The sequence below is a fragment of the Dermacentor albipictus genome, chromosome 5 (genome assembly GCF_038994185.2).
Source record: "Dermacentor albipictus isolate Rhodes 1998 colony chromosome 5, USDA_Dalb.pri_finalv2, whole genome shotgun sequence".
NCBI lineage: Eukaryota > Metazoa > Arthropoda > Arachnida > Ixodida > Ixodidae > Dermacentor > Dermacentor albipictus.
This window is the reverse complement of record NC_091825.1, coordinates 155,116,731-155,188,819: the sequence shown is the minus strand read 5'-3', so window position 1 is coordinate 155,188,819 and position 72,089 is coordinate 155,116,731. Positions and strand designations below refer to the sequence as shown.

Below are 72,089 nucleotides of genomic sequence, written 5' to 3'. Positions count from 1 at the left end.
TATTCGTCGTCCAGCTGTCCTGTTCTGGAGAAACCCACATGATGCCTCTCTGGGCCTCCGCACAGCAGCGCGTATCGCGCGCAACGATGTGCGCTCTCTGCTATTAGAACTGTGCAGCGTTATAGGAGCTGGAGTGCGTGGCAAATTGTGTATAAATTTGTAGACGGTATACAGGGTTTGTCTTTGTTTTATATTTCTTTAGCTTCCTCTGACCAGATCGTATTTACGGCGCTTGTATTTTATCACCACGCTTGTCATAAAAGAACTCTACTATAGGTCGATTTCTCCTTAATATGGCTGTTCTTGCTAGCGATGGTGATGAAGCTGCTTCCTTCCGGTCGGTGCCAGTGGCAGCCTCGCGTAAGTACCACTCATAGGTCCTCGTATGAGACAGTGGGGCATGAATACGTGCGCCAGAGCTGTTTACTCAAACCACGAGCGAACCTGAGCCTCGACTATTGGCCATAGTTATAGCAGAAGATATCAGATATACGTACAATGAAACAGTGTAAAAAACAATCATCTGAAAAGACGCACACTTCTTAAAGCGCTACTTGTTGAATGGCGTGCTGGTTGAGTAGTATCCATATTCGTATCTACGTATCCATATTCTGAACTAAATCAACGCATCAGTATTATGCACGTACGATGAATGGACAGCATTATATGCTTACGTATGTGCCTACATATAAAGCTGTCTGGTAGACGAGGCGCCGCAAGAGTGGATGTAAGCTGTACCCCTCCCGTAGGCTCGAAAGCTGAGCTAGCTGTAATAGCTCAGGTGGTAAGACGAAAAGGGCACTTCATACGTATTTTTCGTGTTTCCGTCGTTTTCCACACCGATTTCAAATAAAAATTAAATTATGGGGTTTTACGTGCCAAACCACTTTCTGATTATGAGGCACGCCGTAGTGGAGAAATTTCGACCACCTGAGGTTCTTTAACGTGCACCTAAATCTAAGTACACAAGTGTTTTCGCATTTCGCCCCCATCGAAATGTGGCCGCCGTGGACGGGTGATTTCAAATACAAACTCTGGTAAGTTCCCCTAATTATATCCATAAGATTCAGTGTTAGAGATCAGGCTACTTGTTAGTTCCATAGGTAACTTCCTAGCGCCGAAACAAAGGAAGAGAAAGAAGGGAAATGGCATACACAAGCGCCAAGTTCCAAATAAAGGTTTATTTCTGATACAATATTTTTTCACGAAGAACAAGGCGCATGAGCCATATTACAATTGCATAAAGGATGAACGAAAACGAACAATAACGAAACCAAGAAGGGCAACCGCACTTTATGATCAAGGGAAAAGAGAACCTAGAGCAAGTAACCTGCCAGAATCTGTCAGCCGTCACCTGCGCATGTGACTCCTGGAGGTAGCACCATTCCTTGTTTTACTCTATTAGATTACACGAGAAGCATTGCACTCGCTCGCTGCTTCCATACCCTCTTAGCAGCTGCACAGTTTTATAGGGGCCGAATACAAGTTCGGGGAGGGCCCGCGGTGGCTTCGAACGGGCTGGCGCGATATATACATAGCAGCCGACAAATAAACCGCTGGTAAGCTTCCCCCACCGCCACCTCGCGTTCGCCGCGGGGCGCGCGCAGGCCGGCGGCACCGATCGACACGTTGGCCTCATTTTTGACAGCTACGCGCGCAGAAAACCGATCCCCGTTGACCGCCTATGACGTTTTCTTATTTCGAGCCCTGCCCCGTGTGCGGTCGGCGCACCTTCCTCCGCGTGCTCCGTGCCGACGTCAGCCTCGCGCTTGCGGGCCGCTCGTTGCGTTGCGGCTGTATACGAGGTGGCACCGCGGCGATCCGCCGCCTGCGCCTTCCGCAGTTCGCAAGAGCTGCGGCAAGAGGATTTGTATTGGCGAAAGCGTGTCTTCGCCAGTTCCTTTGTAGAAATCTTGGCTCCAGAGACATCTCTTGTTCGACCATCGTTGATACGATCACCCGTTATTTGACAAACAGCGGCTCGGGGGCTACGAGATGGTGAGCGAGGGAAAGCCGGGCTGAGTAAACAGGAAGAAAGCTTCGTCGGTTGTCGCTCCCGGCGTCAACTGTAGCCCGTACCACGAGCATCACGCCGAGTAGCCGCCAGGAGTGGCGTAACGTGGTTGTTTTAGTCGGTGACAAGCGCGGCGCCCGCACGTATGAGCGAAGGACCTTAGATCAAGCGCTGCTTAGCAAGACGTATTTGATCCCGGCCGTGGCAGCCACATTCCGATGGGGGGCGCTCGTGTAAGAAACGCTCGTGTAGCGCACATCGGGTGTACCTCGAAGAACTTCGGGTGGTCAAAATTATTTCGCTCATTTTTTTTTCTCCTCGTGAGCAATGTCTCCTTTTTTATATTTGAGCAGGTTACCATGCGGTCTATGGTGACAACTGAATGAAAGGGCACACACACGCCCTTATCCATTAATAGTTGTAGCAATGGGTTACGGCTGATGAGGGGAATAAGCACTACAAAAATTACGCTTAAAACGGGGACGGAGATTCCCCTGCTGTTGCGCGATTTTTAATGCGTTAGCATTAGGAGCTTCAAAGTGAAAAAAAAGTGTATGCGTATGTGAAGTGTGGGAAGCCGGTCACGTGGTAGAGGTAAAGGGGGGGATGGGAAAGCTCAGGAGCGCGTATGCATATATAGTGCTACTGGTGGCTGTCAGCCCCGGACCCCCGTCAGCTGCACTTCGCACCTCGAAGAGGCAGGACGTATATGCCAAGCGAGCTCATGAACAACAATTTGCAATTTGGTGAAAGCGGTTAAATCATGGATAATGATCTCAAAGTGGTGCGACATAATGCTAACGCAATTCTCGCTCATTAGCCGCTAAATCTCCACTCAGTTTCTTTAATACCTCGTAAGCTATGCAAAACCAACTAGCCCACCCGTTAATCCTTAATAGCTTATTAAGACTAATTCATTATAGAATGCGTATAACTCAGTTTCCGTGAAAGTATAACCAAAGTAAACGTATACGTAGTAGCGAAGCTTTCATAGATGCCCATGCATTCAGATAATAGTGCTTTGCAGTTTATGGGGATTTGCCCCATTTATGTGAGGAGGGGACACCTCCGGAAGAAAAAATGAAGCGGAAGTGACGCCATGTTCGGTAAGACAGACAGCGACGCCCTTTTTGTTATTGTTTCATTTTATCTTTTCATTATTATTATTTTATTTTATTTCATTTTCGCAGTTATGATGAGGTCAATATTTTTCAACATCCTACAACCCGGACAAGAGTCCGCTGGGGGCTAGGCACTGTAGACTGCAACTGGAACGGGCGCTCTAGGTCGATGGCGGCTTTTTAACTCAATCTAATTTAGGCATATATACTGCCGTTCCGCATTGGTTTCGCTGTGAGAATTAGTATTCGGCGTGTTCGTGACCGTGACATTACCTTGGCACTCAAATTATTTTGATTTCGCAGCCGGCTAAGTAGACGCGGCCATCTATCATATGTTTTTTGCATTACTTCCCCGTTTGTCAGGTATGCAGGGGATTCTATAGGCTTCTTCTACATTGCTAGTGAGTTCGCGCTGAAACAAAAGTATTCCTATTTATGCCCAAATTTCATACAATAATTCACTTTTATTCGCTCAAACCATAAAACAAGAACTTTGCAGTGGGGCATTTCGGCCACGCACGAACTGTGGCAACGAAAAAAAAATCGTCCTTCAAAACTATGAATTTCCAAAAAGCTTTCGCATAACAATCACAATGCACGATAAACATTGATGCATAACTGCTTCAATACTAGAGTGACTAGAGAACACCCTTAATGACATCACGCGAGCGTAGACCACAGGGCGTGTCAGGTGTCTTGTAGCAGTGACGGGTGGTGGAATCGGCCACATTGCGCACGGCCGCGGAAGACGACTGCAGGTTCGGACGTATTCTGCTGCGCTGTTCTCATTACGAGTGCCCCTCGCCGCTATATACGAGGCCGCTGACACGTCGTGCGGTCAACGCTCGCGCGATATTATTAAAACATTGCAAGGGTGCACGTATCGTATCTTCCTGTATCAATCGCTATATAAGTATAGCTCTTGCTCAAACTTGAAAAGTTGATTCTTGTCTCGCATATCTGTCACAATTATATACCCTTCTATAAATTTTCATCGGCAGGCAGGCGGGAAATATTTAGATGTATGTTTAGGGCCAATGCATATTACCGTTGGCATAGCTAGTCTAACAAATTTTCAAGCCGAAACGACATGTGTTGTGTTCCGAACTTAGAAGAATCCATATTCCACCTATTTTCGCAGGAAAGGTGTGCGCGCGCGAACCTCGGCATCTGTATAACTTCTTACCTGCATACCGTGCTACCCACTCTGCGTACGAAAACGTTGTAGTGTAAAGTGACAAGGTGGCCTAGACGTACCTCTGGCGTGGTCTGAGTAACCTCAGGTGCTCCTCAGGTTGGTCACAGTAGTCGCACGATGACCGCGCTGAAGCGGAAAACACTCGTTCGGCATTCCTTATTCGGCCGTTCAGGTGAAAACTTCTCACTACACACCTTGACTCACGATGTAACACCATCTCAGAAACAACGCGTCAAGCTGCTACGTAGAATTAGCACCACCGGAATTCATAAATCAGATGGAATAGAAAGGCACCAAAACATTTAAAGGGGGGGGGGGGGGGGGGGGGGTAGGGGTCGTATCGTAGCCGGCGAACACTACGAGCGCGTTTTCCCACAACGGCGGGAACACCCCCTTTTTCTTCCAGGGGCGCTAGTAAGAGTATATTTTATGAATAACAAAATAAAAGGGCTGATCGCCTTTTCTATGCGCATCACATTTATTTAAAACTAATTACGAATCACACTTTGTTTGAATAAAATAATGTCTGTCATGTTTTATTTCACCGCTGCACTTTAAGGCTCTTCTGTTTTGGACATTCCGCCATTTTCTTCGAGGCTTGACGTAGGCGCGACGCTTACAAAATGGGGCTAATGGTCCCGATTAGCTTTCGTAACGCGACCAAAATTGACGTTTCGCCTAAGACACTGTATAGTGCGAACCGTCCAGCACCACCATCGGCAGGCGCGCTCATCCGGTTTGAACGCACTTCGCAATCATGCTCCACCTTTTCGTTTCTGTTCTGGCTCTCTTTCGTTTGAAAGCGATAAAAGAACTATCGAAGCAAACAAGCTAAAAATATAACAGTGTAGTGTGAGCAGTATCGTCCAGTGCGGCTAAACCGTATGTGCTGTATATCGGCATCAAATGAGACGCGAACAGACGTGCGCGTATTACAGTTTGCGCGGTCATGATTACTGCGTCGCCATGTTTTCTCGCTTTTCAATGAAAGAGAACCAGAACAGAAAAGAAAATACCGCGAAACACTATGACGCAGGGCAGTCAAACCGGAAATGTGCGCCTGCCAACGGTGACGACTGGATGGCGCGCACTTTACCTTCAGTTAGGCAATCCACTGTTCCCGTTTCATTTGACGCCGATAGTACGTTCTAGGCCGCGTTATCGCTATCTCGAGAAAGCCAAGTGACTAAGCCCGAGTGGTCTGGCTGAGAAGTAAACGCCGGCGCTGATATCTCTTTCTCTTGTTCACTTCACTACTTACTCGCACCGCGTGAGAAACCTTCAACGCGCCACCTCGCGTACATCTGTTTCTATAAATTATAAAATTCACGCAGAAACTCCTCTGGTAGTTGTCTAAGTATGCGTAAGCTTTGTGCCACTTCCTCATCTCCACGCAGCCCGGTGTCATTATCAATGCTATGGAACTTGACTCGACCAGTATAAACCCTTATCAACCCTTATCGGTCGTTCGCTTGTAATGTTCGGTGGCGAACATGGCAAGGCAAGTTTAATTAAGATAGAGTTCGTTACGGCACTCGAACCCACGACCATTGGGGCTAAATAAGGGGAAGGTAACTAGCCACACCCGCTTGAGACGTAGTTAATTAAGGCACTCGAACCCTCGACCTTTCCTGGCAGTCTAACCTTCGATCTTTGGTGTTAATTAAGGTGAATGACGGTTAATTTAGCAAAGCTGTTGCAAAACCACCACTACATTTGCGGAGAGGGCTGTGCAATGCTCTATTGATGGTTCGGATGCTTGTTCTGATCTTGTTCTTTGTTTAAATGCATGCTGTTATGTCTGTTGTATGGGTGATTTCAATGAATGTATGCATTCTCCTGTTCCCTTTGCTGAGCGCTTGTAGCGTCTGCCTTACATGAGCATCAGCCATCGCATTTTTCGACCTCAAGAGCAACGGCCTCGATGGTCCAAATAAATGTTTTCTTTCTTTCTTTCTTTCTTTCTTTCTTTCTTTCTTTCTTTCTTTCTTTCTTTCTTTCTTTCTTTCTTCCTTTCTTTCTTTCTTTCTGTCTTTCTTTCTTTCTCTCTCTCTCTCTCTCTGTCACTTGCTTGCGAGGACATAAGCGATTGCTTAAGGGGGTATGAGCCATTCATTGTCTAACGTGATGGACAAATTTCTCGTTGGGTAGGCATAAAAATGCTTACACATTTAAAAGCCGCCGTTGCCATAACTTCTGGTGATTCCAAAAGTCATTAAGCTTGATTAAAATGCAAACGCAGCAGGGAAAAGGGTAAAAAGTTGCAGAAGGTTTGTAATGTTCAGCCAATATTATTTCAAATAGGGCCGAGGAAATTACTTGTGCTTAATAAATGAAATAAAGAAACGATTAGTTAATGGAAGTGAAAGTGGATGAAAAAACAACTTGCCGCAGGTGGGGAACGATCCCACAAGCTTCGCATTTTGCGTGCGATGCTCTGCCAATTGAGTTACCGCGGCGCCGTTTCTCCGTCCATTTTCTTGGGTATTTATGTTTCCTAGTAGAACCCTGGAAGGGTTGGCCAGCCCTACTACTCGCAGACCTTGGCAGCGGTGAGTGGTGGCGCTGGCCAACCCTTCCAGGGTTCTACTAGGAAACATAAATACCCAAGAAAATGGACGGAGAAACGGCGCCGCGGTAACCCAATTGACAGAGCATCGCACGCAAAATGCGAAGCTTGTGGGATCGTTCCCCACCTGCGGCAAGTTGTTTTTTCATCCACTTTCACTTCCATTAACTTATCGTTTCTTTATTTCATTTATTAGGCACAAGTAATTTCCTCTACGTAGTCCTTGGTGTCAGTGTTTGTTGGCTTCTGATGAAATGACTAATAAACATCGGGCCCCTTGGTTAACCCCCTTTCTTCTTCTTCATGTTTAGCAGCCACATGTGCGACATTTGGTATGCACCAATTCCATCTACCTGCTTAATTACTCCAGCATCATTCAAGGACTTCCTGAAGTCGTCGATTCTATACGGGCGTCCAGTGACGTCGCAGTACAGTATAACTGCGCGCCTTGGTCCTTCACCTGTTGGTAACGGAGGGAAGATGACACAGTAATCCTTGGGCAGCGCATAGCACGCGGCACCACGGCCAACATCGGCCGCTTTCACAGCTGTCGAGGAGCTGTCCGTTCTACGTCCGTGCCACACGGTATCTAGAAGCCGAATCATTACGCCACCGACGCATGTGCAGGCAAGTGACATCAAGTGCTTTGAGAAGCTTTACGCGTTTCGATTTGGCCAGCTCGACAAGCTGAACCGTTGTAATTAGTAGGGCTATTTTTTTTACGTACACTTCGTGCAGGCTCGTATAGATGAGCGTAATGCCAGGCAAAGGCTATGACGTCGTGTGCTGCACTTGGCTCTCTGGGTTGTAGCCAATCGGAGCAGACAGCGCGTCGTCTTGTGCATCAGCAGACGAAAGGTGTCTGACTCCGCACTTAGCCTGACTTCACACTTAGTGGTTGTGTATACCCGTCTCGCCAATGTACTAGTTTCCTTTCATAAACAAATCTAAACAAACTGCAGCGAAGTACATAGCGAATGCGCTGTGCATGAAGACAACTTCTCAAGGCGTATATACAGCGCGGAATCTGAAACAGCCCCCATCATCTGTGAGTAAGATAATTTTATGTTCGTGGAAAATTAGCTCACCTTTGTGACACAAGGTCACGCGAGCGCCTCGCTACTGTTTTTGCAGCGAATATACACTATCGTTCCTCTATCACCACCGACACACATAGACGAAATGGCGCCCCCCATTTCCAACGCCAGCCTGCTTGTTTGTCGTCTGCTGCCTACACTCATTGAAACCACAGTGTAGATGTAGTTTTCATGCTGCACTACAGCTGGTAAAGATGTCTTCGTGTAGGTGTGCGGCGAGACACTTTTCTACACCAACTAAAAAAATATGGCGACTTCCCACAGTAGCTACACTCGTGTAGCCTGTCTAGGTAAAAACAAGCCCTATTAGTGATCGTGCGGGTTGGCAGCATCTTCTTCACTTAGAAAAAGTAGAGATTTCTCTGAAATTTGCGACAATCAAGAAATACAAAGTGTTACAAACGAATCCACAAGAACATCTGAATCCACAAGCACGACGATCAGACAAATCCACGTACTTCCCATCGTTCCCATGGTGGCCCAACGATTGCAGCACCCGAGTTCCCTCTAATATATTGTAGGAAACACTATGGAGAAAAGAATCCCCTAGTTGCACTATAATCCCAACTCCTATAACCAATACAGTTCCATACAATAATTACTACACTTTCATACATGTAGCTTTTTATAAATGTAGTACATGGATTTATCTTATCTTCGTGCTTGTAGATTCAGACGCCCTTGTGACTTTGTTTATCATACGCTTGATCTGTCTTCATTGTAGTATAACTTTCAGAGCAATCTTACTTTTCTAAGCGCAGAAGACTCTGTGAACCCGCAGAATTGCTATTAATTGAAACAGTTCAGCTTCTCGAGGTAGACAAATCAAAACACGCCACGCGTCTCAAGGCACTCGCTTGCCCGCGAGAAATTCATAAGAAAGTTCTATGCCACTTGTCGATGCCTATGCAGCAAGTGACTTCTTTTGAACGTGTAATGAAAGTAATCAAGAAAAAATAATATCCGTGGCGTAATGATTTCAATGGCGGGCTGCTGTACTAGAAGTCTTGTGCTCGAATGCTGCCGTCGGACAGTCTTAATAATGTTTGCTTAATTATTTATTATGCAGTACATTGTTGAAAATGAGAAGTTTACAAAGCCACGAAGCCACGAAATTTAGGCAAATCCATGCATTTCCCCCTTCGTACTCCTTTCTTTTTGCTAATTCCCTGTATCCTCCCCTCACGCAATACTCCTTCGGGAGCCTGTGAGGTAACTGAATAAAAATTCCCATGCTGGGTCAACCGCTCCCACTGCGGCTCCCATACACACTAGCGCCAGAGTTAACTGTAGTAATTATTGTATGAAACTTCATGCCATAACCGCTCTTCTTGATGTCGTTCACAATTGGCTCTGGGCCCCTTATCATTCATAGCTTCGCAACTATGTGAATTGACATTTGCACAACTCTCGGTACGTAGCTCCCGTTTCAGCTATAATGAGATGCTGAAAGCATTATCGCATTTTATTGCGCTATACTCGCGAGCAACTTTCTGTGGCTATGAAACGAAAGCTACGGAGGCAAAGCGCGCGCAAATGAGAGCGCTTTTGAAGAGAGGCCCGCGCCTTAATCCACGTTAGTTTAGGCTGGGGAAGCGAAAACACAGGCACCTTATTAGCAACAGTTAAATAAGACAACACACACCACTGAGTGTCTGGGCAAACGCGAAACCGTCGCACGCGGAAGCGGCGTCGATTGAGCCTCTGTTCCGAGCAACGAAAAGCACTGTCAATCGCTGGCGCACTACTTGGCGCGTTAACACATCTGCAGCAGCCACGCGCCCGTAGCTTGCCCTTCATAGCCACGGGAAGTTGTCCCCGCGTATAGACAGAAATCTCGTTGCGTTTGTCTATGGCAGAATCGTGGGATAATCGAAGGCGATAACAGTTGCTATAAAACTGGTTTAATGGTGCGATAGGCTCGACGTGCGTATTCATATACTGTCTGCACTTCACCTACACATCCTTATCTCGTGGCAGCGTGTTTATGCATGGCCACCAGCGGCCACAAGTCCCAAAGGTGGCAGCACGAACTACGTTATTACAATCTAGGACGTTTTCAAACAAACAAAATTGTGTAGTTCTATAATGGAGAGCGCGCACACAATAGAGGAAAGCTACAACACGAGCGAAACATTATCGTGACTTTCTCTCCTATCTTTCCTCCTAGACGATGCAGCCAGACGAGCAGATAAATGCGCCGTGATGGCGTTGACCTCGTGGAAGCACCGCGAACTTTGCCATCGAAGCCACTCTAAGGTCGGAAACTTTTACGAGCTTTAAGGCACCGCTAGACCAAATATATATGTGCGTACTTGTTACGCGACAATCAGCAAGACCAAGTAATTGAATATAATCCAATTTAAACGATACGTTGCCGAATGCGCTTGCATAACCACTGCTTGTTTTTCCTGATGGCTTGATAAGGGTGTGTTTAATAGGAAGCAGCCTATCACGCAGCACCACGGATAATTTCGATGCATACAATGCCATTTGCATACAAGAAAGAAAGCAAAAGTAGAGAAGGCAGGAAGGTTAACCGGAAGTACATCAGTATCTTGTTCACGCCACAACTGCACTCGAGGGATATGGGTCACAAGGAAATTTTCAGTGATGAAAAACGAGATCGCCGATTGGTGAGCTCATGCGCACTAAAGGAACCGTGCCTCCATCCTAAGTCGCTGTTACAGGCTCGTCACCTTAGCGAAGCATACGAAAATGCTGTGTGCCATGCAAGTCTATAAGCAGCGAGGCCAGTGTACCGCGCAGTGAGGGTTCCACATAGCCCGTAAATGATTTTTTTAACCACCTTAAGGGAATTGCTGTGGCTTTACGTGCCATAACCACGATATTGTAACGAACAGTTCAAGGGGTTAAGACACAGCTAATTATTGTGGGCTAAATTGTGCCCGGGGAGTAAATAAAAAGACGACTGCCGTGTTCCGAACAGGAGATGGGAATGCCTTCTTCTCTTTCTTTCTCGAGCGTAGCTTCACCTCTTCTTCTTTTTCTTCTTGCACTCTCCGACAATGGTCACCTACGATGCGAGTGTGTGCGGGAATGCATGTGCCATTATGTCTTCGTCTTTTTCACCAATACGCCGTTGTCCTCTCGGAGTGCGCACGAACCTGCGCGCGTTGTTTAAAGATGGTTTCTGCCTTGTATCAATATGATTATATGACACGCCGTAGTAGGGGGCTCTAGAATAACTTTGGCCACCTGGGCTTCTTTAACGGGCACCCAAATCACGGTAAACGGACGTTTTTGCATTTCGCCTCCATCTGAACACGGGCGCTGGGGATTTGACCCCGTGCCCTCAGGCTTAGCAGCGCATAGTCCAAGGCACTACGCCACCATGGACGGCGGTTAATGAGACACCTTTAACGTGTCGGAGTTTGCTGCGTCATGGTGAGGCACCCTTCTTTGTTTCTGTAAACAGAGCGTGTATGTGTGGCGTTCCATGCGTGCGACGACGCTTGCAGCTCTCCTGAAACGCTGCTCAGTGGTAAATGTATTAAACCAATACGGACGGTTGGGCCCACTTATGAAAAAAGTGAGGTGCCAGCTCTGCTCGTGTGAGGGGCACACGGGCTCTGCATTTTTTCGAATTCGTCGCTTTCTTTCGTATGAGATCTTCCGTATAATAGTTGTTTCAAAGTCTAGAAGACAAGTCTTCTATCACAAGATTTCCCTATATCCATATGTCACTATTTGCGCAGAGCGCCAAAATGCCGTTATGCGCGGAGACAGACTAATCGCACGACAAATGCCTACAGTGACTAATGGTCTCTTCTGAACAGCTTACGTCACAGAGAACACTCTGTTATCCCGATTAGGTATCCCGATACGAAGTGACGAGGAGTTCATAAAAGCTATATTCCTGAGCTTACTTTACCAGGCTAGCCATTAAAGACGTCTAAGCAGCACTGAAATGATTTGAAATCGCAGCTGTGTGTGCAGAGAATACGGCTTACTCCTCTGAGCTGGTGATATACTGTGCGCAGAAGTACAAAGGTAAATCGCAATTGCCATTTCTTGAAAGTGGAGTAAACTCTAGCACGACGCGTTCTCTCCCAGTTATGATTCAGCTGCTTCTTCCGCGCCACGAGCCCCATTTGTGTTAATGCCGCAAGGGCCAAGTAATCAGTGCGCGAGAACATTGGAAACGGCAATGCCGGCATCGAAGTATGATGACACGCAGGGTTGTGAATGTTTTACTGAAAGCGAATAACTGTCCTGTTTGAACTTAAGTTGCTCTTAAATGATACGAGCTTTGCAAAATAGGCTACCTATATATAGCTTCTGAACTCTACAAAGGGGCCTTTATTGATGCGCTTACCATCAACAAGCCTTGTTTTTTCGTGCCACAGGCTAGTCAGCAAATGGCCTCATACCAGTGCAATATACGAATGCTGGAGATGGCATTTCGGCATCTAGCAGAACATTTTGACTGTCTAATCTGCTCCACGTGCGGATGTTTGACAGGCAGAAGAATTCTTTTGTTTGTTGCAAATATTATGTTGGGAGCACTTTTAACCACTTAAGGAAATTTTAGTATGAAGTTTGAAGGCTCAGTGGTGACCTCTTATAATAGCGAAATAGTCTAATAACATTAAGGGAAGTATTTGCCATACACGGACTTCCTATACCCATTCAATTGACAAGTATTTTTGGCGTCTCTGAACAGCATAGTGTAAATACAAAGGGATAATATTGATTGATTGATTGATTGATTGATTGATTGATTGATTGATTGATTGATTGATTGATTGATTGATTTTAAGGTCCCAGGACAACTCTCGGGATATGAGAGACGCCGTATATAGTGGTGGTCACCGGAAGTTGGACCCCCGAGATTCTTTCAGCTCAAATGCAGGCACTCCTGGCAGCCGCGGAATACCAGCTCTTCTTTTAAGCAGGCACCCTCTGAAATTGCCTAGTAACGTAATACGTTCGGTCATGATGATGTACTTGAAGAAATTCAGTGTCAACGTTTAAAAATGAATGATGCAAGAGAATTCGATTTGAACACTAACGCATTCAGGGTAGACATCTGGCGTAGCTGGATGTATTAAATTATATAATGAATCACCACGGTGACTCAGTGGCTATAACGTAGCGCTATATATAACGAGCACGAAATCGAGGGTTCAATTTCGTGTTATGGGCGCACTTTAAAGAACCTCGGGTGGTCAACATAATCCCTAGCCATCCACTACAATGTCTCTCACAACCCACTGTTCATTTTCGGCAAGTTAAATCCCACAATTATCAAAACGAGAGCTTTCTTTGGCTATTCCCACAAATTTGTGGGTTGTACGTTTCTGACCATTTATGGCCAACGTTGAAAACTAGGTGTCATTAAGTATGTGTCCGAAATACAGATATGTATATATATACATATAAATGCTACTGCGCAACAACTGGTGCAACAGCAGCTCTAATGAAGGAGTGATGCAAACTGCGCGTAAGAGATGTTCTGGAGTGTTAGATGCCAGAATTTTTCGATAGCTGTGAGCCCTCGTGGCATAGAGGAGCTCATCAGGAAGTAAAGCATGACGCTGATCTAGAGTAATGTACATAAATAATATTTATTGCACAAGATTCTAGGCACATCTGAGAACTCAGATACATGACCCAACCACTCAGCGCAGTAAGAAACAGTCACAAATCTCATTTGCAGAACATTCACTCATGTACAGAAGAGGAAATACAATGCGCTGTCACAGAACACAGTTTGGCATTTCCCCTGTCCACAGTGGGCCTCCCCGTCTTGTATACGAACATTGAGTATTGAACTGATAACAGATGCCACACCCTTGCCCATTGACGCAAGCGCCTAAAACTACGGGCAATATCATCAAAACGAACAAACAACGCAAAACATGTACATTTTCCCTAACGGTACAGCACAGAAGGATAGGCAAACGCTAAGAACAGCACTCATGTTTATAGGCAGTAACCGCACCACAGTAATGCACAATGAAAAACACAGTGATGGGTCAACAGGAAAAACAAAGCTTACTTCCCGAAAACTACCAAACACACAAGAGAAAAGAATCGCCCAACACACACCCACAAACAAACAACGATGAAGGCAGTGTAATGCCTCGCTGTCGTTACCCGGAAGAGACAAACAACAGTGCAGGCTGATTCCCATTGCACGCCCAGAACTGACCCGATGGAAACTCTAATTTCCTTCTCGGGAGCCAGCTCGACCGAGCGACGGGCATGCTTGCGGAAGCTCCTGTTAAGACTTAGACGTGTAGAAAGCATCATCCTATGCGTCACTGTTCGTTATATGAAAAATCACAGTACAACAAAGCGGTAGCTCACCCCTCCACATGCACCTAACACGACACACAATACATACATATGTATACAAGTGCGAAGCCCTCGAGAATCGGTGAAGGCCTGAAGCGAAAGCCCCTCAGCTCGTTGTTATCTACGGCGCGCCAACACGGTAAACTTTTTCTGTTCCCAAAAGTATGCGTTAGCACCCTACGACTGTTGTTCTCTAGGAAACCACTACGCACTCAGAAGACATCAACCATACCCATGTATGTCAGTCATCGTCTTGTTCGCCATAACATATCGAGTAATTGTGCGTTTCTACAATGACTTTCGAAAACATAAGAGTATAACTCATTTTCTCCTTCAGATTCAACAAGAGACAATGGCGTTAGTGGCATCGGAGTAGAATGTCCTCCCTACCTCTCTTTTGTTATTAAATACGTCACAAAACATAGTGTCAGAGGTGCTCTAGTTCCGGTTGAGGGTCACAGGTCGCACCCTTTAGGGTGTCAAAAAGCTCCTTGTGTGGCGTGGTAGGAATGTACGAAGATCCACTAGTACTTCCAGGGGCCGCTGCCGCCTCCGGCGCCACCTGCTCCACCGCCGTATCCACCAGTGCTGCCACCGTATTTACCAGCCCCGCCTCCTCCGTATCCACCAGTACCGCCACCGTAGCCTCCGGCGCCACCGCCGTATTTACCGGCACCGCCTCCGAACCCGCCAGCGCCTCCACCAGTTCCTCCGTGGTGGCCTCCAGCGCCGCCAGCGGCACCCCCGTGGTGGCCTCCTCCGAATCCGCCGGCGCCACCGTGGTGTCCTCCTCCGTAGCCGCCTGCTCCGCCTGCTCCACCGGTGCCACCGAATCCGCCTGCTCCGCCTGCACCGCCGTATCCGCCTGCTCCGCCTGCACCGCCGTATCCGCCTGCTCCGCTTGCACCGCCGTATCCTCCGCCGCCGCGGGCTCCGGCGTACTGGCTGACGACGCCGGCGGGTGGTGCCTCGACGATGAACTCGGCATCGGCAGGACTGGCTGGTCCCACTCCCGGCTCGTTAGTCTTGACGACGGCGCGGAATCCGTTCTGGTCGGCGACGTAACTAACTTGGCGGTAGATGCCGTTGGTGTCGGTGTAGCCGTAGCTACCCTTGACGGTGCCGCTGCCGTCTCCACTCTCCTGGCGGTTCTGGCTGTTGCCGTACTCGTCCTTGACGTCGTAGCCGAAGTTGTATGGAGTTGGCTGTCCCTGCACGCAAACAAACAGCTCTGTCAATGCGTACTTGGATATTTACGGTTCAAAAGCGAGAATTTAGTTATAGTTCTTACAGAAGTCGCTATAGAAAGTATGTTGTTTTATTGTTCAATTTTGTTGCATTCAATGAAACACAACAGAATATCATGCATGATTTTTACAAAGGTAATTGCCCTTAGGAAGGCAAGTAACATGTAGGGAAAAACAATGTAGCGTAAGTGAGGCGTCATGCAGTGTCATTGGTAAGCTAACACCGATCTTTATAGATGTGGGAACCTCAAAAAGAAAGCAGCCTATGTGTGTTAACAGGCATGCTCCATTACCCACCTTCCGAAGCGACATGACGCTGTTCCACCTTCTGCTTTTCCAGATAAAACCAAAAGCCTGTTGAGCAGCACTTAACAACTGCAAGTATTTAATGCAAGTATTTAACTGCAAGTATTTAATGGTATCTTCATAATTATTGAAACTGTATTTATTCAAATATTTGCTGAGGTATAATGATTATGTTCAAGAAGCACTGTCGGTGCAACATAGGGTTGGCCTGGTATAAGAGCGTGGGGGCCTAAGTCGTACATCGGTTCATTTGAATGCTTTTGAGTGCTATTCGCTTCCACCTGCTTTCTCCTCTGGCACTCCTGTACTTATTTACAAGCGGAAATAAACTTACGTAGTCACCACCACCTCCGTAGCCGCCAGATCCACCTCCGTAACCTCCACCGGCTCCTCCACCATATCCACCGCCGCCGCCGCCGCCGCGGGAACCACCGTAGCCACCTGCGCCTCCGGCACCTCCTGCACCACCATATTGTCCACCAAATCCGCCACCACCGAGACCACCGCCGAGACCACCGCCAAGACCTCCGCCTCCTGCGCCACCACCATGGTGGCCTCCGAAACCGCCTGCTCCGCCTGCTCCGCCACCACCATGGTGACCTCCGAAGCCACCGGCCCCGCCGGCTCCACCGGCTCCACCGGCTCCGCCACTACCACCATGATGCCCACCGAATCCTCCAGCGCCACCACCACCATGGTGACCACCAGCGCCTCCACCGCCACCATGGTGACCACCAGCGCCTCCACCATAGCCTCCTCCACGGCCATAAGCGCCCGCGCCCAGGGCCGCGGCGACCATGAGGCTTAGGCACAGCCCCTGGGTGTAATTTTAACAAATTAATAGGACGTCTCGGCACGGGATGAAGCACTTCTCACTTAGCAATATGGATAGCACCACATAAACACTCTTGGTCGAAGGCAAATGATGCAAAGTGTGTCAATTATTTTAGCTCCCGAAATGAAATGGGAGCGAGAGAGCTGATGTTTCCGCTCACGATTATTGACTGTGGCATTTGTAGCTACAGTCAGGTTCTGCCTGGCGATCGTCCATTGCTTCACCTGCACGATGCCTCTTGCAATGTCATCAGGCACGGCATCAGGCGTCCAGCATACCAACATCACATAAGAATGTCAGCAGGAGACATGAAACTCTCAGGCGAACTAGGGTGAACTCTTCAGGAAACACCAGACCTCGTAAGCATGAATGCGTAATTTTTCGGATTTTCACCCTATTTTGGAATTGAATGATTTAGATATATACCGTTTTGTTCCCGAGAATTCTAGAGGTGTAAAAGGTGAAAACGAGAAGAAAGAAAGAAAGAAAGAAAGAAAGAAAGAAAGAAAGAAAGAAAGAAAGAAAGAAAGAAAGAAAGAAAGAAAGAAAGAAAGAAAGAAAGAAAGAAAGAAAGAAAGAAAGAAAGAAAGAGGAAACCGTCCTTTTAATCAGAAAAGCGTCTTGTTCGAGTGGAACAGGGTAATAGAAAACTCTGCTCTAGAATGGTAAAAATATATATAAACTGACATATTACTATATAGAGGAAAAGGTAGACAAAATGAGAAACGAAGATATGAAAATAATTTGTCGGTACGACTTCGTGGAAGGTAACGAACAACGGCAACTCCGGGTGGGAATTGAGTGGTGGGAATCGAGTGATGCATAGCGTTCTTCTGCGCTCGCTGTGATATTCCCACTCGCAAATTCAGAAAAGATAACGAGAAGCCTCGTCTCGAACGTAAACATCGATAGCGATCATGATCACGGGCAGTGTTGTCGTTGCCAATCGGAAGTACTGCACAGCGACGCGTGCAGTCTTAGCTGCAGGATCGTGAAAGTGACGTCTGCGTCTGTTTGAGTTCACCACTGTACCCCTTCCCCCTTTTCTTTTTTTTTTTTTTTTTGCGCAGCACTCATACAACCGAGGTCCTACTTAAGCGAGGCCGTGCTGACCCAGAGGAAGTTGGGCAAAGAGTGAGGGAGTGCGCTCAAATGGTCTGGATATTTGTCGAGCGCCGCTTTTAAGCACGTTAAGTGGACTCATCTTGTAACGCTCACAAAACTGGCACGGGGAGCCATTACGGCCACTCGCTGGGGGGATGTCGTCCAGTATAACGAAAACGGAGCGGGGGCTCAGGAGGGAAGTCGGGTTGAGGCCGCTGAGACGCGAAGAGTCATTTTCGCGCTCAACGTACGGAACGGTAGACGCCGCGACGAAATAAGGAGAGGCGGCTTCATTTGGCCCCACCGCAGTTCCCAGGTTCCACTTTGCCGTTCTGCCTGTCTCATAGTCATTTTTCTTTTTCTTTGTTCCCGCCACATCCTTTCCGTCCGGCACGAGGAGCAAAGGGCGCCACGGGGCCGTATAAATAGAAAGGCGAACGCGGGCAGCGCCGCTCTCATTCCGATAGCCACGTCCGGACCGGACAAGGAGGCTTCCCCGCGCGCGACCGAGGCTTGGTCACGAAAGCCCGTGCGACTCGTGATCCGGGAAAGATGCGCGCACGGCACCGGCAGCATCCGATCTCCTTCCTCCGCATTTCTTGTTGCTTTTGTTGCTCCTGATTGGTGCCGGAAATAGGGGTGAGCAAGCTAGGACGAAGCGGGCTGAATAAATGAAAGCAGCTCTTGATTACCCGTGGCCTACCATCCACAGACATTTAGCGACTAGGGTTTGCAGAATCATCTGCCTCTTTTGAAAGTTCTTTCGCTAAGGTTCACGATCGCTGGCATGCGAAATTACGAAAGAACATCATCCATGCTCATTGGCCACGAACCTGTATTTGCAGGCCTCGTAGGTAGTAACACGCAAGCCCTCTGCACCATGTTTTCTTTGGTGGTTGAGAAACTAAAACCCGTGACTGTCAGTGAATATTCCTCCGGGAGTGGGTTCAGGCTGGCTGCCCCTTTTTATTTTATTTCTTTCTTATCTTTCTTTTTGTTATCCATCATTCCCCTTCCGCAAGTGCATGGTAGCCAACCAAGCACGGACTTGGTAATGCCCCTGCCCTTTTCCTGCTTCTTCGTTCACTCTCTCTCTCCCTCTCAAAACGCTGAAAGTATTTCTCCGGAGTAATTTGAGCGTATGACATCATGTATCCTCAGTCTCGCTAACTACATCCGCTAAGCCTATGCTTTGTTATGCTACGTTATGCTACGTCTGCTAAGGCTACGCTAAGCCTACGCTTCGTTATATTTTCTTTTTCAGTTAACTTTTGATCATATTTAACTGCCGCCAATAAATACTATGCTCTAGCTTAGAAAGTGCAATAAACGTCGAACTAAATTTTCACTTGCACCTGTTCATTAAACTGGTTCCCTTGGCGTTACACATTTCTTATTCTTCCTTGAACAAACTATTTAACCTCCCCAACTCGTTGTCTCTTGAACTAAATTCTCTTTCCGTTCTTTTTTTTTTTCCCGAAATCAAAGCGCTTGCCCAAGGAATGAACAGTCATCTCAGCGGAAAATCACGCCATCACTTTTATGGAACATAATGGATGACTTCGTCTGAGGCGTCTTGCTCCGTTTATACGCACAAGGTTACTTGAAAAACAGGAAGAGTAAGGTCGCCGTCTCTTCTTTTTCTAGTTCGCTGTCGATCAGGTTCCGCTATATATAGTCGTCAGAACGCGCTGACAATCGCTGCGAGGGTGCTAGAGGCGTAGCTAAAATTATCGACCGTCGTAGGCACTGCCCAAGGCAACACCAGTCAATCTTCCACCCTTCTGAGCTTCTTTCTTTGTCAGGAAAGAATCATCGGCAGCCAAAATAATGAGCAAAAAGTTGAAGAGCTTCTCCGAAATTCATTCTCACAAAAATTCGTTCTGAGTATTATTTTTTTTGCATTTGTTACAGTAAACACAAAATGAAAGGTAGCATACATTTCAAAGTTTAGAGAGTAAGCACTAATACATAGATACCAATACACATTGTTCCGTAATAAGGCTGTTGTTGTTATCAACAGTCTGTTGCCTCCATTCACAACGCTATACAAAGGTCAAAACTTTTCTCAAAGTGCAGGATCACTCAAGAAAGATGCCTATATGGTAAATATTTAAACATCTGGACATCCTCAGAGTAACATAAACAAAGCTTGTTGGCGAGAACGTATATCTGCAGCCACTCTGTCATTTTAAAAACGTAACGCTGTGCAATACTGACTCGTTGTTCTTTCATGCAACGTAATTTTTCATCTTATTAAAGAGTACCCGCTTAGCTTCTTGTAGCGAAGTGGAAAATTGTCATTCCCCCGACTGCAGCACAAAGCTACAAAGGAAACTGACAGCGTGTTTCTCATAAAGAAAGTTTCGCAATTGAAGAAAAATTCTTCTCGGTCGGGGGATTGAATCCGGGAGGGCCGCCCCGGAAAGGCGTTGCTCCCGGGCTCGATCCCCTGACCAGGATAATTCTCTTTTTTTTTTTGCAACTGTGAAACTTCCTTTATGAGAGACTCGTATTGAATTTAATTTGTAGTTTCGATCTACAGTCGGCTGCATTACAGTTATTTCTCCCTTTCATGGCCCGACCTCTTTATTTTATTATATGGTATTTAGGAGACGATGTCGCCTTTAATTGGCGCTAGCTACCCCTTTTCACATAGGGATTTAAAGAAAAGAATAAGTCATAACAAAAATATTGAAATCATAAGAACACGAATTTCGGTAACGTAAATATACTAATGCCACACTCTGTCTAGCGGGTGTCCGCAGAACTAATTTTCCATTTTTCCGGCTTCTTGTAGCGCATGAGAATGATCAATAAACTGGCTACGCAGCCCTCGTTTCTCAGGTCTTCAGTCCTTTTCTCAGATTTTTTGATATTCAGTCGCACATTACCATTAAATTTTATATAGCGCTCAAAAACGATTGCTTTGTTTGCCATAATAACATCTTTTCCTAACACACACACGCACCTTCTAGATAGCTGACGCTCGTATAATTGCACGGCGCCACGAAGAAGTGACTACGCTCGCGCCAGACGTCTAAGATCTAATCCTAAATATTCTTACTCTTGAATGAGGCGAGAAAGACAAGATAAAAACTCGCTTTTTGTGCTTGCTACCTTTCGGACCCTAGTGGCAGGCGTTCGAATGTCTGAACATTCTAGGGGAAACGTCGTAAGTAGTTACAGCGGATGAGGACTGCCTTGCCAACTACCGATAAAATATCAGGCAAGGAATTGATATTTCGAATATGAGAACGTTAGATGGCGGAAGAACTGCTTTAATTATGATAATTAAGACATCGAAATGATATGCGGAAATTAAGGCTAAGGATTATTGAGTCGAATCGGAGAAGCAGATAAAATTTGCCACGAGGAAGAAACTCTGGGCAAGGGTTCTAACCTTACGCTGGCGATTGAAACCTCAAACCATAACACGGGAAGAACGCCGTCTAGCGGCGACGGATTAAAGCTGTTATAACTGTCTCTGATGAAAGCTGTGTTTCCGAGGGTCGAAGCTCTCAGTCCTTAGTGGGTTGGTTGAACGGAACAGCGCTGACTTGGCTTCTCACCTTAAAGAAGATCATGGCTCCCGGTCCAAGTCCCAAGTGGGCGCAAACTCCAAGCGCGGTGGGTGCGGGGGAACGTGTGATCACGAAGGAGATTCCCTAACGCAGCGAAGCCAACTTCACCGGTGTGGTCGTGGTAAAGCAACTAAGAAGAACACGGTTTGTTTCGCGAGAGGAGATTGGAAGACGCGTGCGATGGGAATGATGCTCTCTGTCCGGAGCCCAAGAGCTTATATACCCACGCGCAGTGACTCGGCCCAGACCTCGTGAATCCTCGCACGAGGACCGTTACACTTTCTCCCTCTTCTCTGCACACCCTCGACCGCGGTATCCATCGGCCCGTCGACCACGAGCGGGCGAGGACCCCTCGGTGAGACGCGCGCTCACCTCTCGCGAGGGGAGTTTTCAAAAACGAAAACAAAAGAACGCCTGGTGTAATGAAAAGAGAAAGCACGAGCCAAAGATGGACAAAGGTTGGAAAGGCGGTGAGGAAGGCAGACAGTCAGACAAAGCACAAACCCACAAAGAAACAAGTTTCCGAGATGGGCGAGCGGCTACGGCGGCTGAATAATATCGAAATTCAGGACAGGCCCTGGACGAAAGTGAAAATAATGGGCCACGAATGAGAAGGTGGACGGGCCTTCCGAAGGGAAGGGGAAGTGGTGGGAGGAAAGTGGGGGAGGCCTTCTCCGAGATGCCACCGCGGCGGACGGGCGATGGACACCGCCTCTCTGCCGTGCTCTCGCTCAGCCCCTGTCACCCCCGTTCAGCCTCACCCTCTGGCACAGCGGGATGTAACGGCACTCCTCCTCACGGTGCCTTCTCAGCCGTAGCGCAGGCCCCTTTCTCTCCGGAAGGTCCTTTCGCTCTCGACACCACCGCCGCCGCCGCAGGACGCGGAGGTCGGAAAGGAGGAACGTGACGCTGGCGGTAGCGCTCTAATGCGGGGGGCCCACGGCGAAGCCAGCAGGGAAGCGGGAGGGGGATGTCAATAAAGCCGGCGCGTGCGAGAGTTTATTTCATGCGTGTTTATTTATCGCTGACGTAGTAGCACGGGGGAATCCTCCAGAGAGACGCGGCTGTACGTCTGCTTCTTTTGCTTGTTTCTCCACTGCATCGCTGGCGTGACACTGGAGAAGCAAGGGTTGTGGGAAGGGGCGGGGGGGGGGGGGAGGTTAAGGGGCTTTACCGGCAAGTTCCATTGAGGACTCCTCTCGCGGGCGGTGAGCGCTGTTCCTGGGTTTGACGCAAGGCGCCCGTCAAGCCGCTGGCCCCCTGACTATGCTTGCAGGGATTAGGCGAGGGCTGCAATAAGCCATATTACCGTTATTGTTTTGACAGGCGCCTTTTTCCTGTGCTTTTAATATCGTTTCTATCTGAGGTAAACGGGGGATCTAACTGGCACCATATCAATTACGGAGTAAGACATACCGTCGAGAAAACCAAGACAAAATCTAAGGATTAGGAAAAGTTATGGGTACTTGACATTACTTTCTTTTTCTGTAATTGTACATTTCGGTTTTCGTTTTTACTAACCTCACGCAGAGGGGAAGTGGGCTACATAAAAGCCGGTTATGAGAATACACACTTGAGAAATACTCACACACATGTATCGAGCACGCAAGCATGCAAAGTCTACAAGAAATAATTGTGAACCAAAAGGAAACCTAGAAGCTAAGCTTCTGACGCTCCTGTACACGAGTCGATTGCAAGATGCAGTGTGTTCGTATTTACTGATCAATTCACAACAGATAATAGCTCCGCTTCTACCTTTTACGACGCAACGCGCAATGAAAGTAGAAATTACCGTTCGACGAACAAGGCGTAATCTACGTCGGCAGAACTATTTCGGATTCTCCCGACAACAAAATACGATGCTGCTAACAAAGTAAATAATAATTGGATCATATACTCTGACTCAAAAGCAGAACCGGGTATTAGGCTCAATATTGTTTTTATGCCGATTCTTGCTCGCTAGCTTATGCGGTCGCAAGGACACTGGTCATCGCTTCACATTCAGGCCAGAGAATTCACTTTAAGTGGATTCCCAGTCATATTGGTGTAACGGGAAATGAAGTAACCAACCGGCTGGTGGCTGATGCTGACTCACTGAATGCAATGACTCCCTTGGAATTCATTCAATTTGACACCACAAGCACTCTACGCAAGCTGCTGTATGAAGGTAACGGTTTAACAAGCAAACATAGACGACATTGCTGTATCTAGCCGACCCTGATCTGCGGTTTTATGTCACCATAAAAATTGACCCTAAGTGACATGTCCTTCTGCACTGTTTACGACTGGATGTTGCCTGCACAATTCAGTTTTTGCGCCGAATAAATGGGAAGACAACCTCCAACGGGACATACTGTGACGCCCCAGATGCCTCTGTGGAACGCTTGCTCATAGATTGCCCGCAGTATGAACAACCATTTCTAAGATAAGTTAATTGTGAGTTACTTTATTTATCACAATTTGTTAAGCCTGCAAGTTTCGTGCCTGTTGAGTGCAAACGTAAAAAATGCGACTGCTTTGTTGTGATAATGAACGAATGAGCGAATTAGATTTACGGTCATTCTGGGCTCGTTACAGATGTAAAATACGTAATTCGTCATGCCCTTCGGCATTAGTGCTCGTTAACAGACATCAAGCATCTTTTACACACGTAGAACGTTCACGTATAAAAGGAAGGATTGCATAACATACACAATCTTATGCGATTCTTGTGATTGCTTGCGTTCACTCAAGATTGAGATTTGTCGTCGAGTCCCTCACGTTCATACTTCTATTACAATCGGTGCATTCGAGAAATCGCAAGACATTTCTAGCACATGCGATTCTCGAAGCCGGCCATTGTTGCGACTAGTGCGCGCATGTTTAATAGTGCAGCCTTTAGCATACAAACTTTCATCGTTGTATTTCCGTTTCAAATTAACTACATTTAAATCACATAAAAACCACGTTAATCTGCAAGGCAAGATTTTCTTGTGGATCACGATGCTTTCTGTTATCATGAGCAATACCTCATACAAGCGACTGTAGTGCAATAACATCACCAATAGATGCCAGAATACAGCATGGTACATATTGCAATCGAGTAGTAAAGTCTGCGTACATTCGCTCTTTTCTTCTTCCTTAGTCCGCGCTAGACTCGCCATGGTGTACTTTTATTTTAACTATTCAGCGCATGTGGATTGAATGAATGGAACAAATACTGGTCATGAATTTATTACTGCTGAGTGCCTCAGAATCCTTATGTAACAAAGAATATGCCGCTTGACACGCGTTAAGTTGTGCTAGAAGTTTAAGCTCTCCCTTTAAATGTTTCTACAAAAGCAAAACACGGGACAACTATACTGCATATTCCTATATGTGTGCTACTTTTGCTTCTTCACCATTTTTATTGGCCAACAATTATCTATTTCATCGATAAACACGGCTTATCTACTCTTGCCATTGGACAACATGCATTTTCTGCTTACGCGCGTTCTTCGACGATGAACAGATTGACAAATTCCTCTTCATGACGTCAACCGAAACGACTCATTCTCACATTGTGACTTTATAATTTGGAAAACACTAACAAACGTGCAGCATCTGTTGGTCAGCTGTGACGGATGTATCTTAACGCGTAGCTTTCGCTGCCTATACTTCCCTCGGGTATGGCGTGACTGACTGGATCTCTCAGCGGAGAAAGAAGCTGTGACATTTTGTGCATTGCCACACCGGGTATATGCATCACGAATATGTCAAAACGCTTTTATTATAAGCTGTCATTAGTAAAGAAATTCGCAACCGATGGTGGGACTTAAACGGGAGGGACCCAGCTCAGCAGACCGTTGCTCTACCGCTTAGGGCCCAGACGCTTCGCTTTCTTTTTACATGATATGTTTATTGAAAATTAAAAAAAAATATTGTGACATTATAGTGGCTGTGAAGAAAACAGTAGGAAAAATCAACGCCCCTTCCAGTCCGTAAAAATCGTCGAACAGCGAAGCTGTGTGAGCTACACCGAGTTGATGATTATACTGCGCTTTGTGTTACACAGACGAAGTGTGTAACAGTAAACGCAATATAATCATGAAGGTCCACCAACTAGCACCGTTGATTGCTTTACTAAATGTTACATCGAGTGTTACACCATGCAAGTCAAACTTTGCAAGCAATATATACATATATTGTATTTTGTTTCATCATTCTTTCACCTCATTTTCGCTTTCGCGTGCTTCGCGTGGTGAATATGCTTTAGGAGTGCCTTTTTTTTGCGTTTCTCCCAGCGTTTCCTTTTCTTTCACCTTTCTACTCTCTTTCTCTTTATTTCTCTCTTTTCTTTTTTTGTTTGTTTGAGCCAACTCTGGCTGACTGCTCGCGGTAGGCAGCTACTTCCTCAGGAGTATGCACTTCTCGTGGTCTTCCCATAGTTTTGTAGTTGGGATCGAACGTGCGGAACCACTAATCCAAAGCTCCGTATATTGGGCGCAAGGGCTACCGTTGGAAATGCAAGCGCTGAAATCGTTTTGACGATTGGTTCGATTGGTTTGACGATTGACGTGGCTGCCGGCATTTCTTGCTAGCGCATGAAGTGTCGGCAGGCACGCGCTCCTAGCTTACAGAAAGAGATTCAACGAGTGCGGACACTCCCATAGAGCCATGAGGCCGAATTGACTGTAGCGCACCAAGCGGATGGTAATAACACCTTCCGGTTTCGGTTGTGGGCGCGCGCGTGTTGAACGCCAGCTGGCATCACACTACGCCGGCTCCGCTGATCGGCGCGGCATTTATTTTTTCGCTTCTACTGCTGAACCACGCGCGACCTTGGCGCAGTACCATTTTATTATTTAGTAAAAATGATTGCGAACGATGTTTACAAACCTTCACCGAATCTGTGCCACGTGCAATTTTATAAAGTAAACAGAAGACGTCTTCTGAAATGATGAAATGTTGATTTTGCTCTATATAAATGCTCGTTCCGGGCTTCTTGTGTATTCATCTAAAGTTGTGGCACCAGGTATAAGCAGCAGTCATTGCCGCACGAATCTCCACGGGACCCCATTAGCTGGAAAAAAGATAATTACAAGCATGCATCATTTTGGTATATTGACCTAACAGGAATATTGCGTGTAGAGACGAAGAGAGAGAGAAAATAATGTAGAAACGTGCGTAAGTGGTGAATAGGCGGCTTTACAGATAAAATCACTTTTACATTCATTTCTTAGCAAACAGGCTCCTCCCAAATAATGCCATAAAATAAGAAAACATCCGATTTTCAAGCATCCCTCCCTTCCCGGGCATTATTTCCTGCACTTTAAGAGCACTAATACACGGGTGACTGCGCGTTTCCAAAAATGACTTGGCCTCAGTCGACGTGATGGTACGCCACGTACGTACAGAGAGGTGACCACAACACAAGCTCTCAGCCAGACCATCTTACACGCTCGCAGAATGCCTTCTAGGTGCATTCAAGACAAATTCGTGGGTGCAAAGCCTCTTTTCAGTCGCTCAGGAGACAGAATTGTCAAGTTCTTGGTTTTTGAGCTCCTCTGCGTTATCTTTTACGCGTCCTGCGGGCGCAAGCAACACACCCCCGTATGATCACTCTTGGCAATCGCTCGTCGCGTTTTCGACTAGCGTGAGCACCGAAAGAAGGTATGTGTTGTTGCAGGGCCATAAAAAGCGTCACAAACTTGCCCAACTAAAATTCGGTACACGTCAAACTGTCACCACGGCCGGCTTGCTTTTTTGCTAACTGCTTCACAAACCCAGGCGCGGCGAGCATGCCTAAAAAAATATCCCAAAATGTTACGAAATTAAATACAATAATGTTGAGGGTCGGGAAAAGCGTCACGAAATTGGCCCAGTAAGATTCAGTACACGCGAAACCGTCACCACTGTCGAACTGCATTTCGCTAACTGCGTCACATATCCAGGTGCGGCAGGCGTGCCCAAAAACTACCGAAATAAATTACAATAATGTTGGAGCTCATGAAAAACATCGCAAACATTTCTCAGTGCGAGTTATCAACTCAAATTAACTGCGCCAGAACTGCCGAGCTGTTTTTCGCTAACTGCATCACTATAGTCTCGGTTTTTTGCCATAAGCCTAAATTTGGTTCAAATGCATCGAAGGCGGTCAAACGAAATTTCTCACCTTGCCATAGTCTAATAGTGCAGTGGTGCTGTGTCGAAATGCAGAAGGAGCGCAAGAAAACGCCGGGAGCCTAACAAACGGGTGACATCCAATAGAGACTGGTCGCCGAACAGACGAACTTCACATGCGCAGGCGGCCTTGCTCGCTTCGGTGGCACGTCTGGTGCATGATGCATCATATGGCGCGTCTGGCGTGCCGCTAGCTTGTTGCTAGGTAACGCAAGAAAAATGGGTCACGATGTATACGTTCATTTATGCGCAAAACTTTTTAGTTTTAGCGGGAAGGAATAAAAATAATAAAACGTTGTCTGTAAGTTCATTTTACATTCTTTTTTTCCAATGCTCGCGTCAACTAACAGACGGAATTAACACTAGGAGTGGCGTGATTCCTGTTGCCAGTTTTCGCGGAGTGTCCCCTCTTTTCTCCTAGTATCGCGTTTCAATCGCTGGGCACTGTTCGTTGGCCGCAAACCACCAACATAACGTTTGTTTCTTTCGCGGTAGGATGGAATGAATTGTCGAAAAATTCCATGCCGATCTGACTCAATCGCCGAAAATCCGCCGTGTGACAACCGTATGAGATAGCATTCTCAAAGGGGGAAAGGGGACACTGCAACCCCTTTCCCCTGTTGAGCTCTTTTCCTTCCCGGCTATGTCACGGGGCCCCCTTTTAGCGAGGTACGACAACGTCGCCACAGGGTCCGAATAAACAGCTTCACTGTAAAACTGTGTGTAACGAAACCAGCTCTTTATTGGGTTAACCTGTGCCCAGAAAAACAGGCTGGTATGGTAAAAAGTACGGCAGCGGCGAGCGTAGTCGGCGATCGTCGTAATAATTTCTGTCGGTCAAGCGCGTCAGCTTTTATACATGACTCGTCGAATGTTCCAGTGCAATCGCTGGTGGGCGCATGCCTTCCAGAAGGTAGTACTACACAATCTGCGTCGCGCATACGATCAGATTACACAGGGTTCAAAGACAATCGATAGAACTATCGATAACACTCGGGGAACTGCGATACATACAGGCGTGTACTACGCCGAGCGATTATATATGTTCAACATTTGTTGGCCAATGAAAAGTGGTCACAGGAGCAAGATAACTATGTATCGATTCCCCCTTGTAAACAGCATTGTCCCGATGCTGCAAACAAAGCCAGGACCAAAAAATAAGTACCGTAATAACGAAAAGCAACAACAAAGAAACAAAGTCCTGAAGTTCGTCAGCAGGTGATCAACGGATTAAGATGCGTGACGTGGATGACTTCATGTCGCGTGCCACCGCTGTGAGTGCGAAATGCCGTCTGGCGCAACCAATATGTCGGATAATCTTGTAGGGTCTGAAATAGCGTCGCAAAAGCTACTCCCTATGTCCCGTTGGCGTATCGGAGTCCAAACCCAAACACGGTCTCCAGGCTTGTACTCCTCGTAGCGTCATCGAAAATTGTAGTGCCGACTGTCCGTTCCTTGGTGGCTCTTGACGCGCAGGCGGGGAAGTTGTTGTGCTCCTTCGGCGCATTGCAGATAGGCGGCAACGTCGACATTCTCTTTCGCGGTAACATATGGCAGCATGGCGTCGAAAGCCGTCGTCGGGTTCCTTCCGTAAACCACCTTGAACGGCGTGACATGGGTTGTTTCTTACACCATCATGATGTAAGCAAAGGTTACATAGAGAAGGACGCGTTACCCGGTTGCAGAAGCTGGCGGTGGGATTTCGGCGTGACAGGGCCCTGGCGTGGTCATGGACCCGGATCCAGGCAGCGAGCAATGGTGGTGAATGTCATCGATTCAGCATGGGCCATGGTGATTATGGTGATTATGGTGGCACTTCGGGAACTCCAAATGAGCGCTCGATTTCTTCTCGCACGACATCAGCGATGGAGGCCACCTGAGGCTGTGACCTTGGGAACATCCTCTGTAGCTCTTCGCGTACAATTTCTCGGATTGTCTCACGTAAGTCGTCGGTGCCAAGTGCTTGGACCTCGTACTTCGGCGTAAGCAATTGGTGGTGTAGGTGGTATTGCCTACTGCGCATATCTAACGTTTTCTCGATGGCCGTGGCTTCTCTTGAGAGGTGCGTAACTGTATTGGGCGTATTGCGCATTAATCCGGTGATGAGTTCTTGCTTGACTCCTCGCACGAGGAAATGCACTTGCTTCTCCTCAGACATATTCGGGTCACCATGGCGGAGCAGCACATCATCTTTTCCGTGTAAATGGCAAGATTCTCGTTCGAGACCTGCACTCAGGCTTATAGCAGAGCTTCTGCCCTTTCCTTGTGTACGACGCTCGTGAAAGGCTGCAGGAAGCCGTTGTGAAGCAGGTCCTCTGTCGTCAGGGTCGTCTCCCGGTTCTCAATTCAGGTCCTCGAGGTCCACAAGGAGCAGTACACATGGCGCAGCTTGATCTCAGAGTTCCAGATGTTGTGAGTCGCGACCCTTTCGTATGTCTCCATCCAGCTTTTTGGGTCTTCAGCCGGTGATCCGCTATTGGTCGGTGGCGCGCTGGGCCGTTGTAGCACGACGAGAGACGCTGGGGCAGCCATTGTGGTTGTTAATTTGGCTACAATGTTCCTGGTCGTCTCACCCAGAAGCTTTCTTTTAACGCGAGAGCCTTAAGTGCCCCGTGTCGCAGAAAATCCGGGGTCCGAGTCCGACGTCCCACGCCAGGCATCCAGCGCCTCGGCAAAAATAAGTTCCAACCAAATTTTGGAACCACGCATGTCCAACCACTCTTCTAACACCAAAGTTGCTCATACTTTGTCTTTCATTCTTTGCAAAGTTATTCCTCGGAATTTTGAGAGCGGCAGCCCACAAACTAATGTAATGGAAAAAACACCGAAAGCATATATTTTTTATGCTGGCTCTTCTCAGACTGAAATCTTAAAAGTAATAACAAAAGCACGAGACTGACACACGCAGAGACTGAATTTCTACCAGAAAGCTTGCCTGCGTGCATAGCGTTCGCCGCCAGCGTTTCCCGGTAAACGTTATGGTTACATAAACTGCAGTTGCCGGGAAGCATGGCAAGTGGTCAGGGGTCTCTGAATGCTATCGTGTTCCACCCTTAAAGGCGAAGCTTAGGCGTCCTCCAAATTGTTTCCCCTTTTCTTTCTTTTTATTTTCTGCCTATACACTTATGTGCGTGTTTTGTATCTTCCTCAGAATTTGAAAGTTCTTTATTATCATTATTGAGATGTATAACTTCTTCAGTTACTCTTTATTTGATAACATTCACCATTGTGTATGCGTACTGTACGTCAGCATGTCGCCGATGTTGTTCAGAGCTCATATTGTACTGGGATAGGTCCTCTGTCAGGTTCAGGTGGGCGCCTTCAGACATTAGCCGTTAGTTTTGTCATTTTGCAAGGAAAAGTCGAAATATGAATAAAGTGAAAGTGGAATTATGGTATGAGGATCTAGATGCAAGTGTCTTCTTTTAAAGTATTTTGACGAATAAATATCAACCTTACCATTCCTTCCTTTGTCCAATACGAAAGGAAACACGAGATGTGTGTTCAAAGCCGGTTATTGTAATGAGGAAAATTTCCAGGAGCAGAGGATTCTTCAGCAGGAGAACAATATAACAAATAGCAGTGAGCGAGATCGTGACTTGCAACGTTGAAGGAACTGCTGTTCGAACACAGATGAGATGTTCCCTTTCATACTGGACGCGGTTGTACGCTTACACGAGTTATTCATGCAAGTCAAGAGTATTTTTTATTATGTACAAATAAATAGTTAATTAGGTTCAATTGGTTAACTTATAATTCCTCTACTTAATCGATAAGGTGTCGGAGTAATAGTTGGGCAGAATATCGAGAAGTGATTGACGACAGCGCTTGAAGCAACCTAGCTCTTGCGGAGTCTTTCTTCCACTAGGAAAAGAGAGACCGCGGAATTGAAAAAAGGATGAACGCACGTGGCAACGCGTCGTTCAGAATTCAACGCCACATATATAGGTCAGTCAGGTCACAAGTCCTAGGTCCGTTATCCTCAAGACTTACTAGGTACGCTTTTGTACCTTTATGTAAATGTCTGTACTACAATGTTTAGAGACCCTTCTAATCCACTCCTGTAAAAATCCCTGATGGGATTGAGAGTATCACGGAACAAAAAATAAATAAAAACACTGGGTCTTTCTACGTAGACTGCTAGGTAATATTTAAAAATGCCTGTTTTGAAATAAAAGGACCGTTCCCTGGTATACATGCCGTCATTGGTGGCGATTATGGGTAGACGGGTAATACGGGGCAATTAGTCGCTAATTAAAAAAAATTGGGTCAGCTTCGCGCTAGTGGCCCGAAGACTGGGAAGACAGCGAAGCTGGCGGCCCCACCTAGGTTATTCTTGGTTCGGCTAAGTTTATGCGTGGTTATGCTTTGAGACTCGGCCAAGTTTTCTGCGTGGTGTCGTCGTTAGCCCCTCAGAGAGCAATGAGCACTCGGTCATTAAAAGTATGTACACTGTGTTGTTTTATTTTGAGCACCAGTCATTTAACTCCGGATCTTCTGCAAGTTGCTGATACTTCCCCGCCGCTTCACCGGCGCGATATTCGGGATTCGACCGATGTCCTGACATCCGCTCTCGAGTATCGGCACGGCGGTTTTCTCGCCGCGCTTCCTCTTCTTCGGGAGTGACGCTCTTCTCCCGGCTGTTCTGTCGAAGCGGCGGCGGAGCGGAGCTGCTTTTATACCCCCGTGGTGACGCCACGGCTTAGATCCACACCTGCGCATATGCGGCCTCTGCCTACGTTCGGCTTACGTCACCCAGCGGCGGGCAGCCAGAACGCTGCGACAGAGAGGAGCGCGGAGATATTTATTCAGTCATGTTTTTTTACTAATTGAAACAACGTGTCATTATTTCGCATTATTGACGGCGCATCCCCGACACCAAAGCGGCAACGGGGACACCAAAGCTGGAACCCGGACTAGTCCGTGGGACTCGCAGAGGCCTGCGCGTGTCAGGGCTGTATAAGACCGGCTGTCTAGCAGACAGCCAATTTTTCATGCGAACACCCCCTGGCACGCTTCGGCCTCCGCGACCTCAACCCACGGGCCGCTCTGCTTCCAGCTTTGATCTCCTTGGTACCCCTTGGGTGTTCCGGAGATCCTGCGCCCCTGCTTTATTATAACCTCAGGTGCTCTCCTGAGGCCTCCGTTTGCTGGTTACATGTGCCCTCCTGGAGCAGTGCTTGTAAAAAGATGCAATCTATCGTCGTGACGAAAAAAGCGACCCGCGACTTATACAGCACCAGTCAGAACCTTGCCGCTTCAGACACAGCGATCACCAAATGGGGCGTCCGTGCCCACTGCCTCACCGCGCGGGCAGCCAACGGCGGAGCGTAAACAAACTCGGCCGCACTCCGCCTTGCCGGCATGTCTAGGGGACAAACGCATGCAACACGCGTTAAGAAACCTACTCCGTAGTGCCTAGGCAGAGTCACATATTCAAGGGGCAAAGCCCCCAGATTTTCTCTCTCGCACCCGCTCTTACACACGCCTGCGCAGAAACGTCGAGCGCCGCGAGAAACGCCACGCACAGCTGTAGCTACTAGCAATTGTAAAAATGCAGCCCGGAGCCGTAACGTGCTGGCTGCCCGCTGCTGATATATCTTGCACGGAGAGCTCGTATCAATTTCCTAGTCGTATATACAACGATGAGAAGCACAACTTCGCTGTTATCTTTGTTTTATTTACCCAACAGTGTCGGCTGGTGGACTAACTTTTTCAAGGGATACATTTCATTTTCGCAACAGTCTCTATATATTTCATTGGAGAACGACAAATAACCAAAAAAGAACGAAAAGACAGCAAAAAAAAAAGAGAGGGGAAATAAAAAAAGTAAGAGATCGGAGGAACACACACACACACACGCGCGCACGCAGATATATATATATATATATATATATATATATATATATATATGTATATATATATATATATATATATATATATATATATATATATATATATATATATATATATATATATATATATATATATATATATATATATATATATATGCATTATATATATAATGCATTGACTTTGTTTTCACACGTGAAGCCAGCATTACGACGCAGCGCCATTTGCGCGAGCGATGCCCTCCTATACACGTCCGGAGTTTGTGCAACTGATTTCCTCGCCTGCCAAATGAACGCAACGTTGCAATGCTATTTGGAGTATTCTTGCCATATGCTTGCTGAAGGCCTAAATAACGACGACATTTGGACGCGGCAAAGAAGCGATTCGTGCGGTTAGGCCTTCAAAGGATTCATGGGTCCTTAAACTATACACCCCGAAAATCACAACAAAATTTGCAGCCACTCCCGCAGGACCACGCACGATGCTTAACGAAGATTACACTCTTCATTGCCTGAGCGCACAGGTGCTGGGATGGCGGCAGGGCACCGCTCGTCACGACTTCGTTGTTATGTCAGCATTAAAGCGTAGCCCGGGCAGGTTCCCGCTTGAAGAAAGAAGCGCCCTGTAATAACACATGCTGAAGACAGAGCTTCGAACATAGGCCTCCAAAAATAAAGATATACAGCATGCCCTCGTGGCTTCACGGATGGGAGCGCTAAAAATTGGAATTGCAAATCGACCGCGAACGGGCGGAAAGCGTTGAAATGCGTGTCCGACAGCGTCAGAACGGACGCCTCTGCGATCGCGGAATTAAAACATCGCCCGTTACGGAAGTTTGCGGAAATATCGGTGGACTCGCTTTAACCCGTCTCCATTTTTTTTCGTCTTTTTTTTTCTTCCTTTGCATTCTTCTAAGAATTCTTCAGTCCTCTGGACCATACAGCCGTTTAGGCTACGTGCCTTTGTACTTTTTCAACTTCTATTTCCTCTTTTTTCTCAAGTATTCGTCTCCAACCGTTTTCCGGAGAAAAGGTGCGACTCCTGCTTTCTTGTTTTCTTTCCCCTCAAGCCGGAAGGAAATGGTGGCGGTCGCTCGAAGGCGTCTTATTTCTTGAACTTGGGGGTCCCGCTCATGGCATTTCGTACAGGCAGTTTGCGCCGTTGCTGTCCAGAGTCGAAGCCGGGAACGAGTTCTCTAAGCACGTCAGCTATTTAGGCCTCTGGTTGAGTCTTTTTTACCCTTTTATTTATTTTTTCCTGCCTTTATCGGGAGGATGAGCCGCATTTCCGCCCGCATCGAGCACTCGAGTATAACGTTGTGCAGCTGCACACTAATGGGGGGCAAGGAACTCACCGCGTTGTGCTCCTTGTTATTTTTTACCCTGCAGCTCAGAGTCAGTCTGTCCAAAGTGAGTCTGGCGGCAAATTTGCAATGAAGAAACAAAGCCCAAATAAAGCTTAATCTGAAGAAGGCATTTAGGTGATTAACGCAGACCGGGCGAATTCTCGCAGGTACTTTCAAGATAACATGACGAAAAGCAAGACGACCTATATAGTGTAACAAAAAGTGCAGATTGTGGCAAAGGAGCCCAATTCATCTTAATTTACCACATTAGTGTCCTCCTTCGGGAAGTTCTGCTACATAAGGGACGGTTTTATAATGAATGGGAAAGTGCTACAACTATATAGAACAAAACGTATCTGCAAGACCTAAGCTAAGTTGGGAATAATTATTTAGAAAATGATGTAAAAGAAAAGAAGGATTTCACATAAGAGTGGTCGCCGGACAGTCGATGACTTAGTGTGAGGGAAGTCGCAGTGTTCAAGAGCAGCCTAGAATGAAGCATCTTCTGAACGATTAGTATAGGATAACACGCAGTGTAAGCAGTAGCGACCTTAAACGGATCAGTTTGACAGATTGGAAGCATGAGTAAAATAGAGACGAAGAGTTGGCCAGTAAGCTCTGTACTGGTTTTGATCGTAAGCTTTTGTAAAAGGTACTGTGAAATTGTCTTTTCTTGTTTTTCTTTACGCTATGATACATGTATCACTTCGAACTAGGTAAAAGATTATTGTGTGATTGTCATTGACAACAATAAAAACATTGAGTTGTTTTGATGGCAATTCCAAAATTGGTGATCCTCAAGAAAGCTAAGATATTAGCTATCTTCTGCCACTGTTTTGTTACCGCAGAGACCGTAGTCGTAGAGCTTCTGTTTCAGGCGCCTTCTTCGGTGTCCTGTATTGTGCTTCGGTGCATCAACGATGCAAACATTGAAGAATGCTGAGCACATAATCCAGTATTTTTGGCTGGCACGAAAAGAAATATCTGCATGGTGTGTATGTTTTCTGCACTGCATTTTTTATAATAATATCAAGAAAAGAAAAATTTTACTTGAGAAGAAGAATGATAAAATAAGCAATCATGAGGACAGCAGACAAGAAGGCTGTCATCCAGCCTGAGTCATAAGGCTCGACAAGAGCAGAAAAAAAATTCCCGCAGAAACTCCTCTGGTAGTTGTCTCTGTATGCGTAAGCATTGTGCCACTTGCTCATCTCCACGCAGCCCGGTGTCATTATCATTGTTACGGAAGTTGATCCCACCATTATAAACCTTTATAAACCCTCGCTGGTCGTTATCAACCTTATCGAACATTCGGTTATCATGTTCAATAGTGAACATGATAATACAAGTTTAATTAAGATAGACTTCATTCCGGCACTTAAACCCATGACCATTGGTGTTAATAAAGAATAAAGGTGACGTTAATTATAGCGACAGTTAATTAGAATATAATTAATTATGGAACTGGAACTCTCGACCTTTGGTGGGAGTATAACCCACAACATTTGGTGTTAATAAAGGTTTAATCGAGGTTAATTAACCGAAGTGGTTGCAAAACCACCAATACATTTGCTGAGGGAGGTATGCAGTGCTTTATTGATGGTCCGGATGCTTCTTTTGAGCTTGTTCCTCACTGAAACGTGTGTTCTGTTTGTTGTATGGGTGATTTCAATGAATGTATGCATTGTTCGCTTCACTTTGCTGAGTGCCTGTAGTCGCTGCTTTACGTGGGAATGAGCCATTGCATTTTTTGCTGGCTTACTGGGGTATGATCCATTCATTGTCTTACGTGACGGACAAATTTCTTGTTGGGTAAGTATACAAATGCTTGCGCATTTAAAATCAAGGGAACCCATGACTCACAGCTTACCGTGAAATTTGATGAGCTCACGGTGGTAACTTGGGCTTCTTTCAGTGACGTAATAACCGGAAAATTGTGTCAACGGGGAACGAGGAATGTGGGAACCTATACGAGTGGTACAATACGCGAATCAGCTGAGTTTATATGGCAAGTGTAATTTAAATATATACGCTAGCGACCGTGAATTTACAAATTGCCTTACCAGTGCTATCAATGGGAAAACACAGCTACGTTCTATTTCGTTTGTACATGCAGACAAGGAGCAACTGAGAAAATGATTCAAGTAACTAAGGGCAGTGATTCAGATCGGTAAGATTATGATTGATCGTATTATGCTCTACGAGCTATAGGCATCCCAGTAGAGCCAGCTGCCTATACAGAGTCGAACAAAGCATGCGCGAACACGAGAATGGCGTATGCTCCAATGGGCAGAGAAGCTTTGGTGAGTCACAGCACCTGTCAACTTCATGGTTTTCTACAACCATTCCTTGCTGACAGTTAAGCAACTCTCCTGGAATGAACTTTTCTACAGCTGCAAGAAGCGCTTCCGCAGAATATGAGCGAAGCGGATTCATGAAAATAATATGAATAATAAATATATGTCTTACGTGGATAGCACGCTGGTATGTGTTATCATGGGAGTGCCGGAAAAAAAGTACAGAAGTTGTACTTCGTTATGTCGTGACATCACTTACGGCCACATTGGGTAGACAACAGAATAGACACATTGTCCTGTCTACTAAGCAGCCACCCACGCTCGTTGCACGACAGTAGTGAGGGTGGCTATGCGGTTATAAAATGCGCAGTTAAAGCTGTACGTCCGGAAAAAAAGAGACGCGGGCGTGGGGACGACCTCTTTTTCCAATGAAGCGCAGTGTTTCCATTTCTACTTTTTTTCGTTCTAAGTGTAAGGCACACCCGCATATTTCTCCGTAGGCGTGCTTCGTCGTATTATTAAAGAAGCAATTATCCTGTCAACAAAAAATATCTTGCAAATTTCTATTTTCCTGCGTTTTGCTTCTATTTTTTCACACACCTTGTGCCTGAGAAACAGTACTACAGAAAAAAGTCTAAACAATACTCACATGATTACATAGAGAGATCGCACTACTCGACTTCCACGGTTTTAGTTTGGTGTGTTCTTATTTCTCTGAGACTACTTAGCCAATTGCTTTTTGGGTGCTGTAAAACAAGAGATCCTCTTCTTGTTTACAATACATTTCACAATGTGGGAAGTAATAAATTACAAGTCCTCTTCGATCAGGCAATGCGCCGCGACACATTACTAACTACCGAATGCCACTTATTTACAAAAATTCAGAGATTAGCACAAAGGAGAGGACAATGGCACGAAAAAAGTTATGATCAAAGACATTTATCTTCCACAGGATACAGCGTAGAGCGCCTCAATGAAGCCTTTCTTCGTGGAGTAACAACTAAGTCGGTACCGCGACTGATAGCTCAAGAATCGCCTGTATTTGATTACCATGGGTTATGCAAAACTTCGTCCACGTCTTTTATTTAGCATTGCTCTTTCTGAATTTCGCCCATTGCAATTCTGGGGAAAATGAATGAATGAATGTGCGCTGACCGCACCACGCAGACCAAGCCACTCGCACGGTTCAGTCGTGTTCAAAATGCGGAAGAGTGGCTGCCTTCTTGGCCAATGATCGCTGGAGACAGTGCTCCAGTTCCTTGCTATCTATCTATCTATCTATCTATCTATCTATCTATCTATCTATCTATCTATCTATCTATCTATCTATCTATCTATCTATCTATCTATCTATCTATCTATCTATCTATCTATATATATATATATATATATATATATATATATATATATATATATATTCCCGTTTTCCTTTCCCCCACTGCAGGATAGCCAATCGGATGCACATTTGGTGAACGTCCCAGTCTTCTCTTATTTCTTTGTATCACCATGTTGTACTAATATAACATAATCGCCCTATATGAGGTGATTTCTGTTAAAGGGCCCCTCACTCGGTCTGACCATGTTGAGCTGACAAGCGTAGAGCATACAATGCGCGATAACGATCGTGTCTGCAAAGTATTACATCGCTACGCACCGCGGAAAGATCTGAAGTTTCAAACTGAACGCCGATTTCCCTCCTCCTCGCGGCCGCCGCACTCCAAGCTGGAGGATGACGTACACGTGCTAGTGCGCTTACGCACACGTGTTCGCACTGTGACGTTGCTCGTGGCGACACGTGATCTCGAGAATTATTCAAGCCAACATCGATTATTTGTGTAATATGTTGCTAGAATAGACGGATCAAAGCTTAGCGAAATAATAAAACACAAACCAAATGTCTGAATGCCTTTGTTTTACTTCACACCGCAGCAAGAGAGATGTACTTCCGTTTCGTCTGCTTGTTCCAACGTCGCGCAATCGCGCGAGCAGACACCGAAACTATGACATTTTCTACTGTGTTCCGCTTGTGTCTGCCTCGGTATTCGTGTAGCACAGACTTATACCTCTAGTCAGGTGTCCTCGTGCACAGCGTAAACGGCAAATGACAACGACAGATGAGAACGGCAAATAAGAACGGTTCAGGCTGCTGTGCCCATAGGGTTGCTTTCAATGATGGTCTAGCAACCTCAGTGGCTGCACTCTAACCTTTATCGACAGCGAGATGATAACTTTCCTGATGCAGCAGCTGCTTTTTGGTGCAGTGCGGTTTTAGTGCAGCGTTTGAATACCATGTCCTGCATCACCATGCAGGTGGGCTTCGAACACTCAATTAGCGCAAGAAAAAACACATACATACGCCACCAGCTTGACCATGCTTTAGACCGATTTGTTTTTTCCTCATGGGCTATTGTACCGAAGATGAAAAATATATATTTCTTTGGAAGGTACGGAACTTCCATCACTCCTCAAAGGTCGTTCACGGACTGGAATATTAACCTGAATACGAGGCAAGCAACAGAATGAGACTACAAGGGAACACAAACGTCATCTTACGAAACTGCGGCGTACTTAACGAGTCTAAACATTTCTTCAGCAGCAACGAATTCGACCGAAGCGTTTGTCAAACAGACCGGCGGGCCAGCGGGCTCTCAATCTTCTCTAAAAGAAACGCACGCCCTTCCCCCAAAGCCCAGCTCCGCAGGCACGAGCACTACTCTTGACTGCAGCCACTCGGTGGCCCCAGCGGCCGCGTCAACGGTGCGCGAAGCGCATACAGCGCTAAATTCTTCTCGGAAATAAACAATGGGTTAGACGGTCACCGTCTTCTGTTCGCGCTTGTACGGGCCAGGCGAGCAAAAGTGGACACGCCGGCCGCGCTAGCGCGCGCAGAGTTGGACTGCAGTTAACAGTCGAAGGTCCCAGCGGCGGAGCGGAGCCGTAAACGCGAACGAAGATGTTCGGCGAACGGGAATGTATCCCCTCGCAGCGCGCCTAATTGCGTAATTTCCGCGTTTCGAAGCAGCCGTTCTCTTTGCCGCGCCTGCTTTTCAAACGCGGTGGCAATTGGGCGTGCGCGCAACTTTCTCGTTCTTCTACTTCCCGCCGCCGGCGTCGCTGGGACCGCTTTGCCGGCTGCCGAAGCAGGTACGCGGAGCGAAGCAGCGTGCGACTCGTTCTCGTATGCTCTTGTTTTCTCGCACGCTGCTGCCACCAGTAGAAAGAAGCGGGGATGTCATTCCTCTTCAAAAAACAAGGCCGTGCACACACACACACACAAGCACACTCGCGAAGGATTCTCAAGGCCGGTCCGGAAGGAAGGGGGGGGGGGAGGCAGCGCTGAGTGCACTTCAGCTTTGACACACACTGGCCAACACCGCTCCTCGGCTGGCCGCGTGCGGACGGTGCACGGAACGTCCCTCGCCGGCGTGCCGGGATTTGGAGTTGGCCCTTGAATCGCGAATAGACGGGCAGTGCGCGAGCCTTTCTTGCGGCACGACTGCATGACAGCTGGTGGCGGCCGATCCCAGTCTGACACCGCTGAGCTAAGGCGCGCTACGCGTTGCTTACGCCTGCTTCTTATTTTTTTTTCTTCTGAGCTGATTCCGGTAACGATTGTTTGTACGCCATTATGACTGAGGTCGGTACTTGGTGCCTAGCGTTGCAAGTATTCAAAAAAGAAAAACAAATTATGCAGATCTAACGTACATCTTGGAATCTATGAGAAGCGAAGCATTCGTGAAGTGCTTAATCAAATGCGATAAATTTTCCCATTTCGTTGGTGCATCTTAGGCGTAAAGGAAACTGGCGCGTGTGCTGTCCAGCACTCGTGCCACGCAGTGTGGCACACGCGGAGATCCTCTCAAAGAGTTAGCTGTCGTTGGCACTGTAGAAGTGCGTATGGGGCCTAATGGTTAGGGCAGTGGGCTGCTGTTCTGGGGGGCCGAGGTTCGATTCCCACGATCGGGCACGCATTCATCCTTTTTAAGTATGAGCTATTCGGCAAGAAATCTGCAGTCACTGCCAGGCTTTTCCGAGAGGGTTCGGAAGGTTTTAGGCATCGCTTTGAGAAATAAATATCGGTCCGCAAGTGCATGACATTTCCGGCAACTTTTTCCAGAACAGTATCAAAATCGAAGAGACTTTTTAAGCAGCTCCAGTAAAACCGATCGCCGAGGCATAACCGGTGCACTTGCCCTGTCAATAAACCTTCAGGGGCAACACTCTGTAGGCAATCCTGCGAAGTCACGCTGATTTACCTGCATTATTTTCCTAATTTGACTGACTTACTTGCTAAGATGTAACTCTAGTAGATACTTGACTCGCTCCTGAATGCATACAAAGTTTTCCGAGCAGCGTTCGCGCATACTTTGGTGTAAGATTTTACGCTTATTTACAAGGCTGGAACAACTTTCAAGAGAATTCGTTCGTTGTTCTCTTAAATTTGTTCGTACATGAACTTGGAAGGGAGGAGGAGGAAATAAAGAAAGAAGGCAAGGATGTTTACCAGAAATGCGTTTCGTTGGATACCTAGCACTGCGGGACGGGAGAGAGTGAACAGAAAGATGAGATAGAGAGGGGGAGGGGGAGGAAAGCCGCGGTGAGCTCGCGTGCGAACGCGGACGGCCTGAGAAGTCAAAGGCGTTCACCTAGGCCAGTCGCCCTCAAGAAAGACAAAAGCGCCTTTACAGCTTTGAGGGCCGACGAGCGATGGGGAAGGTCTTCAAGTAGCACTTGCAGATAACGTGCTGCTATAGCTTTTGGAAACATGTCCTATAGATATGCATTCATAAAATGCCGATCAACTCCTTTAATTTTGAGACAGCGTTCTCGGCAAGAACCGAGCCTGCGTGGCCTTGACGGCTCACGAATTTTCTCAGCGGTCACAAATTACACAGGTGCTGTTACACTGGAGAAACTGCTTTCTAATTGTCCGCGACCTCTATAATTAAGGGTAAGTGAAACGGCCTTCGTATTGAAGCGGATCCTTGCTTCTGCGAGGTACTGTATGACAGGAAGTCCGAGTAGTGGTTCGGTGACATCGAACATCAATGACTTATAGGCGTTGAAATGTTTCTGTGGCGACATGCCGATAGCGAGATAAAGACATTCTACTCGCGCGGAACATCCTGCCGGCTCGTATCGGGGTTTCATGCATGAGTTTGGTTTCCAGCCACGGTGTCAGCCCTGCATTGCTTAGATTATTCTAGTGACCCACAGCGCTTACCAAGTATTAATGACGTTGTACCGCTGCGCCCGAAGTTCGGCTGCCGGTCACGGCTGCAGTCTTTAATTAAGGGTAAATTAACCATGTAGCTTGCGTGCATGTTAAGGAACCCCAGGTTGTCAAAATTAATCTGAAGTCCACAACTAGGGCGTCTCCCATAACTCAAAGTGCCGTTATGACACATTAATATCCGCAATTTAATTGCTCAACTATATATATCTTACAGCAATAATAGACGACATTTTTGCATTAAAAACGTCGTGAGTCTTCGCTGGGTGCGTACATTACGTGCATGAACAGTGTAGACTCCGAAAGCAAACGCTCTAGTACTGTCCAGAAGCCGCAGGAACCAGGGACAACACCAACAACAGCAGCAGCAGCAAAACACCACGGTTGTGGTTGATGGGTAAAGCAAGCTATATGGTATCATAAATATCTACCTCCAGCAACAAATATACCTTATGCACAAGAAAATATTTATCTCACTATGCGCAAAAGCCAAATACGGGAGCACAGGGTCATATTTGCGCTGTGGTGCATGCCTGAGAGGTATACAGTCGGCCTAACAATAGTTTGAGAAATATGCCATGATCAAGGGGCCCAGCCACTTCGCTTGAGTCAGAATTTCCGGCCTTGAGTTAACGGCATCTTGAAGACACCATCATTTGCGGGGCTTTTACCAGGGCACTGTCCTTTCACGCCTTTTCATAAGCATCGGAACATTACGGGCTTTTTACTTATGTTTCAAAGGAAAAAGAATGAAAAGAGAGACGAAGCACCGTCGACGCACGGTCATTTAATCCGTCTTTCTCAGCGGTTGCGCCGGAAACGTCATGCGCAGAGCCGTATACGCATTGCTTACACTGCTGCGCTTACCGCTACACTCGTCGTACTACACAGCGTTTCAGAATTGCGCAAATGAAATAAATTATATTAAGCTTTCATTCAGCGTGCGTTTGTCACAAGGACGTGCACAGCGTCGAGGCACCGCAGTGGAGAAACATCTTGATAGCGCCACCGAGATACTTCACGCGGCATCAGCCAAGCGACGCGTGGCAGCGCGTGCCGCACGGCAGCTGGGAAATCAGCGCAGACGCTTAGCATTCCGCTGGCGCGTACTGCTTTCTCGCTGAAAGACGTGGGAGCCATTACCGCATCTAACCATCACGAAGAGGCAGATATAGTTAATTCCACGCCTACACCGCTCGCCACTGTCGTCGACGGGCGTCGTCTCGAGCACTCGCTGGCAATGGAGCTGTGTGGCACGCACACTTCCGGTGAGCGACAGAATGCAAATCGCGACCTCCTCCCGACCCCTTCCATCTGCCGGCGAATGGGCGTCCGCTGTAACGCACACAAGATGGGCAGCCTGTCTCACGGTGGAAAGCCTCGAAGGCTCGCGTGCAGCACGGCAGCGCTCCGAACGAAGCGACAACGAACGAACGGGCACTACGGAGCTGCGGCTTGCTGCTATACAGGCAGCAGCGGCAGCCCGTCACGCCATGACGCGAGACAGGCGGCGGCGGGCGAGCGCCAAACGCACCGTGGCCGAGTAACGCACCGTCCTCCCGTCGCCACCGTCGGTGCCTCCCAAAGGTGGCCGGCGACGGTTCCGTTTAGTAAGGAATGGTTTCTTGTCAAGCTGCGAGGTGGTCGAATGCGCTACACTCTCGCGAGGGCCTCCCGAGCAATCGTGGAATGCGCGCGTAGCGCAGATCATTTTCCGTATCGTGACCCGCTCTGCGAGCGCAGCATGGATGTACGTGGATGTGGCGCGTGATGAATTGGCGGGCGTGCGTGATTGATGGCTCACCGAAAGCCACGCTCTCCTCCGCAGATGGCGCTCTTCTGCGGGCCGCACTCGCTCACTGCGACCGCCACCTAACCAACCGCTCGAGCGAGCCACTCATCGCGTGCGGCGTCTGTGGCGGCGCATCTTCCCGGGTGACATGATCGAGAGTGCCGTAACAGCGGCGCGCACGCAGCGAAGCAGCAGCTGGCACCGTTGCTAATAGGGACGACGTTGTGCTCTGGGCGCCCACTTCGCTTCCGGGACGCTCACCTGCGGTTCACCTCGGAGACTGCGCAGGCCTGCGACTGCGGGAAAACATTTATACGAAAGTGGCCCTAATGACCTGTGCCTTCGAAAGAACGCAAGCGTACAACCACTTATTTGAATAACTGGAGCGAATTTAGTGTCCTTGTTCGGGCGATTCGCGCACCACAGCCCAAAGCATCGTAGCACAATACAAGGTGCATATGATGACGGGATTTTAGGCTGATAAAAAACACTTTGATTTCTTTACATCGGCTCAGAAAATGAACTTAGACACGGCTCATCTTGTACTTTGGGGAAACTAGGCATCTGCAACATGAAAAATCGTTATTGTGGTTATGCTCTGCTCACCTATTCGTTGATTTTCCTGTCAACTGCAATTCTTGAGAAAATCTGTAATGTGACATCCTTCCTCTCCGAATAAATAACAATAGTGCATTATATACAGTGCATGAAATTTATTTCATGTGCACATTACATGGTGTCGAAGCTTCCCACTTCTTAAGATTGCGTCTATCATTCATTTAGAGCTTTATATTCAAACTTGGCTGATCTGGTAAATCCTTTTGGCTACAGATAGCGCAAGAAACCATAATACCGAAGAAGAAGCGCTTGCGAGTGCACTGGGTATATAATACGTCTTTGACAAATGCCTGAAATTTACGATCGGTTAAGGATATCACAGCCTTGCGTTATATTTTTTTTTAATTCTCTTGCATCTCCGTCTCACGACGATACATATGTTAAACATGTCTTCAGTGCGCATGTATCGACAATCTCGACGGCTCGCCAGTCCACCCACTTAACGCTCCGACACAAACGTGTTACTCGCTGATCCAGATCTCGGCCGGCCACCGCAAAACAATACCGCACTGCTTTGCCACCTGCGGCGAAGATTGGCCGGACGGAGTCAGCGGAGGTTTAGAGCGCGCGTCGCGGAACGAAGCGTCGTTCGTTTGCGTGTCGCGGGCCGACGTAACAATGGGACACGTTGTCCCCTAATCACGCGGTGTTTGGTCGGGAGGGAGCAGGGAACCGGCGTTGCGCTTCATCAATCTAAAGCGCCTCCTGCGGCACGCATTAAACATGGGCGAGCGAGTGAGAGAGTGGGAGGGGATGCGCAGGGAGCCAGTGACAATTGACCAAAGTGCTGCGTGTCGAGGAGGTCGAGGAGTCAAAGTCAAATGAGTGCGGGCCTGACAGACGCGTCGTCCATCGTCGCGTCGTGCTCTTCTCAGCGGGGCGCGTAACAAAGGAGCCGAAGCGGCTGCGGCGTGCCTCTGCAATTAGTGCCCGCAAGAGTGACGCGCGGCATATCGGGGCACTGCCGTCGTGCCATGAGAAAGTTCGCGAACGTTACGTCGGGTGGCACTCCTGTTCCCGCCGCTTACACTCCTTCGTTGACGCCAGCGCGCGCTCGGGAGTCGGACTCGTATTTACGGTCGCGTTGATTAATGGACGCCCTAATGGGTGTTATTAAAGCGGCACTTAGTCCGTCAATTCCAGGGCCACTATGCGTACAATCTATTAACCCGATACGCGCCGCTGAAAGTGCTACTCATGAAAAAATTAATGATTCAACAATTACAAGTGACCGCAAAATTAAGAAAGAGATGCTATGAAGATTGATACAGTATTATTTGCTTGTTCCTCTACGAATCCCATTAAAGTGCTGCCATATATATGTTAGATAAACCTATATAGTAATTATTCTTACATTTCCATTCCGGTAGTTGAAATTGGAAGCAAAGTTGGAAGGCAGTTATATATTGCGTCATTTCCAAGTGAAAGCTGCCTCACCTTTTCAGTGAAATGTTACTTTCTCTTCAAGATATTTTCCTCCTTGTTCCATGGGAAAGATAAAAATATAACACAGAAGTTCGCAAACGTTTGCTAGAAGGTAGTGCACTAAAATAAAGTTCTGCACACGAATAGACAAAGAGAGAGAGAGAGAGAGAATAAAGAAATTAACCAGATACAGTTAAGATTGCTTGCGTGTGGGAACGTGACATTCCCACAGATGACACAGCGCGCTAATTTTATACACTCATGACGTGGCGCCACCTCCTCCCCTTAGGCTTTGTCGTCACGTGTCCAATGACACATGCGCTAAGCCACACCTTTAGTCATCCAGAACCATGGATCTGCCGTGGCGTCGGGGAAGCGTGCTCGTCTCGCTCCCCGAAAGTCCGGGTTCGACTCCCATCCAGACCTAAATGTACTATATTTTCGTTTCCAAGGCATTGGTTTACTTTACTTACAGGAACCTCCCTGAGAGATGACGTCAATCCCAGCATTTCTAACCTGTTTTTTACTCTTGGCGCTGTCGGCCATTTTTGGTGCCATCGCTCTGTAACGCCGCCGCCGACGCCAGTCTTTGGAGTCATGGGGAACATAATGCTTACACTGTAAAAAATTTCCGTAATTTTACGGGGGATTTCTGTCATTATACGGAGAACTGCAGATAAAAATACGGAAAGTATGTCCCATTTCAAAAATACGGCAAAATCTGCCGTTAATATACGGAAAGTGCTCTCCGTATTCAGCTTTACGGACATTTTCACTGTAATCATATAACGGCTATACACTGTTTTGGACGAAACAGAGAGAATTCCGTATTTTTGTTATGTGAACATGCGTATATTGTGAGAAAATTTAAGCTGTCTGAATGAGCGCTCGTACTCATAAAGTTTCAGCTAACAATATTTTATTGAACACGCAAACTGTACGCATTATGAAGTTGCGTACAAAATATGAGAGCTAGCCTTCTACCAAAAGCTGCAATAACAGATCGTATAAATATATATACGCATCTTCTATTCCGGTCGCAGTTCGCCGCGCATATGGGCTTAGTAACGCTGATCATATGCGCAAATATATGCGTGTTCTCGCAGTATTCTTAAATTAAGCGTTTTGTAGTTAATAACGCAGCATATATGTTTAAGTGAATGAAGAGCCGGGGACATACGTGCATACGTAAACAAGCTTGCGGCACTCAGGTGCTGGTGCACTGTCAATGACATTGGTGCTCTATACGCCAAAAATTGTGCGCACTCTAAATCAGTACCGAAACGCAGGGAGTGGTATAATGACCGTAACTGCGTTTACATTTGGCAATAAATGGTCTCGAAGGGGACTGGTGGCCTATAGATCCAAGTACAATGGTCGGAGGAAATTTTCGAATGCGGCAAGCAATTAACCCAAGTGTCAAAGGGCACTGCTGAACTGCAATGTAGTTGGTTGAACTCATTCCCATGATATTTACAAAATATCTCGTCTCTGACAATAACTGCCCATTCATTGAGACAAATAGATTACGCATAATCTTCACTGTTCATGTGTTAATTCTTGCGGTAAGATGTAATCGCAAACATTTGGCGCTTCATCTTGAAACAAGACCGGTAAGCGCGCTCGTTCTTGTACGGTAGAATAAAGAACGCGAACATGCACCGACATGTATGTAAACTACTGGAAGGTGACTGAAGATGAAGGACCTATTACCGTGCTAGTACTGTGTATACTGTCAAAAAGAAGAAAAAAATATTTCGGAAAGAAAGAATGCCCAGTGTCGAGATGTAACGATTCAAGCTTTATTTCTTTTTGACCTAGAATGCAACACCATTAGTTCCACGTGCTTTTTGCATGGGTAATGTTATGACACAACTCATTATTTACCCGTTCATTACATGCACCAACCCGCCCAAATTATCACTGTACTCGAGCTTATGGACGCATTGCAGTGCACTGCTTTGCACTTCATTGTAGCACAGGGGTTTGCTATCGCCAGTAGCGAATGCTTTGGTTGACCTCCCTGCCTTTCTGCCTTTTGAATTCTCTCTCCCTTTGTATAAAACGCACTAACTTGTGGGAGAGAAAGCGTTCTCCTCTTTTAGAATTCAACTAATTGTCAAGCAATTATATTGCAGTTCCAGTAACTAGAGCACAAATGCGAAAACGAAACCGATTCTGTTCGGTTCTCCGCGCTCAGAGTGCGGCACCAGGGGGCAGCTCGCGCTGCGCGTCCGTTAGGAGTGGCAGACGGACAGGACATGTGTTGTCAGCCGGCATTTTTCGAGTCGTGTTGTAAATGTTGATAATTCGCCGTAAATATCTCTTGATTTGTACTCAAGGGTGGAGCAAGACCCCAAGGAAGAGAGATTGACGCATCGGGAGCGAAGAACAGAAACGATGGATGGTTACGCTGCTTGGGTCTCGGCACGTTCGAATTGGCAAAGTTCCGAATTTGTTGCTGTGTTGTGTACGCTTGTGCGCTCGTTATTTGCCGTCATCGCGCGGAGATATTTGCGCTGGATGTCTTTCACTTCGTGTACAAAACTCTGCTCGCTGCGGCATCGAAGAAGTTGTCCTGTGTTTGGGAGCACGTATGCGCTTGGACACGGATAGCCTGCTTGCTCTCAACGGGTGTTCAACAGTCTACGCGCGCTCGTAACTTGCTCATGAGGTAAGCCCATTTTAATCTTATTTGGTTTGCATAACGTAGGTGTTAAAATGATGTGTGGTAAGCCGGTGTCGCGAACAGAAATATAGTTTCAAAAGACCACTATGCAACGTCTTAGGGCAAAACTCACGCATGAATGGGGAAAGGGATCAACCTATCTTTTCACATCGATTCCAGTCGTAGCGCGATTGGCTCGATCGCAATTTCCGTGAGATACTTCTAACCTTTTGTTCACTCGCGTTAAAAGCGTAGAATAAAACTGCGTTCAGTTGAGCTCTTGTATTGACGCTTGTATTGGCTTGAGAGCATACTGTATCCGATACAAGAACTTCTGTTAAAATACGGAAATAAACGTTCGAGGCAATAGCAGTCGCTCACTACCTGTGATCGTTACTTTCTTGCTTGGGTGCACGTTTTAATTGTGACCAGAAAAAAACGTCTTGCTGCACCGTTTGCGGTGCAGCAAGACGTGTTCCTTTGAATGATGTCTGGGCAGTCAAGGCATTCGTGCCACTAAGCAAGCAGTAAACGGGGTATCAGTGCGAAAAAATTTGGACATACAAGAGAAGCGAATGGTATCATCATAGACTCTTTTATTTGACGAATAATTCAGTTGTATTACTAAAGCGGAGAGTGGATATGCATGAAAGTCAGATTGTATTGATACTCAGCAAAAACAAGGTAACTTATCATTACTAATCAATCCTTTTCTTTTACTGAAAGGCAAGTTGCTGTTGTGCTGGAGCTGAGAAGAGGTCTGCTGCCTGCAATGGGTCCATCTCTCTCAAGTTATTGCAGTATTATAGCTCTCAAGGTGAGTGGATTTTTTTTTTCTCATAGCTATTTGCCACCTGAATCATGACCGTTTACTTAGCTGTGTAGGTGATCACTGTTAGTGACATTGGAGTGCTGGTGGACCAGCACTCCTTTATGATTGCAACGCATATGACAGAGTGCAGCTGTGGCAGTATGCAAAGGTGTTAATCTATAAGCCAAATTAGGTTCTTTGAGGTAATATGTTAATATATTGATGACATTGGATTGTGGTCTAGCAGGCAAAAATGCTAAACAAAAAGAAATTTTAATTTGCACTTGGTAATATGTGCAAGCAATTCAGGCTGTTATACATGAAATGGGACATTTGTAGATGTCTTCTACAGTGCTGCAGTCCTGAATTGCTTCAGAGTTGAGTGATACCACTATAATTTCTCTGTAGAGCATGCAGCACAGTTTAGCATTGGGGGAGGCTGGTATCAACAGGCGTCTACTTACTGTGAAGTTCAAATGAGGTGTTACTGTTAGGGTGACTATATATAATTTATGGTTTAATTCTAGTCTTGTGTCAGGCAGACATAGTTTACCCATTTGGTTAAACAATAGAGATGTAATATCTATGTATACAAGTATTACCCATTCATTTATGCCATTTAGACAATGGCAGAAATGCGTGGGTAATACTTGTGTACATAGACAATACATCACTATTGTTTAACCAAGCGGTGCCCCTGCATGCTAAATTTTACAGGGCTATTATTAAGTAATGTCAGCTTTTGTTGTAACATTAAGGCACCTTTTATATTATTACAGATTACCACCATTGTGCACCATCATAGTGTCATATTTACACTAAATGTTTGCTATAAAACTATAAACTATAAAACTACTATAAAACTTTTATAGTTTTATAGTAGTTTATAAAGTTCATAAACTTTATAAGTTTATGTTTATAAGTTTAAAAGTTTATAAACTTTTTATAGTTTTATAAACTATAAAACGACTTTGCTATAAAACCTGGCACAGCGGTGCATCATGAAATTTTTTTTTTATAGTTTCTGGCCTCAGAATGCACTTCACGTTATATTCTTGTTTGCAACAAGACTATAATGCAGGTTTCTCTCCTTATGTTTTGTGGCACTTCAAACTGCGGCGAGCTAAGCCACTGGGCAGCAATACTGGATACGCTACTGCGTGTGGAGCTGTCTTCAAACACACACAAGGAATACATCATTGCTTTTTTAGCACAAAACAACGGACACAAGAAAGACGACAGAACAAGGCGCTACTCTCAACTGACATCACTTTATTGCGTCCCTCCTTTGTAGACAGCAGAATCTAGAAGAACATTTGCTGTGAACACCATGTGCAGGAACCACCAACATCTGATCAAAAAAGCACACTCATTCTACAGAATCCAAAAAAACCATATTGAGCACTTTACAAGGTTAAAGAAAGCACACTAATGCACTGTGACCCCAATGACTGTATCAAGAAAACTTCCGATAACTCTCTGGCGGTGGTATCACGGCTCTTTTTTCAAAATCGTAGCATCACGAAACATTGCGAACCTAAGCGATCCATACCAACAGGCACAGGTTCCCATTTGGCTCAACATTGTAAAATATGGAAGTGCAAAGCCATGTTTCGTGATACTACGATTTTGAAAAAGTGCTGTGATACCACCGCCTGAGAGTTATCAGAAGCTTTCTTCATACAGTCATTGGGGTCACAGTGCATTAGTGTGCCTTCTTTAACCTTGTGCAGTGCTCAATATGGTTTTTTGGATCCCGTCGCATGAGTACGCTCTTGTGATTGGTTGTTGGTGGTCTCTGCACATGGTGCTCACTGCGGATGTTCTTCTACATTCTACTATTTATAAAGGAGCGACGCAATAAAGTGATGTCAGTTGAGTGTAGCGCCTTGTGCTGGTCGTCTTTCTTGTGTCCATTGTTTTGCGCTTAACAAAGTATTTATGGATTCACACCAACTAGTCCGCCAACACATTGTGTTGCGGGCACTTCTGAAGTACTGTCTGTCCAATAACCTTGGTGGCATGGAAGCGCCGTCCACTTCTATGCGTTGCTTTCTGTTTCATTGTGGCATCACATCACATTATAATCATAATGTATATGCACTTTTTCCAAGAGACCCATATTCCTATCCTTGTGTTATATTTGCTGTCGCATTATTTATGTGCAATAGACCAGTGCACCAAGCTCCATTTTATCGCAAAGTAAACTACTGGTACCTGAACAGTTCTGTATATCAGAAAACCAAAGCTGAACTGCCGAACAGTACCAAGCGGCAGCCTTAGTGCAGTGTCAAGTAGTCAGATTTTATTGGTCATGCAGAGGCACACAGGATAGCTCTTTATTACTTGCTGAATAATTAAGCTGTGTGAAAACTGAGTATTTATGTAGCTTCAACCACATGCTATTGGTCATTGCTCCTGCCCTCATCAAATGTAGAAGATTATCACGGCATTTCCTATTCTCTTTTTCCTTAATACAGTGGGATTACTGCATGCGTAAGTAGGAAACGGATCACATAGGCAATCAAAAGCCAACATTGTGTAAACTTGGAACATTGATTGTACAGTTTGATGACCCAGAATAAGTAGAAATACACCATAAATGATTGACAATTAGCTTTTACTTGACACAGGGCTAAAGCATACAGTAAGCATACTGTATGCTCATATGGTGTCACATCAATTTAAATTTTAGTGTAGCTTTAAAGTGTACGCTTCTATTGTTGCATTCTGTCAGAGGAATGGTAATGTTTCGCGTGTATAGCAACTAGACTGTCTATATACAGAAGTAAAAATGTGTGAACTGTATTTTTTAATGATTTGATAGAATGTGTAGCACAATAAAGCCATACAATCAACGCACAGTGATGTGACTTTCTCCGCACATGTTGCAGGTTCAAAAAAAGTATGGTGGAAGCTGTTGCCAAGGTTCCGACCAGAAAAGACAGCCAGTATAAAAGGGTCCACGCCACTGATCTCTACTACAGGGGATGAACAGCACATCGAGCGCCCTCGACTGAAGCTGGCCTTGTCCCAGAAGTTGGTGCTTGACAACTTTGCGGCAGCACTTTGTTGCACGGGTGTGTAGCATTTCTTCCCCTAACATGCCTGCCTGATGTGCCATAAACTACCCAAGCAGTGTTTCGAGGTGTCCAGAATTTTTCCATTGTAGTGTCTACAGTGTCGCTAACATAAGTGGCGTGCAATGGAAACACTGGTAAATCAGAAAAAACTTGATGTAAGAGAACACTATCGTATACGGGTTCAGATTGTCATAAAAGTGCTTACAAGACATGTAGAGACCTCCTAAAATGTGAAAAACCACAAAGAAAAGTTTTTCCGCAGCAATATTATCTGATCGCACGCACTAGTTAGTCCACCATATGCCCTGCTTCCAGGACAAGCGACTGCATGACATCGCATTTCCACTGGCTTCACCTGCATCCGGTGCGGTGTGCTGCATCCAGCGAAACATGTTAGAAATCAGTGGTGCACAGTGTTTTCTGTCCCCTTTCTCGACGCCTACTGAACACATGTTAAACTGTTTCCAAAGCAGACAAACAGAGAAAAAGGGTTCTGAACACATTGCATTTTAAAGTGGCTGGTACTGGGTAACGCAAGTACTGTGGCATAGTAGATTTGCACCAGGCAACCTGGGTGCCCAAAAAGGCTGCTATTTACTTTCAAATGGCCACCATATTGTGAGCATGTTGAAGTTCTTTTTTTATTCTCATCGCTTATTTAGCTTTCACAACTGAAGAAGCCTTGGAAGCATGAAACACTTCACAAAACCAGCGTCAATATATCGTGTCTGCATCACAATTTCATGGCTGCATGAGTGAACCCTCTGGTTAACATGTAAGAGAGTTCATGATGTTTGCCATGCAATATCCACTTTATTTACAGGTCAACCCTATCTTGAGATTTAGGCTGATGTTGCGTTTAGAGAAATTATGGCCGAGAGCCAGCTTTTGAGAATACAGATTGAGCTTGACAGATTAAACGCCAGAACAAGTCGTTGAGGATTTCAGATCAAGAATCTTCAAAGGCCAGTTCATTTAGTGGTGTTAATATTCTGCTCGAAGTTGTTGATTGTTACGTTCATATGGTGCCCAAGCATTGCGGTAACAACTTCACTTGGAGTACATAGCAAGGGTGTATTCGATGTAAGCTGCTGGCTTTTTTTCTGTGTTTTCAAAAACTGGTTTCTTGTTCAGTTTAAATTTTCAAATTTTGCATTGTTTATTAGGTGTTGTGTCTTGTTTCCTTTTCCTGCAGCTTCTTAGTTAAGCATCTGAATAGTGAACACAACTTGACCTTTTGCTTGATTGCCTAGATTACATGCCCTCGATGCAAAACAATTTCACTTCAAAACTGCTTGTACCATACTGAAAGAATAACTTGAAGCAGCCATAGCCACCAATAACACGCAAGAGATGATTATGAAAATTTTAATATTGTTTTTTGATCTACAGGGTGTCTTAACTATCATGCACCAAGATTTAGAAATATGTAAATGCGATGTAACTAGACAAAATGAAGGTAATGTTTGCCATCGCCTGGAGATACTCTGATTATATTGTGCATTCTGCTTAATTACATAATTCTTAATTAGTTATTAAATATCTCAAATAATTAAATGAAATGTGTCAATGAAAAGTTGTAGAGCAATATGAAAGCCTCCTGATACACTTTTTTGTTACTGTTACTCATTGTGTGCTACATAAAAGTGTTTTTCCAAGGAATAAGCCTGCGAATACACATAAAGTGTCTTGAGTGGCCAGTCATGTGTCAGTTTTGTGGCGCAAAGCTACGAATACAACTTAAATGGGTTCTTTTAAGAAAAAGACTTAGCTCAGCAAATTATCTTTCTTTGTGCAGCCTGAGGAGACAAGGTTTCTTAGACATGGCCGTGGCCCTCAAGGAAGATGCCGAGGCCACAGGCAGTTCCTCCAGTGACCGTGAAAAGGTCCCCTGGGGCACAAGTCTGGTTTGGCACTCCCACCTTTCTGCTGCAGCTTTTCTGTCTACTTAGCTAACCAGGTGGGTCAATGATGGCAAAGGGAAAAAAGAATCAACAGCATCAAACGCAGAACTTGCTCAAGCTCAATGCATTTTTGGTGTGAAGTTTTTCCCTTATCATTTATCAAAAAACGGGTAATAAGTATATTATATGGTCTTAATAGTCTTCATACGGACACCTCTTTCCCGCAGAGAATTAGCAGTAAAAAAAGCAGCTTATGAAGGCTTGAATATTAGCTAGGATGATGTGGCATAGATAGGATAATGATTATGAATGTTTCTAATGAAGGCAGTGGTAGTAGAGTGAATAATCAGAGTTTATATATAGATTGAAATACATTTCGTTCCAATGCCAGAATTTTAAATCATCCCAAATAATTCTTGCATTTTATAGTCTTCATTTTATAGTTCTTGATGCTTGCTTCTTGCTGACATCATTCTTATGCTGCATAATTCACCTGTTATAAATTCCCTATTTCCCCCATTCAAGCAACTTTACATTCATCATAAGAAACCTCGTAGATGAGTTCCAGAAACTTGCTGATGAGATTAGGGGGCGGCGTGTATCCCAGGCTGAGATATGCATTCAACAGCCTCATATCTTGCACATGTTAGAAATACTCCTGCTAAGCAAGTTCTTGGTGTCATACAAGGTTATTTGCGAATACGAATTTGCCTAAATTTAGAAAACAGTCAATATAAAACATGTCAAGCGATATCGCTGACGATACACACACATTCCAACTGAACTAAATACAAATAAATATAGCACCAAATGCAGAATCATTGGCATGATGCCATTCTTTCAGTGGAATAAAATTTGTCCTGCATTGTAAATCTGGAATCCTTTATAATCCAGACTACTAAATACTTATGAGGGTTGTAGCGTAAAATATGCATGTATTTATTCCTCGTTTCTTTACTTTAGGACCTGATAATGCTTAAACAGCAGTGAAAGAACTGAGATCACAGTACCTAATACTTTATATTGCTCCAGAAATCCGTTTCTCTGCCGATCGCAGCATTCGACACTAACAAGAAGGCACATAACACTTAGGGTGGTGCTATTCACTTTTATTGTTTGGGAACGAAACCCATAATGTACATGTTATGGCACTACGTGTCATTACGTTTGAACAACAAAAAGGTAGGGGGTTTGCATTTTGCAAAACTGCATGGAGGTTTTCACTGTGTGCAATTAAAATTAGGGACCTTCCCAGCTCATACTAAATGCATTCTCCTAAGCTTTAGGTTATACAGGTGCACTACTTTACACAGAACACACTCTTTTTCCTCGTCACGGCTCACACTCTTAGGCAGAGTTACACCCTTTGAAGTGCCCCTTCTTCCACACAACGATAATTGTCATCTGCCTTTATGCATTTTCTTTCTTTAACGCTGCGAGCCCTGTGCTTTCCAGTAACGAACGGCATGCGCGTTATCAGCATGATAGCATTCCCGACAACAAAGTAGCGGGCGTGGCGTCTTCAAGAAAGGAAACGCATCAAGGCAAATAACGATTATTGTTGTGTGGCAGAAGGGGCACTCCAAAGGGTGTAACTTTGCCTAAGAGTGCAGGTGGTGATTCAGATTCTTCAAAGGTGTTTCATTGTATGGGATTGCACATCGCGCTTCACTTATTTGCAGAATATTGCATTCCAATTGTGTCATATGAGATAAATCCATTATAGAGCTTTAGCTTGCCCTAAATTTATTACAGCTGTGTACCGGTAAACTGGCCGCATCTTGCAGTGCTTGTGGAAAAACAATTGTAACTGCCATATTATATGTAACTGCTAGTGCACAGGCATCGGCAGCAGCAATGGTTAGGGTACACTTGTTTCTTCTATTCTGGGGTATGCATCCTCCACCAGAAAGTAGTTTTTTTCGTCTTCCTCTTCTACCATATTGGAATGTGAAATGGGGTGTAATTTGTAGGATATACTCTTGCATAAACTTCATGAGCATTTATTCTTGTCTGTGCCACAGATCATTGTTGCTACCACTGTAAAAGCAGGGTGCCTGTTTACAGCACCCATAGGGAACAATCTGTGAATCTTTAACGAACAGTAAGGATAATGAATAATCGAATAATTTTTAGTAATTTTCAACAAATTTAGCACTCTTTGCTTTCCACTACGGTGTTTTTCAAACTCTAATATTGGCACAAGGTTTGAGTGCAGGATGTCATTTTGTGTGAAAGAGTACACTTGTGCGCATAACACCTCATCGTCAACATTCTGCTGCACAGAATGCCATTAGCTTTCGTATGCATTGGTCACTATCTCACAAACCGGTTGCTCCTTTGTTAGTTGGAATGTAGCATTTATGTAAAGCACATTTGATGTTCTAACAAAAAGCATTGTGCCCTCTTATCCCCTAATTCTCCTCACTTGATGCCTAATGTTGTAATAGCATGGTTGACACCATGAGAGTCAGTGTGGTGAATAATTGTCTGGTGGAGTAGGGGGTGTACGTTAACTTAAGCAACTTTTCCAGACGACTTGAATCAGTATTGTGGAATGCTGGTTTTTTTTTTTCAATCACTGTTACCAAGTTTCACTTTGGTTGTGGCAACAAGTATAATGTAGTTCGCTAGCACTCCTGCCAACACATATAATGTGCAGGCATCTGTGTTGAAAAAAAGACCAGCTAATGGTTTGCCAGGAGCTAAGGTCTATTTAGACCATTAAATTTCGAACTTACACCGGTGGAAATAACTGGTGAATGAAAGCACACCCAGGAGAACTGAAGCAAGACTGCGAGTCGGCCTAGTTGGAACAAATTCATCTTGAAACTTATAGTGCGTAACAAACAGGGACGAAGAATAGAAGAAACACAAGGACGAGCGCTTAACATTGTGTTTCTTCTATTCTTCGTCCCTGTTTGTTGCGCACAATAAGTTTCAAGATGAGCCGGAGAACTGACCATAATATTTTCTTTCATTATAACACCGCTGAAGCTTTGAACTGCATTTGAACTGGCTTGTTTAAAAAATTACCCATTTCCTTGTTCAAGTAGGACAAAGGTTCCACAGGAAGACAGAAACTTGAAGCCGTCAACAGCAGCATGAATATAAACAGCACTCGACGTTTTGCAATCTTGCACCTGGTTATATTATCCATCCCATTTTTTTCCACAGGCTGTTCTTTACTGTTTTATGGTCATATCCAGTTTAATTTTAATGTCCCTATTTTTTAATATTTGGTTAATATATATTTTCTTCATCGGCTTTCAACAAAATATATATTCATAATGTGCCTTCATTTGCCATTTGCAGTGATCTTAACCAGATGCATCTTGATACAAAATTTATTTTCCTTAATTCTTCGCTTTCCTTTTCCAAAAGTGCAAACTGTTTATCTTGATACCTATTTTGTCTTCTGGGAAGATTGGTTCTACTGGATTAATGACTGCATACATGTGTACATCGTTTTCTGTTTTGGTCACCCCTACTCTTGGCAAGTACTGACAGAATTGCTCATACCCGCTCCATCACAATCACCACTGCTAAGCACACCCTTCCTTCCTTTATTTTAACACTTTGGCTTCTCTTGACCTATTATATGCACCAGTTACTTCTCCCCCAATGTGGCTAGGGGCCAGTGAGATATGCACAATCCCACAACACAGCCAAGGAAAACATTTGCTACCCTAATGACAAGCACCTATGTCGAAATGTTGGCTACAGCAACATCCCTTGTGCCAACTATGTTGATCTACTTCCATGTTTTTCTAACACAGAAGTTACTGCTTTGTCGTGTTCTGTGATTAAACTTTTTTGCCGCTTTCTTTAGGATGGATATTCACGAATACTATTTGTTTCTCCTAGCAGCAGCAAGTTTATCCTTGCAAGTGTTTGGAGTCAAGAACAACTTTCACCAGGAAGAAGTGCAAGACGAGTGATTGAAGAAAATAAAGTTGCTTCTGTGATCTAAGAACTTGAGGACTGAAATGTTGCACCGTTTTGTATATATGCTATGCAGTGCATTCATATCACCAAGTGCAAAGTGTTTTATCTCTGTAGCCATGTCAGTGTGTTGGCAAGACAATTTTCTCAATGGTGACCTGCTGCTTTGACTATGAGCTGCCTTCATGACATTTGCATTAAAGGAGATGTACTATCGTGGACAAAAGTACCCTGGAAGTGCGAGCGTTGACCAAATTGCATTTCTGCTCAAGACCGCTGAAAACAGTGGGTCACGTATGCACATTCGGAACGCAGATGGTGGCACGGCTGATCCCAGCAAATAGCACACCAATGAAATTCGGTCGACTCTCGCACGTCCTGGGCAATTTTGTGCCTGATGGCACATTCTTCGAATGGATATGCTCTGCAAGATGAAATACGGGAAGCACCTGTACTTTAACGGATATAGTACAGATTTAGTATACGGAGTCTTTCGTTTTCTGAATACGGAAAGCACCTGTTTTTTAACGGTTATAGTACAGATTCAGAATACAGAGTCTTCCGTTTTCTAGATACAGAAGCACTCGTATCTTGTATTACGGTCTCTGTTTTTACAGTTGTCCGTACTACGGAAATGACCGTTCTTAATTTACGGAAGAGTGTTCGGTCACAAATTACCAGCAAATTTTCTGTAAAGTAAGGCAAATTTTTTTTACAGTGTACGCATTAGAAGAGAAGGCCGGGATGTTAACCCCTAAGGTGCCTGTTCGGCTATCCTACACTGGGGGAAGGGGAACGAGGAAAGAACACTAGGACAGACAAGCAGGGAAAGGTAGAGAGGCATTTTTAGGCAGGTAAAGCACAAGAAACAGAGAAAGGGCACTCTGTATGCCCTCATTCTTTTTCACTGACCGTGCTTTTGCGCTTTACCTGCCTAAAAGTGTCGGCGTACCAGCAAGCTTAGATACAGACTCTAGTTCAGAAAGGTAGAGAGGTTGACCAGACGCACGTCCGGCTAGCTATACGCTGCACTCTGGAAAGGGAATATAGGTGTGAAAAGAGGGAGAAAGAAGGGGAAAGAAAGAGCCCTTTGTTGCGTTCATAGTTGAAGGTGCGCACCAAGTCTATAAACAGTACGCACAAAAACGCACCCACCGTGGTTGCTTACTGGCTATGGCGTTGGGCTGAGTCGGAGTCCCCCACTGCATCGTGCATCATAACCAGATCGTGGTTTTGGCACGTAAAAAATAAATAAATCCCATAATTTGATTTTTAATTTTTTTTATAAACAGTAGAAGCGAAAAAGAAAAACACCATGAGAAACGTAATCAAAACAGCTTGTTTTTTTTAAAGCACTTAGATGAATCCGCAGAAATGTGACAGTTGGGATTGTTTCTTCATTAGCAGTTTTATTATTTATTATATTATATTATATCGTATTATATTATATTATATTATATTATATTATGTTATATTATATTATATTACAGTAAAAGCTCGTTAATTCGAACCGCAAGGGGAAGCCGCTTCAGTTCGAATTAACGAAAGTTCGAACTAACGAAAGTGAAGGAGGGCAACAGTACACTGCGATTTGGAAGCAGTAGGGCATGTCAGAAATTTGGCGTGTCAGAAAGTGATGGCGTGTGCCTGCGGCACACGCCATCTTCAAGTCGAAGCTCTGGATCCGACTGTGCCACACCTCCGATGTCCACCGAAACGAACGTTAGCCGAGGCTTAACACTATCCCAATGATTCGCGACGGCCGATACCTCCTAAGCTGAAAACAGAGGTGCACAACCGATGAAGACTGCCGAGACAAAGACGCTGAACATGTGAAGGTGGCGAAGGCCCTGATTCGTTGGTTCTTGATTGCAAGCACAGCTGCGACGTACTTGATTCGCTGTGTTTTGGCGCTTGCCGTGCCATCTCAGCACAACATTAGCAGCTGTACAAGATTTGCAAAGCCTCCGAGATTCGCAACGGGCAAGAAGTTAAGAGGTTACGTAGAACGGTGAGGCGGCAGCCGCCACTGCCTTCTGGCTGACCCCGCGTCGGTTAGATTTTTTTCCGATTTTGCCTTCTCTCGCCGTTCTCACCGTTTCGGAGGCAATACAGCCTTGTGTGTAGGCAGTAGGCGCTTTTCTCTGGCCGTGTGCCAGGTGAGCGTAGTTCGAATTATCCGTGAGGGAACCTTCTCGGGTTCGAATTAACGGACTTTTTTATACATTGACTTCTGTGGAGCTTGGCCGGACCAAATCCTACAGTTCGAATTATCCATAAATTCGAATTATTGAAGTTCGAATTAACGAGCTTTCACTGTATATTATGTCATTAGATGCATTTTTCAATCAACCTAGTGTGCCCAGTCCGCCCAGTGGGTACGAGTCATGTTTTGAGACAACAACAACAATATTGCGGCAGAATATGGTTGGGCTTGCTCGAAGTAAATATGCAACACCAAAAATACGACTCATAAGTGTACAATCGCGATTGGTTTTAGTGAGAGAATGAAAAAACATCGAACAAACAGCTAGCAAAGCTATAACAAGGCAAGTGTGGCCATCAAAGAGCAAGTTACGCCTGTTGAAGACTCGAAACACTGTCCTGCTTCACGTGGCCTTGTTCACATAAATGGTTTCTCTAAGGCCTGGTCTCACAGTTATAAACAATGTGCTGGCGCACATGTCTTCTCGTTACACATTTTTTTTACGTAGTAACAAGAGTAGAAAGTTAAAGCAACCTATTCCACCGTACCAACAGTAATGTATGCAGCAACCGCCGTCCTTTTGACATGCACTTGATCCGAAAAGAAAAAGGTCGCGTCACTTATACCCCACCCGGCGACCACGATCCGCCCATCCCCTGAGCTCCTGAAAGAAAGGTCCGCTTTAAGACTGAGCAACAGTTTGTCACAATGCATCGCCGTTATTACGAATTCACAGCAGCTCGTGCCCTTCACGCTTTGATCGCAGCCTCAGCTTCCCATTGTGTTCACTCTTGGAAACCACCCGCCGTCCATTCTGCGGCTGTCATGAACGCGCGTACCGACGCTGCCCTTCACGACGAAACATGTGATTCATGACAGCGATGCTTGAGGATGTGAGGCGTTCAGCGGCGTAAAGGCTGCGTGTATCAAGAGTGCGATCTTTCAGGATGAAAATTGAATACAGTTTCACAAAGGGCGCACGTTCGAAGAGTGATCGCAGTTACATAATAGCCGGTCCTAAAATTTGAATCCGAATTTTCGTGGCATTTAACACTCGTGCTCTTCAGAGTGACACGGCAGCCTTTCAACCCAGGTGAATTAGCATTGAATAACTGACTTGAAAATGTTTCATAGACATTGTTAACCCCCACTTGCTCCTCCCCCACCTGCCATTTCTTTTTTCTTTTTTTTTTCATTACTGCTTCTAGGTCTTAAAGAAAAAAAAGAATTCATTCTAGATGTGTGCGTGCATCACCTTTCAAGCTCTCCTCGAGCTTGTTCGGCTCCATATGATGACTACTGTTCAACTCTGAACAGTAGTTCAATATGAAACAACTGTTCAACGCTGAAGCCTTTTTTTTTTCTTTTTGAAAGCAGCAAATCTCTGTTTCGCCCGTAAAATTTGCAGCACCACCTGTGCGTGAAGCGCAAATACTGATTTTAAAGGGCGGAGGAAAGAAAGGAACAAAGTGGGGACGTTAACCAGAAATGTGTCTGGTTGGCTACCCTACGTTGGGGCAGGGGAAAAGGGGATAGAAAGATGTGACACCGAGAGCTCACGTATGCGCAAGGTTCAGACCACTATGTCAAAGGGGCGCAGAACGAGGGAGAAGCTTAAGGAGAAAAACCCTACACGTGCTCCAGCTACAACTGAACATTTATTGCAACGCGGCAGAATGTACAAAATTACTAAACACACTGTGCGCATGCGCCACCTCTGTTCTACGCGCCTTTTGGCAAATGAACCGACACCAACTCGAAAATACACTGGTGTGTGGCAGCACTGGAGTCGTTGAAGCACACCGCTGCCTCGGTGACGTTGATAATCTCCGGCTTGTAGCGTGCAGATACTTTCCACCTGGATGTCGGCAGCAGCAGTGGCATGGTGACCTAAGTGCGGTGCAGGATGAGCGCAAGGTTACCAGTTCGACTGCTAGCAGCAGTGGTAACACCAAAAGAGTGACAAAACACAAAACCACTCATCGACACATTAAGTATAGCCTCGACCAACTGAAATCGTCCGGGAGGCTTCTGGTAGAGCTCCTTTCCCAGCCAACTACGCATGTTTTGGAACGTTACTTCAACATCGGTCGTTAGTGTTTCGGCCACATAAAATTGTAGAAGGCTACTTCCGTAAGCGACTGTGTGCTTTCCCGCGCTCATTTTCAGAAGCCGTGTGGGCGTTCTGTTGAGGAAAGCCTCGGTTGTAACTCAACTGAAGATGCGCCCACATTGAACCCCTCGAACTCCTGTCAGTACGCGACAAAGCACACAGCCGATCTGTACAACGTGTACGCGAGGCAACACCGTGTAGGAAGTGCGCGACAGTGCATACAGCGCAGGAGCAAGCGGCGCTCAGAGCCAAGGACCGCGTGTTTGATCACAGAGCTCTCATCGCCCCAGAGAGACGTCTCTCTGCGGTCTTAATCTTGGCGGGTATACGATGTTTGGCGTATGGATAGCTTCAAGAACGCCTACGCATTTTTTGACGAGAGCCGGAAGCGACGCAAGAGTAGCGAGAAAATTGTCCGCAAGAAGGTCAAGAACTTTATGCAACACTTGCCCGTTATTTGAACTGCAGGATCAAGTCCTTGGTAGTTCGTGACCTGGTAAGTCTGGGAATAGTGATATTAGGGCGTCACCAGATGCAGTGAAATATGGGGTAGGGCTCCTTTGTCACGATGTGCCGATTAATGACATTTTGACACCATACCATCTTTCAATTAGTTCATTGAGCAGCTGCGTTTGTTGCTACCAGCTACATATAGCTATGAACCAGTGGCAACACACAAATCTTTGCATTGAAGTTTCTTATTACATGTACTTGTACTTGAAAAGACCTGTCGTAAAGGTCTCGCAACCATTTGTACAAAAAGAGCTAACTCTCGTCGCTCATAACGTTCCTACTTAGCTAATGAAACTTGAAGATAAACACTGACATGCAGTGGGTGCACTTGAGCCGCCATACTGGACCCTGCATATAAGTATACGCTTACTCATCGACAGTCTTGGTACATATTTCTCATTCCATATTATTTGCATTTCTCATTACAAGCTAAAACGTCTGCTTACTGCTGTACAGACTTCTTGTAGTTTGGGCAACACAGCTGGTTATAAAGGGGTGGGGGGATGCCGCAAATGCCAAAGACTACGCACCAACACTATCTAAATTGCACAAGGAGTCAGCGCTTTTCTCATCGGCAAATCACGCTGGTTACACATGTTCTGAAGAGCAACATGAAAATTTATCACAGGACCACACAATATTCTAAATTCGCGTTTTTCTATTATCTGTCGGATTTAATTGTGGTAAAAGATTTCAGAATGCGGAACGATTTTGTTATATAGACGTCATTGCACGCACTTGAATGGCCGTTACTAACATTTAGTAGGTCTCTATACTGCTGGGTCGCAAGAAGGCGTGAATGAGACGTGAATGAATTACTGTGGCGTTTGCTTGTTCTGTATAATAACTGCTTTTATGCCATTGTTTTACATTATTGCTTGTATTTTTATGTCGTATGTTCTTTCCTTTCTTTATTTTGTTACGCCATGTATTTCTGCCACGCTTACAAGTTTCTATTTACCATTATTATTTTGTATACGATGTTCTCTGCCATGTTGTTTGCCTTCCTTCCTTATTTTGTGATTTGCCTCTGTATTTACTTACTTTGTCCCTCCCCTCTGTAATGTACAATCGTACCTTGAGGGTATGATAAATAAATAAATAAATAAATAAATAAATAAATAAATAAATAAATAAATAAATAAATAAATAAATAAATAAATAAGAAGTGCAAACAGACTTCATCGGTCGTTAATGCGCAAGTCGTTGATATGACGTCAACACAGACACATATCAGCAAGAGCATATATGGGCGTATTTTGACGGTACATCTCAAAAATGCCTCGATATGTTAATTTATTAACTCTTGCAGACACTTATTAGCCGCGTTTACATGAATGCGACCGTATAAGCGTGTCGCATTATTTAGCGCATCGTGGTAATTACTATATGCGACAGCGTCTGCATGTGCCGCATTCTCCATTTTCAGAATCAAGCCGGGACCTGTGTACCGCAATTTGAGTTCCGCCGGCGAGTGGAGGACAGTGCACGGCGGCAGCCTTCTCTCTCTCTCTCTCTCTCTCTCTCTCTCCGATGCGAAACATGAGCATTTACATGGCGCTGGCGAGCCGACTTACCCCGCCTCAAACTACACCCTCGCCTGCCGCACCAATGCGATTCGCCTTCTATAGCGCATCACCGCCGTTCGCATGAATGTGATGCGCGAGAAATGCGATGCCTTGCGCCACTTGTCGCATTCATGTAAACACCGCTATTGAAACAGTGCCCCTTCATTTCCAACGAAATGCGACGTTTGAGCGCAACGCTGGGCGTTAGAAAACTCGGGACACGGCACGGCGGGGCAGCCTCGATCGGGAAGCGTGTTTTGTCGGCTACGTCTCTCATGGGACTCGAAGAAAAAAAAGAAGGTAAACGATACTTCCAACTGAGTACACAAGCGTTGGTGGAAAAATCGATTGGGCAAACAAGTCTGAGGAGAGAAAACGCCGTGTCTAAGAGATTTCGCACTTGACAGCGCGCAGTTCTCGGAGCCGTTGACGAGGAATCAATAGTCTTGAAAGCCTCTTCGTGTCAAGGGGTTCCTTCGCTTTAGCCCACCTGGAGCTTCTTTGAAGACGTCCATTTAATTGAAATTCATAAACACCCAACAGGGGTCCTGCGTGACTATGCCTGTTTTCGTTATTTCGGTCTTTTTCCTTCTGCTTAACTTCTTTTTTTTCCCACAAAACCAAGAGTTGGCTGGAGTCGGACTGCTATCGTGTGAACATATAAACAGGATAGAGGTAGTATGCGTCTATCAGCTAGGCGGACTGGCTCCCATGGCACGGGAAGAAAAAAGACAGTAAAAATTGCAGTTGTTGTAAAGCATTTGTTGCGGAAATTCACTAAGGGCTGTTATTTTTTGTCCGTTTTACACTTCCTAACGAGAGTGCTTAGCTTTGTCATAGATATAGCAGCGGATCTTTCGACAAGCATTACGAAGGAAGGAGGAACGGTGTAAATGTTAACGTACTCTCGATCTTTCTTGCGCTTTGTTCGTCTGAATGGAGATTCAATATGTGAGTTATGTGAATATATTACTCTCATAATTTATGTAAACATGTATAAGGATCCCAATGGGAGGAAGAGAAACGGACTGATAATTGTCTCTTAAAAGTGACACCATGCCCAGCTGCTTGCAGAGAAGAGAACAAAAGAAGAGAAAGTAAAGAGGAAGAATATTGAAAGGCACACCACAACACAACACATCACACGCAGAAGACAATCACAGCAGATGACAGTCTAGTCCCACGGCTGACAAGAATTCCGATACAGCTTTGTGAGCCTAATATAAAGGTTTTACGGGCGTTGCCAATGACAGCAGTTTTATAACCTGTTTTAAAGCAAGCAGGTAGACGACGGCCATTGAGAGGCAATATTGATAAATATATTACAGCGTTGGTTTTCTAAGCTAGGTAAACATCTTAAGAAGGGTAAGAAAGTTCTGCCCAAATCAACTTCAACTTGGTAATTTTATTATGTAACTACAGCAAATAAAACAGGACGGTTGCCTACTGAACTAGCAAATCATGCAATCCTCAACAATGAAACAGAAATAAAAACAAGGCTAGAAGACAAACATGAGGACAAGTGATGCGGCACTGGTCCAGCCGAGACAGACTTCGTTGTCTTAAAGAGGAGCTTGCTTTGCCTAGCCCACCACGGTTTCGAATATATACGCCAGTCGGTCGTTCGTTCTGTCGGTCGCTTTCTCCAGTGATAGAGCACATCTACATGCAAAATAGTCACTGGGTTCTGCGTAAGGAAACACTAAATCAGGACAAATATTGCACAAGTTCGTACATTTTCGTACAAGACCTGTGCAAATATTGTCGGCATTTAGTAATCTATAAAGCATGGAGATATCTTAACGGAAGAGCGCATTATATTTAGCCACTTTATTTTATTTTATTTTTTTATGTTTGCGTAATCCCATATTTCGGCCATTGGTCATGTTGCAGTAGTTATGTGCCTATTTTGGACAAGTCCTACTCGAAGCTACCCTGCTTTGTCGAATATGGCTAGGGGTGGTTTTCAGTAAGTCTACTGCATTCCGAATCGAATGGGCTGACGACTACTCGTGGGGTGACTGTGGTAGCGAGGAGACTCTTCAACACCTTCTCTGTGACTGTCCTAGCTAAAATTTAAACAGACGATCGCTCGCAATCACGATAGCGCGCTTTGACCAAAGACCTCTAAGAGAGGAACTTATTTCGGAAGGCCGATATCACAAGCCATCGAGACGGAGGGCGACGACGGCACTGTTGCAGATTTTAAGGGCAACAGAATTGGACAAGCGGCTGTAGCCTGAACTGATGTTTATAGTGCTGCAAGTGCTACTGTGCTGTGCGTTGACGGTATGCAGTGACAATGACCGACTGTGATCGTAAGTCTATGCTCCTTTCTTTATCTCTAATTTGCTATCACTCTACCTCCCCCTCCACCTCTCTCCCCAGCGTAGGGTAGCAAACCGGATCTTCCCATTTGGTTAACCTCCCTGCCTTTCCACTTTGTTCTCTCTCTTTCTGTTGGACAAGTCCTCCGTTATGGGTATGTGCACTTTCGCATGAAGGGTACAGAATCCTTTAATATGTTTAGTTATGCATCGTACTTTCTGCCATGCACGTCTCATCAGCATTTTTCCCTCGACATGCATCACACATGGCTTCCGTCATCGTGACATCGCTGCCTCGAAGCTCAAATGGTGCATCTGCCTGATTTGAATTAACATTTTGCTATAGCTTGAAATGGTTTAGTGCTTGAACACAAACATTCCATGATGTTACACATCGCGCCGTACAAAACAGACATTTGTACCACCGCTTTAATCGAATAGCGTTTAATTAACCGCTTAACTAAACGTGCGCTTCACACAGATTCCAACAACTGCGTTCGGCCTACCTAATCTTTAACTGTTCGCCCGTTTGCTTAGTTGTTTGTGCGCCTTTATTTCTTTTTGCCTTTCTGGGATTCGCACTACTTTTTCCAACCATTTTTGGGGACAAATCTTTGTTTAGCTGAAGCCTGTCGGACATTTACCCTTTATATTCGTTCTCTCTTGAAAGCTGCTCCGTAATGTTTTGCCATCCTATACAAATGCAACATAGCCAGACACAACCTCGCAACAATAACAAGGAGAAAATGCAGCGCATTAGCCCACGCAAATTGCAGAAGAGTACAGGGGTCGTGGGAAAGAAGATGGACCCTTGTCGCCCTCGTGTATCGCATTGTCGGAAGCGCTATACACTTATTTATTTTATTCGACATGACGACACTTTAGGCTGAGGAATTGTTTCGTAATTTGTCAACCTCTAGAGTCCTTGAGCGCTGATGGTCTTCGCCGTGGATGGTGGCGCCCAGGCATCATTCTCGAGTCAACGGATTCAGAAATGCGGCCTAGCGCATGAGTACGCTAAACTTTGCGAGGACTCGGTCCTTCTCAAACTCTTGCCTTTCTTCACCTTAGGTTTCCAGAGCGGCCAATACAAGACGAACAATTCACCGAATAACCTTTCTCGACATCTTGATTCGCTTTCTTTCTTTCGTTTATGAGCGCAGCTCTCAAGACCGTCTCACACGCAAGCGATGGCGCACCGGTGGTCGCGGGGGCTGAGCGCCACCGCGGCGCGTAGACGCAGCTTCGTTTCACGCGTGCTCTGTTTTGGCGCGACGCGTGACGCTGGGATGCACAGTGTTGCTTGCGGCAAGCGCCCGTGAGCCACGGGTTTCAGCGATCTTCAAGAGCTGCACCTTGCTTCACATTTCCTTGTTTTGGTGCGCTTGAGCGGCGGTGTAGTAAGTTGGTGCTCCACTTTGGCGCTTGCAAACCTTGCACAAAATAAAAATTCAGTGTCGAACTGCTAATACCACTTTTTCATTCCCCTTTATGTCTCTTATAGCTCTTTATAGGCGACAACGTAAAAATATTGCTAAGTACGCACACACAGAATTAGCCATATGGAAGCAAAGGAATGGATTTTTTCGTGTTTCCGCGATTTGGGCTTGAAGTAAATACACGTGTACCAACGGCTTTTGTTTTCGAATGCCGCAAGGTGTCGAAGCGCCGTCTTTTCCGTTGTTCCCTCTGTCGACGCCCATATGGGGTCACCATCGGGTACAAAAGAGGCGAAAAGAACAAAACAGCACATGCGGACAATTTGGCTCCATGGAATGGAACTCGAAAATGACACTTGGAAACAAGCGGCGCTTCTGAGGCATCAACGGACAATGGCCGATGCAAGCGACGCGTACTTTTGCTTTATGTGAGTATGCGTCCCTTGCGACGACGAGTACTTTCCCTTTCAGTCCGCAATTTCTATAAAGATATGAGGAATCCTCCTCATATCTTTATTGCGAAAATCTGTAATTTTACCATCCCAAACAACTATACACTGCTCAACTTGAGTGATGAACAGCTCGTTGAAGACAGTGCCAGACATAGCAGACTCGCAACGGACATCGTCTGCTACAAATGTCGTCTGCTAGAACCGTCTACTCGAGCGGGCGAATTCCCCGCACCGTCCCCATCGTCCTCACTGCTCACAGCGCTCCACCATTAATTACCGCTCTCGCCTCTCGCGAATTTTTCCAAACGTTTAGACCGTAATGGAGCTGCGCGCACCACTCAGAAAAGTTTTTTTGGGAAAAGAGGCTCGCTCGCACTGTGGTGGCCGCTCCGTTTCTAGCCCAATATCGCTTGCATGTGAAACAGGCTTTAAACAGCAGTTCCTGTGGCGAGCATCGGCGTCGGCATTGTCCCTCGTAACCGAGCGAACAACCACAGCGAAGGATGAAAGCGAGTGGGGAGCGCAGCGGGAGATGAAAGATGGCAATAGCAAAGAGAGCACGAGGAGGAAAACGGAGGAAGAGGGTATGGCGAAAGCGCGAAGTAGCGCTCAAGCCGGGCTTCGCGGCAACGACCGCTGCGAGATGGCACCAGAGTAGCGAGCCGTCGCATGTGCACCGATGGCGTGAGGCGAGCGGGTCCAACGACACTGTAATGGAAACAAAGCGCTGCATGAGCGGACGTATGTCTGCGGTGGCTGCTGTGAATCGTGCCCACGCGTCACACACACGCTGCCTCTCGTGATCTCCGGGTTAGTGAGGCAGTCGCGTTACAATTAGCTCCGTTTGCAACGTGCCACACGAGACAGATTGTTCGCGCCAGCCAGTATATCACGAAATTAAAACACGTATACAGCTGCGCTCAAATTTCACATTAGCGAGTATCATAATCATGAGGGCATTTTTTAAAATTCATGAGCATGTCATACAGTCTGACGTGACCGCCTCTCTGACATCCTTCTTGTGTGGGAATGCATGGAGTAAGATTTTATGTCTTTAGGCACATGTAAATAATTTCGTATGTATCTGCGTATGCGTATATCTTGATGTGTACTTCACTATGCACATAAATAAACACACACACACGCACACTCGCACTCTTTCACACTCGCACACACAAGAAGAAAAAAATAATCTACCTCATGACTATCCAAAGGCTCCTAGAAACTGTTTGTTCGTTATCGCGCTTTTTTCAGTTTATTATTGTGCAGTTACACCCCTAATGAAGCCCTAGCTTCCTTGCCCCACGGTGATCAGTTGGCATTGACGCAAACTCCCAACACTCACCTTCCCCACTTTGTTCCACGTACTCCCTCGAGGCAGCGTAATGTGAAGTGGCACTTTTTCCACTTCAGTTGCTTATGATGATCGATTGCTGGCCCTAAGTGAGACCATTGTTCGTGCTGATTGAATTTTGTCTGCAAGAAGTTCTTGAACTGGTATCAAAATTTGAATACAAAGCTGGTTTCACATTAACCCTACGTATAAACGTGGCCGTCAATGCGAATACTTTAACCTGTGTGTCCAGCGCGCCCTGTTTTGTCCTCGTGTTTCCCGCGCTCAACCACCTTTAGTACCGATAAGTTTCACGTGAAGGCACAGTCATAAATTGCGCTACAAAATACAAGTGACAGCTCAAAAAGCAGGCGTTTGTCTTGCAGGACTCTGGTGCGAGTTAGCTGGCTCGTGATCTTGAAGCGAACCTTTACCAGCACGAAGAAAACGAGACTACGCACGAGGAACACACAGAAGCGCTCGTCTATGTTTTTTCGTGTTCCTCGTCCTTCGTTCCGTTTTCTTCGCGCTGGTAAAAGTTTGCATGAAGATCATGCGTTTGTCATTGCGCGACCTTGTGCAGCCAGTTTAAACCGTAGGAACCTCAGTCATCGGCAAAACATGCAGCGGCAACGTCAATAAACAAATCAAGGAACCTCCGGCTTATACCGAAGCCATGGCATGCGCTGTTAGCAAGAAAAAAAAATTGCGAACTATTATTTTTAGCGAACTCTATGGTAGAAACCAATTTGAAAATCGGCCAATAACATCATCTGTACGCCTAGAATTTGGCCCAATAATACAGAATATCAATGCGTACTGCGAAGCTCTTGATTAAAAATTAAACGATGCGACTAGCTCATCCAATATTGGTTAGCCTTCCGTGCGTTTCTTTTTTCTTTTTTTAGTTTTCGAATACCATTGAAAGATGCTTCTTCGGTGTAACGAAGCAAAAATAAAAGAACAAGATATTGCTTAAGCATTTAACGGAGCAACTAGTATTCATGGTAAAGAAAAGCAGACACTCACCATAAAATTTAAACTTTAAAAGAAAAGAAATGTGAAGTTCGGCTCCCATACCCCCGTCCAGAGGATCGTTCGTCAAACCCTGCATTTCATTCAGCTAGCACTCATGCCAGTAGCCATGATTTTTTGAACTTCTTTAGCACATTCTGATGCCTTTGACATCGCAATATACTATTTTCTGTTTTCTTTTATTGAAGCGAAAATAAAAGAAAGAGATGAGGTCACCCTATAATGGTGACAGCTACTCCTTCTCGCATACCAGAAACAACAATATAAAAATATGTGTATTAAGAAAATGAAAACAAACAGCGTCATGGGACCAGATATCCATAGCACAAAGCCTTACACAGTCACGAATATATAAATATAAAAAGGAAATGGAAAATGGCACCAAAATGAGTTTTTAAACAAAATCCCAAACACACACAAACGGCTGTGATGCAGACTGTGATGAGTTTGTAAACAGACGAGAATACACAGAATACTAAAGAGTGCAACACGTAATATACAAGCGCTAAAATTTACAAATAATAGAAGCAAAATGTAGTCACATAGTGTGACTATTCAGTGCATCTAGTAATTGTTAAGGATGTCTGTC

The 72,089-nt window shown here is 45.6% G+C and overlaps 1 protein-coding gene and 1 long non-coding RNA gene across 3 annotated transcripts; one reads left to right on the top strand and one right to left on the bottom strand.

The window, feature by feature from the left end:
* Positions 1-13,571: 13,571 nt before the first annotated feature.
* Positions 13,572-21,603, bottom strand: LOC135902315 (uncharacterized). 2 transcript variants are annotated; one of them, XM_065432285.2, is made up of 4 exons: positions 21,388-21,603; positions 16,618-16,693; positions 16,211-16,587; positions 13,572-15,534 (listed from the first exon to the last, which is right to left on the bottom strand). In XM_065432285.2, exons 1-4 carry the CDS (start codon positions 21,400-21,402, stop codon positions 14,848-14,850), a joined length of 1,155 nt encoding a protein of 384 aa, XP_065288357.1. In that variant the 5' UTR covers positions 21,403-21,603; the 3' UTR covers positions 13,572-14,847. The 2 variants fall into 2 exon arrangements, with proteins under 2 accessions (XP_065288357.1, XP_065288356.1); XM_065432284.2 differs by having other exon boundaries at positions 16,211-16,693.
* Positions 21,604-48,388: 26,785 nt separating this feature from the next.
* Positions 48,389-52,624, top strand: LOC135902379 (uncharacterized). The gene is made up of 3 exons (XR_011514956.1): positions 48,389-48,777; positions 49,498-49,588; positions 52,477-52,624. It is a non-coding gene; the product is annotated as an uncharacterized lncRNA (long non-coding RNA).
* The last annotated feature ends 19,465 nt before the right edge of the window (positions 52,625-72,089 follow it).

Bases quoted from the DNA above. Each gene is read 5' to 3' on its own strand.
- LOC135902315 (XM_065432284.2), bottom strand. The intron at 15,535-16,210 runs GTAAGTTTATTT...GTTTGCGTGCAG, and splicing joins ACGGAGGTGGTGGTGACTAC to GGACAGCCAACTCCATACAA.